Consider the following 70,845-nt stretch of genomic DNA (forward strand, 5'->3'; position numbering starts at 1 on the left):
TGACCCCGGAGGGTGGTGACGTACTTTTGTCCCAAGACCGTTGTGGTATATCAATGTCACAAAACATATCTGGTGGTCCAATTGCCCAAAACCGATCCGGTTTACACATGTCCCAGAACATTAATGGTGTGCAAATGTCGCAAAACTTGAGTGGAGTGCAAATATCTCAGATGTCGCAAATGTCCCAGACTGCTGGTTCCATTCGTTACTTCACCAGTAACAGCAGCAACAGAGGTGGAAATTATCAAGAGGCCGGGACTCATTGTATGCCTGCAAATCATAACCAGCACCGGCATAGTTTCCAGGTTGTGAACGAAACCTCCCATGGGGATCATCGTAGTTATCAACCAACTACTAAACACTTGTTGCAGTCCAATCCGGGTTTATTAGTCAATGAGGGTGGGTGTGGAACGCATTCTACACATGGCGCCAGTGGTAATCCAGTATTCACTCAAGACCTGCTCGGTTGTCATGACCTTACGAAGAATTAGAATTGATTTCCATGGTGAAATCCACCCAATAAATCTACCTTCGTGGTACGTTATTTGAAGTTGATTGACTTCCATCCAATAAGTCTGAATTATGGCGTGTTACCATATGTGCATTCCTCTGTAACCATATGATTCAATTTGTAACCCAATTTGGGGTTTACAGGATGTCGTAACTTAAATAAGGTTACTTTAGATACTTTCGTAAACTGAATTTTCATAATTGACACAGAACTCTGAATTACTTCGTGTTTGCTATGTACTAAACCATGTATAATTCGGTAATTTGGTACCCTTCGTGTTTGCTATTTTTAACAGTATTTGTGTTATTGTTTTTGCGGTTTTGTGTTAGTGTTTTTGCGGTTACTTTGTTTTAAAAAATAAAGACGAATAATACGTATGAAGAATAAGAATAAGACTACTAATACGAAAAGCATCATCCGCAAAATATTACATGGAAGGCAGCGCCGCCTAGGTTGAAACTATAAAATACACCTCAATGTCTTAACAACAACAAATAACTTACCTGTTACTATTACGCCATAGAAGTAGATAGAAAAATCTACCCAAACCTAATAACTAAATACGTCATGGTGATGAATACTATGCCGATAAATACTACGCCGTAGTTAAGCTAGTACCTAACTAAGTTGTTATACTATAGGTACAAAACAACCTACGTCATAAGTACTATACACACACTGATGGGGAAAATTGTGTATAACCCTACATAATAAGTACTACACACACACTGATGGGGAAAATTGTGTATAATAGCTCCAGACTCCGGCGCTTACAGTTCCAGTTTACGCGCAAGTGGTTGCTTCTGGAGCTTCACCGACTGCATAAATCAAATAAACCATTACAATCAACTAAAATGTTTTCTAATTGTCTACATTATATAGTTCGTATGAGACATAATAACAGCGGTAGCGGTACCATACTCCCCATAACGGTACCATACTCACCCATAAATTATCGGAATGCATTGTAATGCAGTACTATGTACACCTGTTTGGTACTATGGAGTCAACCCAATGCAGTAAGCATACCTGTTTGGTACCTTAATGGAAGTACCAGACGGTGTAAAACAAAGCGTTGGGAACCGAAATAAGAAATTAAATGAAGTACCTCAAATAAGACAGTAAACAGGAGGTTGGCCGAACCCAAATCAGATTCATTGTAATTTGGTAACAAGTCGTTTCCCCGCCACATAAGGACAACCCCTCCGCATTGATTCTCAAACCATTTGGATTGATATTCTCCTGGTAAGTTGCTAATTAGCTCCCTGCAGTCGTTGTTACTTATTCGGGCTTCAGTAACCACCATGAGTGATGGATGGTGCCTTGCAAACATCTCAAAGAAGGTGGCTCTGAATGAGGGTCTGCTCATGGATAGGGCGTTCCATGTAACGACCACCGTACCTCGTGGTATGAAGGCGGAAATCGCCGTCCCAACCATAGTCTTTCCCTCTAAACACACCTCAGTGTAAGCCCGTCGTTTGGTCTGAAAATACCTTGGAACAACAGTAATTTCCACCCCAGTAAACGTATGTTCCACACTCATAACATGAATAGCATGAGCGTTGGATGCAATGAAAACGTGGCTCCTTGATTCAGGGAAATTGTACACAGGGAGGTCGTCCACAACTACAGCTGGTCTAGGGTCTACCACAGCGAGGAGGTTGTTCGGGTACAACAACCACGACCCTTGTGCAGCAAGCCGGTTGGAACACCAATCTAAGTAAGCCCAAAACCCAAGATGCATATTAGGGTGGTCCGTAATTAAAGGGTGGTGTGCAGGCAGGATTTTACCTGCACAGGTGACCATCACAGAACAAGGGAACATAACAGGGTGGTAAGGCAACTTACTAACGGCACAGTAAAGATGGATATTCAGGTCAGTTTTGATTGCGTGCGGCACACGGAGACCATTTTCTGCGTCTTCGACGTCGATGGAGTAGTAAGTGGTGTTGTAGTTCAATTCAGGCCCGTTTGAAGATTTTGGCTGGTCGAAGTACATTATGGCTTTTGGGTGGCAGAGTAGTGTTCGGCTGCTATCACAAACAAGGATAGATTTGCCTTTGTCCATTTTTGGCAGGTTTGCCGGTGGAGAATTTGGAAACAATTAGGGTTTGAACAGGTAGAAGGAGAAACAAGTGGGTTGGTTTGAGGAGTCCCCACTAGAAGGAGGTTGTCAACTATAAAGGGAAGTGAATACTACACTAAAGTTGTCGGTGAAAAAACGTAGTGAAATAAATTCCTAACAACCTAGGTGGGTTTAAAATTTATTACGTCGTTTGGTACCACCGCTCCAGAGTACTTATTTCAGTAAATGCAAACTACTGCAAATTAACGTTATCTGCATAATTGTTCCTATTGTTGAGTGAAATCAATAGTTGAATGTTGAACACAAGTTTTCCGACTTTGGTGATGTTTTCGTTTGATTCAGTAGTTTGGGACACTAATATTGTCGGTAAGGAACAACAGACTACTAAGAATCGGATTTTAGGGTTATGTGTTGTCGTTACTATGACTTGTATAGGGCACTTTTTTTGTCGGTATATGTAACAGTAGACCACTAAGAATTGGATTTTAGGCAAATGTGGTTTCGTTATCATAAGTAGTTTGGGACACTAACATTGTCGGTATGGAACAACATACTACTAAGAATTGGATTTTAGGGTTAGTTACTATGACTTGTAGGACACTAATATTGTCGGTATGTAACAGTAGACCACTAAGAATTGAAATTTAGGAAAATGTGGATTCGTTATCGTAAGTAGTTTGGCACACTCATATTGTCGGTATGGAACAGTAGACTACTAAGAATCGGAAATTAGGGTTATGTACAAGTTAGTGATATGTTTGAAGGTAAAGGGTGTAGGGTACTTGAATGTGTTAAAAGTCGGATATTATAGGTCTATAATTTGCCGTGACCTAATCGACACTAGGGTGTCCGAACATTGTTAACTCATATTTGAAATGACTCCAAACCCAATATTAGTAAAAAAATGTAATGATTACATTTGTGAACTTTTATTAGTATTAGTACCTCATTAATAGGTTGTGTACGTCTTACAATATAATGTGTTTATGTCTTACAATATGTGTTTAAAATTGAAAATTCTCACGTCTTAGAATAAGATGTGTTTACGTAACAATATAACAATGTAAGATTACATGGTTGTCTTAATTTACGTATGTTATGATGTTCGATGATGTTATCCTGATATTTATATTCAAAATATCAAGTGTTAATAATTTATGCAAATACGAAAATGGAAATTTATGGAAATTTTATGGAAATTTCTGGAAATTTTACGATTTCATGATGACCACGATCTGTTCGCATACAACCGTACAACACACTTAGTAAGACTATTACTACATAATTATATACATATGTGGTTATAAAATGATAATTACCTCCTAACTAAATGGATTAGGTAAATCTAAGGTAATCGGATTGAATGGATTTTTGAAATCAACTATCGGGTTCTTAACACCACTAAGGGTTTATCTGTAATTGGTTAGATTTTCAACCCTACACCCAAATGAGATTAATTAACCAATAACAAATACTTTACATTAAGAACTAATTTTACATTTAGTTCCCAAACGTACGAAATGGCCTATCCCAAACAACGTAGTAATAGGAGAATTCCAAAATAATTTTGAAACATTGAGCGGGAATTTTCCCGCCTCCTTCAGTAACATTTCAAAATTTTTGGAAGCTTGTCAAAGAATCTTTGACTTTGACCACCACAGCTATATAAGCCACAAGAAGTTGGCCACATCCTACCTCATGTTAAATAATTTAAAATCAAATAACGCCGGCTAATGTCTCATAGTTCTAATTCCCTAAGGTCACCGCCGGCAAACGTGGGATGCGTAGATGGCCGGAAGATGCTCTGGTGCGAGACGATCAGTTGTCCAACATGCATCACTTGCATAACTGAACTAAGGATTTCACAGACAACCACAAATCCACACAAATTATATTTTAAATGTCGATTTTGTGGGTGGTTCCGGTGGGTTGAAGATCACAATTTAATAACAGAGGAAAACATGCTGCCATCGCGTCTTGTTGATGTTGGGCTGGACCGCGTCCTCCACCGCCTCGACAAGATTGAATCAAGCATTTGGATGTTGTATAAATTATTCGTCGTTTGTCTTATAGTTTTTGTGTATTTTCTCCTCCCAAAGTAAATCGACGTTTCCTTTGTAAAAGATCGTAATAATCAATAAAAAGCGTATTTTAAGAGTTGGACAATTTCATCAATATCTTTCGTATGTAAATTACATCTGTTTGTCGTATTCCCGTAAGTTTTGTTCGCGTTAATTGGTGGACTGTTTTTAGTTATTATGGATTAGGGAAATCTAATATTGATTAGGGAAATCTAATATTACCTTTCATTGGATCTGTCCGTCTGCAACGCTTAGCACATCAATAGACGTCGTTTTGCTCGGGAAGTCGTTCCAGGGATCACAGCCTACGTACGAATAAAAGGAACAAATTGTTATATGTTTTATCAAACATTATTGAGCTACATTGAACCACAAACATACATTCCTCCATTGTAACCCCCATTTGTACACTATCCAACATTTGGTGTTTTATATGCCCTCGTTTGGTATTGTAATACCCCAAAATACGTGTTTTTCTCGGTCAAATCAGTTTTATATGGATCGAAAATGCATGGCCGAAACTGGATGGTTTGGTACACCATGTAGTTATTGTTTCTGTACCAAACCGTCGTTCGGAACCTTATGTCATACTATATGTCTATGTAAAACGGAAGACACTTACGTGAAATTGTAACGACGCAAGGTGTTTAGGTTTTGCTCCCCCCATTTGACAAACGGGATCATGCCGGTACGTAATCGATGGCTGGACTTGGTTGACAGACCAGAACATAACAACACCCCCGGCTCGTCCTTCGGGACCGAATAAGTCGTGTTGGTACGTCCCAGGCAGTGTTTGTGCGATAATCAGTAGTTGAGGTTCATTTATTCTTGACTCGGTCACGATGATAATGGACGGTGTAAGTTGGGAAAATATGCGATAGAAGTGTTCCTTGAACGAAGGCCTGGTTACACCTCTAGCATTCCAAATGACCACTAACATTCCCTTTGCCAGTAGTGTCGGTGTTGTATGACCGACGTATTGTTCTGTTGATCCCAGGTGAATATGGTGGTAACCCTTTTTATACAGGTTCCCTTCATGGTAGAAGACATCAACGTCAATTGAGTGAATGTAGTTAGAGTTTTTCATGACATGAAGTCCATCGGTGTAAGAACCAAAAAATATAGGGGTTTTTTTGATTGGTACAGTGTATACCGGTGTTTGGTCAATATGTAGTACTGGAATGGGATCAATGAAAGGTAAGTAATTATAAGGGATTACCTCAAACGCCTCAAACTCGGCCCTACTCCTAGCTTCCCACTCTATGTAAGCTAACAAACCAGCTGGAATACGACCACCCGAGTCTTCGGGAGTGGGGAGGTGGAATGGTAGTACACGGTTGTTCTCCGTTACCATGAACCTACCGGGAAATTCTTCTCTGTCCGATGTTTTTGAAAATATTGCCCGTACGATAGTGTCCCTATCAACGGGGTTCCACTCCTCTTCCCCTATGATCTCGTCATAGGTCTGAAAGTAAAAGGTCCGATTTATATCCAACTCATATCGCATACCCGCAGCCGGGGAGAAGTACATTGCTTCGCGAGGATGATATAGGAGGTTCCTGGTTGGGGACGTTTCATTGCTTACACATTGTTTTAAAACGTTTTGGGTTGGTGATTTTGGCATTAGGCTTCCTTTGATTAACATTATAGGGGGACTTCGGGTTTGATTGTAGGGGAGGACCTCAAGTCAGTCAGTCGTTAGTGATAAATAGGGCAACTGGTAACTTTAATTACGGACGTTGGTGTTAAAGTACGTTGTAGTTATTGCATTTCCCCTAAATATTTTATAATACATAAACAATACAAATTCAGATACTTTGACCTTGTATTTTTTCCTCGTATTTTTTGTGAATAGTACATTACACAAGTAAGTTTATTTTATGTCTTTTCATTAATATACTCTAGTTACGCCAACTACCCTTTACTAAAGTTGTACTTGGACTTAAACCCCAACCACCAGCAAAGGTAATCATTCATTGTTGCATTCCTTATCCTGTACTTCTATAATTAAAATGAGGCATTCCTAGGATTTATTTCATTTTGCATCCAACTTTCTATAGAGATTTAACAAGAAACTACTTCCAGTCATGGCGGGTGGTCCTACTCGGAAAGAAAATAAAAGGTAACTTCTGCTAATGTATGACCTTGTTCTGTTAAAGACAAATATGTGATAAATACGGCTTTTTTGTTGTGTTTATGTTTATATTACACCATTGACATCTATTTATTTTAGTTTATTAATGTCGATCGTACTTTACTAATACGGAGTGTGTACTAAATCGCTTGGTATGGTACATTTGTGTAAATATATTTGCAGTCATGGAAAAGGCAAGGCAGCTGAACAGGAAGAAACACCGAGGACTAGGAGGTATACAGCCAGGGAGAAGGGAAAGGCCAAGGTAATGGATAGTGACGAAGTGTTAAAGGTCATGGCTGATTCCGGCCAACGCGACGTAAAGGACGTCGTCGGGATCCACACGGTACGTAAAAGGGCTGACAACCTTGTCTTCCCCCACCTTCTGGCAGCTGTGTCCAGGAACGGGGATGAAGCCATAGGTGGAATAGACTTCAACCCTAAATGGCCGTACCTCACACCTCTCAAGATAGTTAGTGCAAGACGCTTCAGGAAAGAGGCGTACTGTTTTTTATATTACTTACTAGATTCGTATAAGATGGCTTTTAGTTTTAACCTGAACAAACTTAAAAAAATCATCCTTAAGTGCATGGAAAATGATCTTTTCTACCGCTACCTTGTCAAATTCTTTGAGATGTTCAAGCCCTTGAAAGGGTGGTTGGATGAGGTCAATTACAGGTTACAGGTACATGAGACAGAGTCGGGTCCATTCGGCCTACTAGTGCTTGGTCGGAAATACATGGGTTTCAAAGAAAGGGAGACCACGTTCGAGTGGATGAATTTCGGAAACGAGGATCTTTTTTACTACCTCTCTTACGATGAAGACAACTACCTCCATTTCAAGAACGAAATGATAGATCTGAATGGGTTGGAGACGATGAGTGAGTTGGATTTACTCCTTGAAAACCCTTTTTACTCTACGCATAACTACCCTGCTCATTACGATCAGCAGATGGAACTGGCCTACGCTTCGAGAAGTTCTAAGATATATTATCACGACGAGGACATGGTGTACTTTCACCCTGACTCAGCTGATGAGTACGATAGTTCTAACAGCGACGCAAGTGAAGAAATTTGATGCTAATTGGTACCTACACTTCGCTAATATGGGTACCAAATGATGCGGTTTGGGATACACAAACATTACGTAATCGGTGTGTCCTCGGTAACTTTATGTTTTTTATTCTGAAAGTGTTATTACTTTAGCCCTATGAGGTTTGCAAAATTCTCCCAAAAGCTTGTATTTTTTGGTCGTTTTCAGTAAGGCCCTAGGACTGTATTTGGACTATGTAATCGGTATTTGGTACACAAGGTAGTACCAAATAGCCAATTTGGACTATGTAATCGGTATTTGGTAAACACGGTAGTACCAAATAGCCAATTCGTACTTTATGTGAATTTATATGAGTTCACAATTAATATGTTATTAACATTACATTTGTCATGATACTCTAGCATTAATAATAACTACACCTTGTTCAATTTAATACAAATTCTAACATTATATATCATAATACAACACTTAAGGAATTTAATTCTTCAGCTTACACAACACTGATTATAAGAATATAGCCGACTATGAATACAAACCAATATAGTAAGAACCCTAGTTGTTTATAATTGTTGTAGGTGACTCACCCTCAATCCTTGTCATCTTCATAGACCCAACTCCGACGTACGGGCTACTTTTTTCTTTCTTGACACGTAAACCACCGGCTGTACACAAAATTGTAAGTATGCGTTACATAGTAGACGTCGAATTAGGAAACGTATTGAATATAATTGGGTGCGTCCTCATTTGAACTTATATACTCTTGTACTTACTTAGCTACCTACCCACAACATTAATTTGGAGAGGCCATCGCACAATGTCAAAGTGTCCAGAAATATGAAGGTGGATTGCAAAGATGATACTAGTGTAGTTTGTGTTTGGTACCACATTCGTAAAAGTTATTAAGAAAAGTAGTAGAAAGGTACAACTACATGCACGGGAATGGAACCCTTTTCGACCTTATTACGGTACTAAACTCTCAGATTTAGGTCAAATTTCATGTAAAGGTCATCAATGTCGTTTCAAAGGGCATTTAATCTAAGTAGAGTATGTAGAAAGAGGGGTGTTGTACGCTTTTTACCTCAAATGTGAAGTTGAACAACCCGCTTTCTGCCGTGGAATCATCTTCTTTGTAAGATACGAATAGATCATTAACGCGCCACATAAGAACCACCCCTCCACACTGATCTATGTTATCGAACACTGCACTCTCGTACTTTCCTGGTAGTGTAGTTATCAGTTCCTGACAGTGTTCGTCGCTTATCCTGGCTTCAGTGACAATCAACAGAGCCGGGTGGTGGGTTGCAAACAGTTCCAAGAATGTCGCCTTGAATGATGGCCTTGTCATGGACTTAGCGTTCCATATTGACACAATCAAACCGCGTGGGATCGTATTTGGTACCCCCTCGAATTTCTTTTGTCCCTCAACGGAAATGTCTGTGTAGGCACGTGACATGCCCCAAAAAAATCGCCGGCTAACTCTGACATTTAGGCTGTAGAAAATATCCTCCGCCCTCATAATGTGAATAGTGTCTGAGTAGGATGCAATGAAAATGTGTGCGTCGAAGGCGGGGATGTTATAAATTGGAAGATCCTGGACATCTATGTCTGGGACGGGGTCAACGACTGCAAGAAGCTCCGTTGGGTACAACTTCCAGTCAAGTTGTTCCCTCAGTTGGTTGGAGCACCAGTCGAGAAACCTCCAGAAGCCCAAATGCATGTGCGGTTGGTCTCTGATTAAAGGACGGTGAGCTGCAGCAGCATTCCCTTCAGTTGTTGCCATGATGGCACAACGGAAATTTTCATGGGTGTACGGCAATTTGTCCATGACAGCATCAACTTGAAAATTCAAGTCCGTCTTAATTGCTTCATCTAACGGAAAAAGCATTTCTAAGTCTTCCATGTCGACGTAGTACGAGGTGTTGTTGTAGTCCAACTCAGGGACGTTTGTTGATTTTGGTGGACTGAAATAAAAAACGCAATTTGGATGTGAAAGGTAATTTTGGCAAGTCCCAGAGACCTGGTTTTGCGCAACCCTACTCGAAATCGACTTCAGTTTCTTCATGCTAAAAGGTAGTAATGAGAAATTGGCTTTTGAGTGAGGGGGAAAACACTTATGGCTATAAGTTTGTATAAAGGGAGAAGATGAAATGAAGTTATACTAGAACAGGTAGTTGATAGCCTTTACTTACAGTGGTTGAAAGTAATTAATGTGACTCACATTTCCCAACGTTTTTACGTAAGTTAGTAAATGAACTTCAAATCTTTACCTTTGGAACCCCAAACTACCAATTACCTAGGTTTGGTATACGATGATATATTCCCGTATACTTTTTAAACCGGTATGTACTCAAACAAAACAATACAAACTTATTTATATACACGCTTATAAATACTCCGTATCACACCTGGACCATAAATACATGAAACATATATGTGTTATACAAAAGGTTTAGTTAATAAACAATCGTTGACAGTGTGGATTGTTTGGGACTCTGTATTCAGGAGGTTGAGACTGCATAACCTTGGGAATGGTACCTCATGGGGATAAGACAATGACAAACTTGGCGTGGTAGTTTTTAAGTTTTGTAGGCGGGAATTGCGGACCATACCCCAATTGGGTAGTTACGTATAGAAAGGAGGTTTCATTATAATAATAAAGGTAGTTATTTATTTCCACATTATTTGGATAAGGACGGAGCCAGGGATCGTCTTCTATAAATAGGAGAACACATTCACGTTTATAGAGTGCATGTATTGGAGAAATACGATAATAAAATGGCATCGTCCGCAAACTCAAGATGGTCTGGCGTCCCTCATAGACCCACGGCGGAAGAACGTGCCATGGAAGAAATTAATGCAAAGGTGCAACAAATCAAGGAAGCGAAAATAACTCAACGTGACTGCATAAAATCAACGATGATAAGAATGAGGTGGGAAGGGAATAATCGGGCTGAGACCCTTTTCAAAGATTTGCTACAGAGGTATGACGATGTGGAGCAAGGCGTTGATGAAATGAACAAGGTAATGGAGAATGGGATACGAAATTGCAAAGAACATATACATCGACTCAAATCCATGCAACGTCATTTCTTTACATCGCTACACCAGGCGCTGCGTATCGGTGGTCATGGGGATCATTGTGAACATATGAAAGAAATCATTGAGCAATATGACGACGCAGAACAAAGGGTGATTGATCTTAATATAGGAATTGAGCGTATCAAGTCCCCTACGCTTGCTCCGTGAGACTGATTATTACCTTCGTTAACGCAATTCCGTATGTTTGCTAAAGTAAGGTGTGAAGCATTATAAGTAGTACATATTAATAGTAAGTTAGTGTGACGCAGTGTAAGTTAGTGCGTCTTTCTGTTTATGAAATTAGGCTTTGCAGATGTGTGTAAGTGTGTCTTATGATAAGTGATTGCAAGTATGTTAAGTGTTTGCAAGTATTTAATGAACCATATTGTGTAATTACCATTTGTGGGTAATGTTATTGTAATTTTCGATAAACGCCTTTGTACTCGAATACGAATAATTTTCTTACGGGCTACTTAATACTCGACAATCCTATCTTTTCGTCAACATTTAGTGTAACGAAGGGACGCTGTCTGGTAATTTCTTTGGGGGTCTTTAATAAAGCTGAAATGAAATATTAAAGCGTATTAGGTTGAAAATCGCGCGAATTGAATATCACAACTGACAACAAAGGTCAGCAGTTTGAAGAAGATATAAAGTTTGAAGAAGATATAAGGTCTCTTAAGTGTAAATGTTGGCGTCAGTAAGTGTGAGTATATTGTGACGGTTGATTATCTATATTGTGACGGTTGATTATCTAAATAATATAAAATCGAAGAGGTGGCAGTTTTGTGACCGTTACATCAAATCCTCTATAAATAACACTTAGTATGAGGGAGATATTCAAACACTTCATTCTCTCTTCACATCTCTTCACAACAAAGCATTTCATTTGCAAAATGGAATTTCCACCAAACGCATACCCCAACGTCTGCCCTAACCACCATTACCGTTATGATCATGTCGCACAACAAAAAACTGCTCGCAAACCAGATCTCATACAAGAATTCGAGATCGACCTCGCGGAAAAGTACGGCCATGCGGTGGTTGCACCGGACCAACACGGTGATGAACAGCCCACGAGCGTCGATATTGTTGCAGGAGATGAGAATGTAATGGGTATCATATGGTCTAAGATGGACAGGCCAACTAGGGCTAATTCAGTGTTCGCATGCAAGAAGTGGGCCATGGAACTGATCAATCAATACTACCGCCCCAACTTCGACTGCAGATTCTCCGAAAGAGTACGTACCGTTAATTTTCGATACTATGAGATCCTAGAGTACAAAGAAACAAATGGCACTTACACAAGGATTAAATATAAGTGCGTCTGTGACCTGTGGAAGGAAGCATCAAATCTCTTCTACCCTAGGGAAACGCTGCTCAATGTACCAAGTGACATTGATTTCAATAATTTCGACCAAAGTGGGAACAATGCAAACTACAATTGGAGGATTCAGTGTGGTTCCATGTAATGTCTTGGAATTGGAATTCTCTACCCATTTTCGTTCTGTTATTTCAATGTCATAGTTTTAGGTGTGTGATTGTTTTCTTTTCATCTTATGTTTTGCTTAATTTTATTTAAATGCCCTAGTATGAAGTGTGATTTGGTGTGTTTGTCATCCTCCTTTAGATTATGTTATTGTAATGTAACGGTGTGATTTGGTTTAATGACTATGATTGCTAAAATGAAGTATTTTTTTAATATTTGTATAATGGTAATTAGGTTTTCAATAAAGAACGACAAACAACACTAACAGTTTCAAAGGTCATGTTATAATTTCGTCGAATGGTCTATGATCACCCTTATTCCGTAGGCATATGGTACCATTGAGTAAAGTAGTACCAAACCAATGAACAACACATGTTTGGTACTGTTTATATTGCGACAGAGGTACCAACGGTATGTTTGGTACTGTTTATATTGCGACAGAGGTACCAACGGTATAATTTTTTCAAATTAAAGGAATAGTGTAAGGTTAGCATAACGAAATATGGGTGTTTTTTTTTATTAAATGGATAAGGTGGCAGTTACGTGACGGTTAAAACAGGCGCTCTATAAAGAACACTTCGTGTGAGGGTTATTTCCATAAACTTCAATGTCTTCGCATGCAAGAAGTGGGCCATGGAATTGATCAATCAATACTACCGCCCCGACTTTGATTGGAAATTCACCAAAAGAGTACGTACCCTTAATTTTCGATACTATGAAACCCTAGAGTACAAAGAAACAAATGGCACTTACACAAGGTTTAAATATAAGTGCGTCTGTGACCTGTGGAGGGAAGGGTCAAATACCTTGAACCCTAGGGAACCACTACTTAATGTACCGAGTGACATTGATTTCAATAATTTCGACACAAGTGTGGGGAATGCAAACTACAGTTGGAGGATTCAGTGTGGTGGCATGTAATGTCCTGGAAGTCTGGCCATTTGCATACTATTATTTCAATGCCATAGTGTTAGCTGTGTGATTGTTTCATATTTCACAAATGTATTGCTTTAGTTATTTTTTTGATTATCCTGTGTGTTTGACATCCTCCTTCAGCATAATATTTCCTTTGATTTGGTTAGTGTGAATGTAAAAGTGTGATTTGGTTTGTTTAAACATATGTTTATGTGTTGATTCCAGATTACTCTACAAACAATACACAAGATCACATTTTTCAACTTTCAATTTCAAATTAACGAGAATTAACCACAATAAAAAACCAACTACCGAACTTGAAACCGAATTAACCAGCCTGTCGAACGGGTCGGACCTGACTCAGGACTTGATAAAACCTTTTTATCCTTTATAACAATAAACACTGCTGAAATGAAAAGTAGTTATTCACTAAATTCATAAACACCGCAAATTTTGATTACTGAGGTCACCGTGTTTGCGTACTGTTTTGTCTAACTCTTAAGCATCCAACTTTTGTAGCAACAATTACTAATGTTCGTGTGGTACATATCTGATCTTGTACTAAATTTATGCTTGGTACCATGCAAAGCCGGAACAAACCTCAGGCTGTACCAAACTAGTAGATTGTACCAAAACTTTTCTAATAACGGTACAAAACAACCTATTAGGTATCACAACACGTACCAAACTCGTATTGTAAATCTTTAATGCACGATACAAAGCATACCACAAAACTTGCAAAACATACCTGCAAGCAATGAATCCCACCTCCTAGAAAAAATGTGAGGATCAAAGGACAACGACTACGATTAAGTTCACGCGTTAATCACATTTCAAAATTTGACTAGATAAGTGTGCAATTGTTTTCTCTGTTAAAAACCCTAAACGTTAGCAGAAGAAGCACGACCAAACATCAACGAACTGGGCAGTGGGTTGCAACGATTTGGGGAAGAAGCGGGCGGCAGGAGTTGAAATCTGAATTCAAGTGAGACAAAAACAGTGCCCTCCGAGCTACATTGATGTCCCCCTGTCCCAAAACAAGTTTGAAAAGACAACTGTAAGTTTATAATGTGGGGGTATGGCACTTACAGTTACAACAGTAGAGGACTTACCACATGCATCGTCTTTGTAAATGCCCTTGCACTTTCCTGGATAGCCATAAGCATTACTATTCCACACGCATGACTACAAATCCAAACAAAACATATCAGTAAGAATTAAGGTGGTTACTCGACGATGAAAAGGTAGCATAAACAGTACTTGTCGTTGTAGTCAGGGAAGCTAATGGAATCCAAGGGCCAAGTATGCATTTGCTTCAACTTCCAAACAAGAGCTGCATTATACTGCGTGTCCCTCCAATGTAGAACGTACTCCACAGCTGCTATCTGGAATGAGGAGACCGTATTATGTTAGTACAATAAACTGAGTGAAGTCAATGTTCTTAAACTCCCACCAAACCAGGTTAAGATACCAATTTTTTAACATCCCCAGAATGCTCGGAAGCAGGATTAGTATACATGCTGTCAATGAACCATATCTTCTGGTCTTTCAGTGCAAAAGCAACACACCACCAATGTCCGTTGTCCACAACTGGAACATAGACCTGGACATGATAATTACAAATTCTTACAAATCGCATACCTGTGTGTCGCGGACAATTAATACACCAAAAACTAAAATAACAAATTGTACAAGGACGTTCCTGAAAAAGAAGACAGATCCCGAACTGACCAATTAGAGAGCAAACATTCAACGTAAAAGGCATGTAGGAACTTATTTCCAAATCCTTAAAATACGGCCTCATCACTCAGTTATTAGTCCGAAAATAGTCAGACACATGTTGTTGGCATATAATCAGACATTTAAACATGGAGTGAAAAGACTAATTAGACTTACCACAGATATATCAGCTGACACAATCTTCTGGAGAGGGGTGGACCACTTCTTCAGCAGACCAGCATATGTTTCCCTCGTCTTTAATTTCTGATACTGTAAAGCACAGTAACAAAATAACTAAGCAACCTCGTACGCTTACTGTATTGATTTCATTAATGGTGAATATTAGGAGAACATAATATTAGGAGAACATACCGCAAATGAGGAGTCCAGCATGATTCTGCGAGAATTCGTTGGGTATTCCAGAGCCCATTCCCTGTTGTATATGTTTGCAACGGCCCGAACGTATTGGGAATGCACGTACTCCCTAGGACGCACAACCGAGTAGCACATCATCCGATTTGCATCATTACCATCACACTCGATAAGCATGGCCCCCCTGCAAACATAAAATACAGATATGATACAAGTGATTATCATTACATAAATGTACAACGTACATTAGTGTATACAACGTACTTAAGTGTTACATGAGTAAAAGTTGTAGAACGTACTGCTCTTTCCCTTTAGGATTGTATGACTCCACATAAGCTACTACGTCACTCTCAAGTTTTGTCATTCGTACTCGCGTCTGCCGATAGCGTGTTTTTGGGTTTGTTCTCGGAATCCTTAGGATCAATTTCTCCCGTGGTCCTTCTTGGTCATCAGTTTGGAGATTCTCATCAGTGGTGTTCCCTTCAGTGGGGTTATCTTGACTGGTGTTCTCTTCACTGTTCTTATCTTCAGGGGGGTTCTCTTGAGCGATGTTCTCCAAGGGCGATGCTGCAACCGTTCCTTGCACAGGACCATTAGCCGGTCCCTCATCATCGTCATCATCCCTATTATTCGGCCCCCCATCCTTGACGCCACCATCCTGCTCTTCCGGCTCCTCAACATTCTCCTCACCATTGTCTTCACCATCCTCTTTGTCTTCAACTACACCCAGCTGTCCCACCTTCTCCGATGACATTCCATCTGGAGGTGGCCCGTCACCAGCTTGAACCTGTACGTGCTGTTGTGTCTGGTCGACCGGGTGCTTGCTTGTTTCTGGGTCAGTTGCTACTACACCAACATCATCAGCAGTGTGGACCAAAGGTACATCACCGTGGCTGACCGGGTCTAGGGGATTCATAACTGGCACACTCACATGAGGGCCCACAAATACACGTCCCCCATCAGACGGTTGCAACTCCACATCGGAATCGTCATCGGCATCCAACTCTGTAAGCACCTTATTCACAGACTGGTCCAACGGCATAGCCACACCATCAACATCTATCGTCAAATGATCGGTAGCATGATATGACCTCATTCCTCTTTCACGGGATACGCCCCGGCGATCTTGCAATAATGGAGCAAGCTGCCCCATGACCTAAACAGAAAAATATGTACAGTAATTCATGCACACAGAAATGACTCCTCCAGACCTTGGTGAGTACTATTTTTTACTAGTTAAACATATATGCCTGTTTATCACTAACACTCAGTATTTGAAAATTATCCCACTACAAAGAGTACCAAACAACATCAATATCATTCATATGGTACACCTAAAGACATTTATGAGTACTATTTGAATCCCTAAAACATTTTTGGCTATTAATCACTAACATCAACATAAAATTGAGGAAATCGTTTAACTTCTCATACCATCTCTGTGACCTCCTGAGCTAGGGTGCGTCTCCATTCTGAAGAAGTCATCTGTGCTACCATCTCAGCAACCTCTACTGCGGGAGACCGTCTACCCTCCCTGCCGTAAAGGGGATGAGGATCCCCGTACACAACATCAACAGTCTGGAAAGATTATAAAAGGAATAGATTTCAGTCAGATTAGATAATACAAAATTTAATATGACAAATACGACCAACTAACAACCAGTTACCCACCGTAATCCTTCCATAATCTTCACTCGCTTTCCTATCCCGATTCTTGGCCTCATCCACTTCCTCCTGTGTCCAGACTTTGATCCTGGGAAACTCATCCCATCTCACAGGATGCCTGCATAAATGGTCTAGGTAGAAAATCTGTAAAACAAATCCACTTTCACATAAGGCACTGTAATAGAAGACAGGATACTAACACCACAACAATAACAGTATTAACCTTTTATATAATTTAATACATTAAATATTTCAGTAAGATAGACGCACCAGCAAAAACAACACACAACCACCAGTCCCAGCGGCATACCCCTGATGGTCTATCTTCCGCTGACAGGCGTCTCCGTAGTCTAAAAGCCATGTGTGACAAAACTCACACCAATTGTACAGTGATGCATTCTTTGCCACGGAAACTGCACCTAGCAATTTTAAAGACATGTTACCCCCATCGGTAGAAGGACATAAAATCTGCCCCAGCAACACAATCATGAAATTTTCCATGAACGAGGCCCTATCACGCTGATTAGCCAGGGGCTTTATTTTTCCTTCACCGTCTACCGGCCCTGCCAATTCCTTTACAGATTTCGCTATGATTATTGTGCTCTTTGAGGTTGATGTATTCTTTTCACCATACTTGAGGGCCATCGCTTTAAGGGTGCCTGGAGGAAGATCAGACTCCTTCACTGGCACCGGAAGACCGCTGTTCTGGAATCCGAATACATATTCCCAATGGGAAGCAGTTATCGGCAACACATGGCCGTCCCCTCCAACAAGGTAACTGTTACCCCCATCCAACCGGGACATCAGCCAGTAGCACAGCTGCCTAGGTAGCTTGGATATTTTCAAATCCAACATTCCCCCGAAACCCATTTTCCTAACACAACTTCTCCTTGACTCATCAAAAGCAGCAATAATCTTAGAAAATGCATCCGTGCGACAGATAACGCTTGGTTGCTACACATAATAGTTTAAGTAAAAACCTAATCAAAATACACAATTCATCTTTAAATAAAGGATCAATAGTACCTTCCGGCCACAATTAGCCCGCTGAGTAGCAACTACCACGCCGTGAAACTTCGCATACTCACCCCTAGACATAGGATGTTTGGGAATCGGTACCTAAACATGAAAAAAACATTACCATCAACTACGTAGAAAAAACATTATTATACCATAAAAATCCTTAAAAACAATGAATAAATTTCAAAATTATATACCCGCACAAACATCCTCCTGTTATTCCCTCTGATTGCCTTCTGTTTTGCAGGGGGCTTTCCTTTTGCTACCCCTGTTTCATCAAACTTCCTACCCATCTGCTTCATCGCAGGAAGTATCGTCTTCTTCACAGGTCTCCTTCCCTCGTCAACATCATCATAATCCTCTCTACGCCTCTTCCGCATCATCTGCAGATGTGCCTTCTTCTTCAAAGCATTCTGCCCGACCTCCTTCCAACTCTTCCCTCTTTTCTGAACGCGAACAACAACATCCTCTCCTTCATCTTCATACCCACCATCCATATATTCACCGTCTTCGTCTTCTATATCTTCTTCCTCCTCTACTTCATCGTATGAAATAACCCTCCTGCTTTTAGCAGATTGCCTTTTCTTTGGCGCACGTTTCACTGTTCTCTGGCATAATTCATCCTCGAATTCTTCGTCCTCATATATCTCATCCTCATATTCATCATCTTCAACATCTTCATATGCATCCCCGTCAAAAACAGATTCTTCACTGTCATCCCCAGACAGCGATCGCCCTTCCTCATCTTCTTCCATTTCTTCATCGACGACAGGGTCTTTGCCCTTTAGCTTACTATTCCGAGCAACTTCCACGCGTTTTTCCTTAAAAACAATATTGAAATACTATCTTGTTAATAAACGTATAACAATATACATACTATCAATTATCACCAAATACAATACACTCATAAAAAGAGCAGTGACACTCACCCTAGGTTTGCTGCTGCTACCACTTTGTCCCTTGATAACCATCCTACAAATACAATTTTACCAATCATTATACCATGCATACCTTCGATATAACAGTACCAAACACATTGATAATTTAGGTTTGGTTCCAAAGAAAATACCAAATCACATATCCTTTACCTAAATGTATCAACATATGTAATATTTTCTATTTGGTACCAGATCAAGTACCAAACAACAATCAAACAAACAAAGGTAGTTTTAAAAGCATGCCATCACACGAATTAAACATTGATCAGGCACCCCTTCATATCAGTTTAACTTTACCTAAACGAAGGCTTATCAAATTACTTAATTCGACTTGGAAAGTAATTCAACAACAAACATCAAAGTATAGAATTCGCATAATAACCACAAAGTAACCACTAATTAACCCCAAATATGAAAATTCCATAAAAGTAGCTACTTCATCACTAAATTAAATATACACTTAAATTTCCATTAACAACAGCTACTTCAAGTAATTAGAACATAATTGTGAAAAAAATTCACTTTCAATTCATCAGCAACACAATTGTCAAACAAAATGGTGAAACCCTAAAAATCAAATCAGCCCCTAAAAACTGTGAAAACAAAAAATATTACCAAAACAAGAACTAAAGAACAATTGATACAAAAATAAATTAACTTCACCTGGAAAGTAATTCAGAACTTCCTTAGTTAACAAATTTCACCAAATATAATCGCCCTGGCAAACACCCTTTTTGGACTGTATGAATTGGAAACCGGTCACGAAGTGGCTAACCTTCTAACGAGAGACTGAGAATTTGGCCAGTTCTTGGCGGAGAATTTGGAGGGAGATCAATTGAGCGGGAGAGCACGCAAGGAGGAAGAAGAAGAAAGAACCGTATTTTGGAAAGAAACAGTAATAATGAAACCACCACCTGATTTTTTACATAACATTAAATTAATAATCAGTAAATTATAAAAGACAAATTAAAGATAAATTGAGAAGTCAAAAAAAATTTTGAATTTCAAATTTTGGAACAGAATTTTAGAGAGAGAAGTTGCAAAATATCTGAAGTGGTGATTAAGGGTGGGCCACCCACCTTTACTCCACTTACAATTACCTTCTTGTCCCTAGTATACCATTGTTATGGTATACCCAGTATCGTTTTAGACAACCTCAGTCGTTACGGGCCATTCAATACAATGTGTGCTTTGCTATCTTGTACTTTGTTTGACTATGTATTTCAGTTTCTAATGAAGTTATAACTTATAATACATGGTGTTTTCTTTAAAAAAGAAAAAATATATATGTTCTGTCTAAATAGAATGAAACTGCATTTATACGGAATAAAATTTGGCACACCATTTTGTTGATTTTAGCACACATCTATATGAGTAGAGTACAGTTTCTTGTGCTCTCACAATGGATGTGCCTAAATCACTTCTCTACTTGTACTAACTTTACACATCTCAACTCTCAAGCAATATACAAGTATATATATAGAAATGACAACGGTAGAGAACGACGAAAATAATTACCTTCATTTATGCACCTTAAAAAGCAAGCTAGCTTCTGAAAGTGAAACCAGTTTTATGACACAACAACAAGAACTGCCAAGTCTCTTCTCCATTGCCAAGTCCAGAGAGGACATAACAAGGAAATACATTTAGATGGCTTCAAATACTATGTCATATTCATTGATCATTACACCAAATATATATGATTTTAGCCACTCAAAAACAAGTCGGATACTAAAGCCGTATTTATTCATATTAAAGCCTTTGTCGGAAAATTCTTTGGCAAATCGATAAAAGTCTTATACTTTGACAATGGAGGTGAATATGAAGCCCTAGAAAAATTTTAGACTATGATGGAGTTTCTCATCTTACATCTCCTCTTCACACTCCCGAATAAAATGGATTTGCAAATTAAGCAATACAACAAATTAGTTATGCAATGAAACCAAATAGAGAAGCAATCAAAGCAGTTTTTCCTGTAAGGTGATCCTTACACAAAAGTTCCGTACATGACATTTCTGCGTGCAACTAGGGCTCCGTTTGATAGGGCGTAAAACGTTTTCATGGAAAACGATTTTCTCCTTTTCAATCATTTTACGTTGTTTGGTTGGCTAAGGGATGATAACTAATTTTACATGACTCCCCCAAACGTGGAAAATCTTTTTTCATTTAAAAGGGAGGGAAACCACTTTTCCTTCTTTCCTCCTTACCTCCCTCTCTTTTTTCCCCTCAATCTTCACCATCTTCTCCCATTTTCCTTTAAGGTACCAAACAAAGGAAAACTAGTTTGAAATTGTATTTTCCCTTGAAAAATATTTTCCATGAAAAATCATTTTACAATGAAAACGTTTTACGCCCTACCAAACAGAGCTTAGAAAAACAAGCTAGGTTCTCAAAGCATGCAAAACCAGTTATTGACACAAAAGCATAGACCGGCAAGCTAGTCTCATATCTATTGCCAAGTCCAGAGGGAACATAACAAGGAAATACATGTAGTTTTGAAGTAACTTGGAGCTTGACATAAGATTTTAATATTTTACAAAGTCATTACCAATACCGCTAATTATGACGCCCGTCAAAGTATTGTAAAAATTTCGATGATGACATTAAACTTTACTCAGGTAAAACATTACTGTGCCGGCCTATTTTATCGTTTGGTTCATAGGAATTAGAGGCTTTGTTCTTTTCAACTTATTATTACTCACTCTATATAACTTAGTTTTCTTAAATGACAATAATTAAAAAAAAGTCAGATTAGACCAGACAGGAAAAAATCTCAGGCCAGATGAACTATTCAAGTTAGGCTCGATCAAAGTTTGTTTTGATGGGGCTCATCTAGAGTTTAGGTCTTTCTCAAAATCTTACTGGCTTAACAAGCCAAACACAAGCAAGCTCATACTCATACTCAAGCCAATCCGTATATGTTTTGGAAGTCATTACGTTACAAACTAGAAAAGCACAATAATGTAAAAGGCTTTACATCAAAACTTCATGGAGAATAAATTTCTTGACATGCATGCATCTTAAGGCAGCTGGTTGATCAGAGAGATGGTGAAATAAATAAGTGGAAGTAGTTTTCAGTAATTGAGAACAAGTTCTAAAACAAATAATGACAGAAAGATATATACTTCGTACTATTTATTCCATAGAAATCTAGAATTGGCTCCTACAGGCTACAACACCATTCAATGTGGCATTACATATTCTAGATCATGAAAAGGAATTCAAGGTCCTGATTCTGAAGTATACAAAGGAAAACTGTAAAAATATATTCCCATTTTCACGATTATATAAGAACACCGTATACGTTGCTCATTTGTATCTCACTCAACCAAAGCAAACCCAAGCAATAATCATACTCCAGTAGTAGTAATCCATCTAAGCAAACCAACAACAATGACATACGGAAACGACTACTACGAGGTTGAGAGAGTGGTGGTCCGTGATGGTCCATACGGTGCTGATTACAGGATTGATGAATACGGGAACCGCGTCTACTACCGCCGCGATGGATTGGGAAATTCAGTAACTGAGATTGTTACTGATGTCATTCCTGGCACCCACGCCTCCCCTGACGCATTCGGAAATTCCGTAACTGGGATTGTGACTGATATCATCCCTGGCCGCCACGCCCGCCCCAACGCATTGGGAAATTCCATAACTGGCCTCGTGGCTGATAACCTCCCTGGCTACCACAGGGTACGTGTTTTTTAGCTTATACACCGTACCCCTTTATTTTCAGTGTCCTCTGTTTCTGAAAGTTTTTTAACATTTTATTATTTGTACGGAGTCCAATTTGTTTTCCATCCTGTATCATAATCCTATCAGCTAACTTGCCCTTTCATGTCTCGTTTATGTATTGCAGAGGTACTGAGGGTTGGTACCTGCATGATCCAGAACAGAGAATTGACAGCAACCATGGTATTAATTAATTTAGTATAATAAAATGGCCTCTGTTAGCCTCTTATAATAGGCTAGTCGTTAAGGGCCATTCGATACGATGTGTGCTTTGTTATCTTGTACTGTATTTTGTTTGAATGTATATGGTTTTCTAATGAAATTATAATACATGGTGTTTGCTTTTAGAAAACAGAAGATCACTTTGTTGATTTTTGCACACCTCTCTGTAAGAAGTGCACAGTTGTGCTCTCACAATGGGTGTGCCAAAATCACTTCCCTACTTTACATATCTCAAATTCTCAATTCTCAAGCAATATACAAGAATATAGAAATGACAACGGTGGAGAACAACGAAAATAATTACCTGTAATTGTGCACCTTAAAAAGCAAGCTACCTTCTGAAAGCGAAACCAGTTCTATGACACAAGATCATGAACTGGCATGTCTCATCTCTACTGCCAAGTCAAGAGAGGAGATAAGAAGGAAATATATGTAGTTTTGCAGTAACTTGGACATTGACACGAGATTTTAATTTAGTATACAAAGCTAATTACCAATACCGCCAATTATTACTGACGCCTATCAAAGGGTCGAAAAAGTTGAATGAATACCTGAATGAGAGAATCAGCAGCTTGCTGCCTTCACACATCAAACCGTATAATGCACCACCAACACCCCGACCATCCATCTGCAACCCTTCCTGCCTGTAGAGGAACATAATTAAGCTGATTTACACAAACCATTCAACTTTTTAACTACAGTATATTAGTAACAAAAATCTATAAAGCATACAAAACCATGCATTTTTATGATGCACATCTTCCTTGCTCTATGATCAACTCCACAGAAAATTTTACTCCCAAACATTGCACCCTTCCATAATTTACTAATTTCTCGGGGTGACCAAGATTCAAATATCACAAAATCCAAATCCGACTAGATTGATCAATTTAACAAAGTCTAACTCTTGAAAACGGAAAATTTTCATGCAACCGGTTGTATCTTGTGTCTGACCCAAATTGCACCATTCTATTTTTTAATACTTATTGTATATGTTGCCACAATATATGTTTTGGAATTCGTTACCTTACTAGTTAGAAAGGCACAGTAAGGCTTTACATTAAAACTAGTTAAAATTTTGTGGAAAATAGGTTTCTCGACTTGCAATCTTACATTGAAATTACTTCACGTCAGTTAAGTTTAGATAATACTTCGTATATATTTAGATAAGATAAGTAATTGGAATAAGGCGTTCCAAGTTTAATTTAGAGTAAGATTTGATAAGTTTATTATATTCTAATTACTGAAATAAAACCGATTTACACAGACTGCAGTGAGAGTGATGCTTAAAACCAAAACACCATTTTAATTTACCATCTCCTACCGTTCGAAAGAAGAAGATAAAGCATATGAGAAAAGTACATACAACTTTAATATTACATGGGCATTTTAATGTTCACATGATTTAACTTATACTTTGTATGAATTTATTAGAATTATCAAAACCTATTTGGTTGTAAATTGTACTTGGATAACCTTTATTTTTCCTGAAATTAGGGAACTAGGGTGAACAGAACACGGCCAAAGTTAACTACCAAAGTCATTAGCATTAATACGACAAAGATGAGAAGAGAGTTAATTAAGGGAATTTGGTTGATCAGTAAGATGGTGACAGGAACAAGTGGAAATATTTTCACTATTTGAGAACAAGTTCTAATCCAATGACAGAAAGATGATCAGCATCCTCAAGCAGTTTAGACCATCCAGGAAAGATGCTGTAGATTTGGCTCCCAAAACACCACTCAAAGTGGCATTTTATATTCCAAATCAAGAAAATACACACAAAAAGGGAGAAAATATTCGTCACGTCCTTCATCCTGAAGCATGAATAGTGAAAATATATTCCCAATTTCACCACTATATAAGCACACCATGGACCATGCTAATTTGTATCTCACTAAAGCAATAATAGTAATCCCCTAAGAAAACCAACAGCAATGGCATACAACCACCCTTATGGAAACAACTACTACGGGGTTGAGAGAGAGGTCATCCGTGATGGTCCATGCGGTGCCTACGCTGCTGACTACAGGGTTGATGAATATGGGAACCGCATCTACCACCACCGCAATGGATTGGGAAATGACGTAACTGAGATTGTGACTGATGTCATCCCTGGCCACCTTAACCACCACCACCACCACCCCCGAAACGGTTTGGGAAATGTTGTAACTGAGGTTGTGACCGATGTTATCCCTGGCCACTACCACCACCAACGCCACCACCCTGGGTTCATTCAGAGGAGGGAAGAGTGCATTGTTGACAGTGCCTATGACCCATACAGGAGGGTATGTGTTTTTTTTAGCTTCTTTTTTTTAAGTCTTTAGTTTTTGGTTTCAACTAGATTTTTCTGACACCCAACAATTAACTAAAGGTATGAAACCATGAAGTATTTCATTTTATTTTTGGCAAGTAAGAAATTTTATTAAAATAAAACAAGCACAAACACCATACATATACAAGCACAAACAAGGACCTCTCCTACCTCAAGCCTCAAACATACCAACTTAGCCAACAGGCCTAACTAACCCAAACAGAACAAAAGTACCATACTACCAATCACTCATTTTATTATCGACTCAAACCATTCCTTGTCATGCAGGGGGACTTTCTTACTCATCATACTTCTTATCCTTGAGCTCACAATCCCCTTAACCCCTTTTAGCTACCGTGTTCATGTTAGTTTTATTATAAGATATTCAAAAGTAGCTTAAGATAATTTGTTTTCCCTCCTGTATCATAATTCTATCAGCTAACTTGCCTTCCATATTTTTTGTACTGCAGATGTACTGAGGGTTAGTACTTGCATGATGCAGAGAATTGACAGCAACCATGGTATTATTAGTATAATAAAAATGTGCTCTTAGCCTCTAAGCATAGGCTAGCTAGTTGTTACGACTTACGGGCAAGGATTCAATACGATGTGTGCTTTTCTATATTGTACTGTAATCATATTTGGTTTGGTTATGTATTTCGGTTTTCTTATGAAGGTATATATGGTTGTTTTCTTTTTAGAAAAAGAGGATTATGTCCTGTCTCTAGAATATGAAACTGCACTTATACTAGCTTTTATATCTCAACTCTCAAGCAATATACAAGGTTATAAATATGAAAACGGTAGAGAACTAACATTCTGCACCTCAAAAAGCACTAGCTTCTGAAACGATACCAGTTCTTGACACAACAGCAAGTCTCTTCTCGATCTATTGCCAAGTCCAGATAGGACATACTGCATCCAACCTGCACCCTAAATTATTTTTGAAATTCTACTTACGGAGAGATCTGAAGCAAATGGATTTTGAGAATTTGTTGGTATTAAGAGAGAACCAATGCTGAATCAATACTCAGTCATTTCTATAGAAATGACAAAAGCGGAGAGGAAAGAAGCCTAATTTGGCCAGCTAATTATAATTACAGATATAATACCTAAGAGCCTATGTCCTGCACATGATATTGGATATAAGGATAGACTACGTACTGAGATCCAAAGTGTTTGATTAGCAAAAATGGAAGCCAGGCACAATAAGACTGTAGTTAAATATCAGTTAAATTTTCTACGGAACTTTTGTGGGAATTATCAGGCTGGAAAAATGATGCCAAACCTGGTTTAGAGGATGGATAACAAGAAGTCTGTTAACAATCCTTTCTTCTATTTTCATAATCTGCAAATTGTGGAGAGATAATTAGAATTAATTTGAATAACAGCTGCAGTTTCTATGCCATATACCCAGATCTCCCAGATCTCATATTTTTTTATAAGCAGAATGGCCATAACCACATTGATGTTGTAGCTACAAGATCAATATTGAATTGTACTAAATGTCTAAGCAGATAAAATGATGTTTAAGCTTGTTTGGAGGACTGAACTAGATATCTGTTGACCACCCTACAAGCTAATAGAATAGTCAGCTCTAATAAGTTGCAGTTTCATACAAAATAGTTTGGTCAAAAAGGTAAAATTAGACTTGTTCAGAGTCTGCACTACAAGGAAGACATGGAAAACACTATCGATTACCTCCAAGAGAAAACCAGGGAAGCCAAATAGGGTTTGTTTGCTTTCATGTTTTAGTTTAGTCTTTTGAGTTGCTTCATTCATGAAAAGCATCCTAAAGATCAATGGTTTAAGATCCACCCTTAAATGGAGCCAAAAAAAAATGGTAAAGATTCACCCAACATTAGACTCAGTGAAAACCTAATTCCATGACACCCAGGCTTGTATGCACTACTCTGCAATTTTTAGAACAGCAAAGACTCTTTGACTTCCATTCACCTCTCATATTTTAACCTTCTTTTTCTTTAGGCAAGTGTTCAAGGAAATGAACGGAGAACTGGTGGAATGTACAGGAATTCTGCTGATCTCAAGTACTCCATCAGAAGGAAATAGAATGAACAACGTTGAGAAGAATTTCACTCCCCCTGCTAAAATAAGGCAAAATCCACTAACTATGAAGCAAGGTGAGATTAAGATGACAGTAAAACCTGAAAGCAACACCCCCATCTGAATTGGTATCATATTAACCCTTATCCTCTGCTGACTTGTGAGTTGAGACTGTTTTTTGTGTAGAAACTTGTTATCAAGGGATGGGTTTTAGAATGATTAGATTCGTCATTAGTAAGAAAAATGGATGAGTCTGCTTCTGGGACATACTTTCAAACTTCATGGAGTCCGGTTATGGAAGAAAAGAAGTCCAAATCCTTCACTTGTCTTTTTTGAAATCCTTGATTTAACTCCTTATAATAGGGGCATAAGGTAGTTTGGTCAAAGGTAGACTGTTTTTAGCCAATCCTTGTTTTAAACCTTAACATGGTGGGAAAAACCATTACGTTTCTTTGCTAGATTCACTTCTCCACTTACTAGTATTGACTCTGGCCTTCAGCAAAGCTTTTCTTAAGAGGTACTTTTCGTAGAGATTCTTTAGATTGAAGAGGCAGAAAGATAACAAATACACCACAAAACTTGAAGAAAATTTGTTGAAAGAAAATCACAAACTTGCAGTGGATAAGATTTATGGGACCCAATACTTGGAAACCGGAAAACATTCTCTCGAGAATGAATTATGATGTTCCAATCTTCAATGATGACAGCATCGGGATATTTTCTGATTAATCAGAAAACTCAATTCAATTTAAAATGCTAAATTTCTCAGTTGATTGCAATGACATGAACATAACAGCACATATACCCATGGATAAAAGACGTGAGAATAATTAACATATGGTCAAGAACCACGATTTCCTAGCAATACACACTTTTTCCAAGGGATGCCTCAAAAAACTGGTTGAAGTATTGTCTTTGGTTGTGATTAGTTTTATAGGTGTAAAGAAAATGAAATGAAAGAGTAAAAATTTACCAAGAGAATCCAAGAGAGTTGTGAGGAATATCGCTTGCTAAAATGTTCTGATTCTCTGCAGCAGATATAAGGGTTCTGGTTTCAAACATCTTTTATAAGGGTTCTGGTTTCACACTTCTTTTATATCAGACTATCTGAGTGGGACCTGCACAAGTGGCGATTCAACAAAAATCAATCATCAATAGCATGCTGGAAATTTATTTAATAATCAATCAGAACAGTAAATATTTTAGGTTGCCAAATTATTCTAGTAAATAACAGCTTTGTAAAAATTATTCTAGTAAATAACAGCCTTGCAAAAATTATTCTCTTTACTGATTGACAAAAATTAAGTCGCTAAGTCAGACATGATAGTTCACATGTTTTGCAAAATTTCATTTTGGCTTAGTGGGACAGAAAAGCTATCTGCATTCTGCAAGACTGCAACAGGAATATGAATATTGTGAAGAATAAGAAAAGAAGTCGGAGAAAAGCAGAATACGGAAGTTAATTACAGAGTATCGCTGACCTATCTGACCGAAAAGGTGGCCTTGAAGCTTCTTTTACTACCTCAAGAGTAAAGAATAGGTCATAAATTGTGAGTTTGTGACAGATCAGAAGTGGGAGTCCTCAGCATCTGTAAGTCACCACAAAGATGCCATAAATATCAGCATGAAAAGAATACGAGCCAAAGGAGAAATTCAAATTGCTCTTCGCCAAGATATTTCAGGAAAAGAAAGTTAGATCTGAAGAAAACAATAAAGCAGCAAATTCCTTTTCATAACTGGAGCTCATAGGTGTCACTTTCCTCTGCATGGATAATACTAGTAGAAGCGTCTAACGTTAATCCAAGAAGTCCTTAACTAAAAGAGGAGAATAAAAATATTCGAGCCAGGAATATAGACAAGCTAATGCACCAAAAAAAATCTCCATATTCACCACTATATAAGAACTCCATGACAGTGCTGATTTTTATTTCACTCAAGCAAAGCAAAACATTATCATAGTACCAATCTCTAAGCACTCGTAAGTCAATCAACAACAATGTCATACCTTAACCGCCCCTATGAAAGTAACTACTACGAGGCTGAGACGGAGGTCATCCGTGAGGGTCCATACGGAAGCTACTCAGCTGAGTACAGGGTCGATGAATATGGAAACCGTGTACCTCATCACAACCACCACCGTCACAACGGGGTGGGGGAGGTAGTCAGTGAGATTGTGACTGATGTCATCTCTGGGGGCCGCCACCATGGAAACCACAACCACTACAATGGGCCAACTGAGATCATTGAGAGGAGGGAAGAGCGCATTGTTGACAGTTCCTATGACCCATACAGGAGGGTATGTGTTTCTTAGATTTTAGAATTTTTATTCATTTATTCAGGGTTTACTTATTCTGAGTGTTCAATATTGGTTTCAACTCTCTTTTACGTGTCTAAAATGCTTGTTCAAATTACAACCATTTTAATTAAGAACTTAAGTTTAAAACTTGGATTAACTCATAATGATGCGGAAAGAGCCCTAAATAAGAGTTAGTTCAAACTTTTTTCCCTGTATGAAATTTTGTGGTACAATTTGGTATTTTCTAATGGCTTCTTTTTGTTCTGCAGAGCTACTGATTAATGACTGCTGCCTTCAAGATCCAGAGAAGTTGACAGCAAGTATGTATTGGAAAAATAAAACACCCCCCTTAGCCTCACGGCATGACTAGTCGCTAGGGCTTGGTGTTGTGCTGTAACTTTTACTTTTTATGATGATGTATTCCTCTCAAGTTCTAATATATGTTCCTTTTCCCTCTAGAAAAGGGATTCTACGACTTTAAGTCAGGTTCCTGATACGGAACTATCCTACTAGCTTATGTATCAATATATATGATCATATGAATTTATGGAAGCTACTAGTAAAACTGTTTTATGTGTGCAACAAACTTCCGTGGATTTCTGCACTGCACAGACTTTGCTTCTTAAAACGTATCATGAAGCTCTAAATTATACGGAAATTGTTTATGCTACAACAGTAACAAACTAACAACTAGCACATTTCCTGTCGTTGATGAATTCCAGAAGGGGACAAGCTAAGATGTGTATGTGTGCAACCTTATCTCCAAGCAGTGTTAGTATTAGTATTAGTATCAACAAGAACCAATACTAAAATCAACTGTCAGACATTTCTGAGATGCAATGATAGATGAAGGAAGGGAAAATGCAGCGACGTATTTAACACTACCAGGGGGGGGGGGGGGGGGGGACACCAATTACAAACATATTCACTTTGTATGTTTGAGCAGGAAAAGAAAATCCACATATACTGCTATTTCCTAACCGCTATCTGTTCAACAGGATATTCATAGGATTGAAACCTATGTGTCAGATTAGCACAAACTAGGAAAGCCAACAACATACAGATTAGTCACAACTCACAAGATCAGTATCTTAGATATTCAGCACAATTTCTGTCAGTTCTGTGGTTGTTTTTTTGGGGTGATAGAATGATGTTCAAGTTGGTTTAGCAAAAGCAACAAGATGTCCATCTACATTCCTTTTTTTGCTTCAGCTTCGTCCACAAATTAGGAATAAAATGGCTACTAATTTGAATATGAGCTGTAGTTTAATTCCAAATTTTGGTCAAAGAGGCAGAGCTGCATAGATGATCTTGTTCACAATCCCTACTACATTGAAGACTCGGAAACATTCTTAATTATCTCCGAGAATATCGATTCATTGAAGTTATGTGAAGCTAGATTCTTAGCACTTGGCCACTTGTCTGATAAGGTGCATCAGTGCATCTCCCTTTAATCTTAGTTAAGTTTAAATAAATATTTTGTGCTTCAAATCCACAAAAATTGAGCTTAAAAAATTCATGGTGTGCTTGTGCAAAGTGGTCTCATTTATAGGTTCAATTTTTAAAGTTTCAGTTTAATACCGTCATGTCCAACTCTTTTCAGTTGGTTTCTTCATGAAATGCATGCTTACAGGCTTAGAGTTGAGCATAGAAAACATGCAAAACCGAATTAACCATTAGAGTTGAGCGCACAACAACGAAACCGGTTTGTTTATTTCTAGGTTATGCTCACTACCAACCAAAATCCAGTTTCTGCACAATGCAGCCAATTTAGAACCAAATGACAAATCCTTGAATATCATCAATATGTTTCAAGCTTATCTTACGAAGTAAGAATTAAAAAGAGCTTTTTGTATTCATTTTTACAAACTTTGTTCAGCACATGTTAAAAGAACTAGGTTCATCTTGACAAGTCACATTTTAATTCTTTCCTCTGTTGTTCTAAACTTGTTACCTTGAACGGATTTGACTTCCAAATCTTTGTTGTTTTTGCTTTCCGTTTCAATTTTGAGTAGAACTGACTTCTAGAAACAATATAATATGTTTGATAGAGTAAGAAGCCATTGCGTTCCTTAACTTAATACTATTGCAGTTTGCAAACCTCGCATTATGTTCATCTTAGCAAAACATAAACAAAAAAATGTTTAAAGCAGTCACAAACTTGCAGCTAGATAATTAGAGTACTAATTACACGCCTTTTTCCATGTATAAATTGTGAAATCTGTTCTAACAATGAAAGTATCGGAAGGTTTCCTCATTGATTGCCAAACTTAATTATCGAAAGATGTCATAAACAACTTGCAATGACATGGACATCAACAAAACATATGCCTGATCTATATGGATAGCGTCATAGCGAATCAAATCATCCATAAGTGGTCCAGATTTCTAGCATTATATTCCTCTTCCAAAGGGATAATTTTAAGTGTTAGGAGCATTGTATTTGTTCACAATTAATATGACAGGCTAGAATGAGTGAAAATATTGAATTCAAAGACTGATTATAGTATTATATTTACCTGGTAAAGAGTTGTAAAGAATCCAGCAAGCTACAATGTTCTGATTCTTTGCAGCTGAGATAGTGGGTGCAGCTTGCGCAACTCTTTTAAAAAGCGCCTATTTCAGATTATCTGTATGGGGGCAACACCCAACACGATGGTTCAACTTGGATCGCTCATCAATGAGATGCTGAAAAAATAGTACCAGTCAATCAAAACAGTAAATATATTTGGCAAGTACAAAATTAAAGTTTTGCATACATGATTCTCTTTGCTGATTGATACAAGTGAAAACATGTGGTCATTTTTGGCAAATAACATTTCAACAGCCTGCAAACTTATTATTATAAGTTAGCAAAAAAACTTTCATCTTATATGATTGGTGACTAACATTTTGGACCTAGAATACTATGTGGAACAACATTTTCTATTAGCAACTTAGGGTGCGTTCTATTTGCCTGATTCACACTTATTTCCTGAACTTATCTTATCCGAACTAAACTGAACTTATCTAAACTTATTTTAGTTTTTAATTGTACTTGGGTAACCCTTATTTTTCATGAACTTATCTTATTTGAACTTATCTGAACTTAACTGAACTTATTTTTCATGAAATAAGTGGAAATAAGATGAACAGAACAGTCTCCAAATTGAAAAATGACCCCTAAGTGAGGACGGAGAAGAGGAATAGAAGAAGAAAGGTAGTTAACCAAAATTATTGACCTACCTGATTGAAAAAGTGAATTTGACTGCAACTTAACTTTAGAGATTGGTGTGAAGATAATTATAACAAGCACCAGAAAAGCAATTCAAAATATCCTACACCGAGAGAATGGAATATATCAGAAGTTGCAAACTTCAGAAGAAGAAAGTGGGATTTGAACTAGACATAAAGCAAGCAAATGGGCAATTATTCCCTATTTTCACAACTGCAAAACCTCATCTTGGAAACTTGATTTAATTGATGCCATACATCCATAGTCATCAGTATGAACGTAATAGGCATCTAACATAATCCAAAAGACCTTCAATGTATGAGCAGAATAAAGGTATTCGGTCAAGGCTTAAAAGCAGCAAAAGAACCTCTAAATATTCCCAATTTCACTACTATATAAGCACACCATCTTTCCCTCTTAAATATCACCAAACAAACAAAAAACCACAAAGTACCTGACTACTACTAAGCAATGGCATACCAAGGAAACAACTACTATGAGCGGGAGGTCATCCGTGACAGCCCATGTGACTCTTACTCTGAGTACAGCAGGGTTGAGGGTGGATATGGAAGGCCTGCAGGCTACCCAATTGGCCACCAGCTACCCCACCACCACAACCACAACAATGTGGTGACTGATGTTGTATATGAGACCAGCACCATTCCTAGGTATGGACACCACCACCACCACCACGGCGGTGCTGAGGTTGTTCAGAGGCAGGAAGAGAGGATTGTTTATGAAAATGATTTCGACCCATGCAGGAGGGTATGTGTTTAAACATCAATTTTATTTTACTCAACTGGCTTATATTTTTTAATCATAATATTTCTGCCAGCCAATTTTCCCCGAGTAATGATCTTTCTTGTTTGCAGATGTACTAGATTAGTGCACCAAATCTTCTCGTGTCTGCAAGATCTAACATCAAGTGCTCAAGTATGGGTATTAGTATAATAAATTTCCCCTAAGCCATTACAGATGGTCTGTTTGCTACTAAATATTGCAGGATGCTTCTTCTACTACCATATATTGGTACTATTATTTGTAATGTATTTGACTATTCCAGTGAATTAATATGGCATTTTCGTTTAAAAAGAAGAAAGGATTATGTTCCGACTTCCGACTCCTGACATGGAATTACAGTAGCTTTGCATATTCGAGAACTACACAGAACTGATAATAGTAAAAAAAAACACTTAATCCCCTAGTAACAGAATTAATCCCATGATGTACCAATATATAAGATGATGCCTTTTGGCTTCTAAGTATTAATATTCATCATCAACAACTAAATAACTAATTTGAGTACCTACGGTAGTTTCAATCACAGAATCACAAATGTAAAAGTGCTAATACAAGTTTACTCACAATCTGCATGCTCTACGAGGAAGACAAAGAAAAAAAAATTAGCTGCCAAAGTCATGACATTCTTGATTACCTCCAATGCTATCAAACAATCGACAACGAAACCGGTCATACAGACATACAGTATGAATAAAACGAGTCACATATTGATCAATGGTTGAAACTTGAAAGCAACCCATCAACCAGTGGTCTGTGTTAAATATGCCTGCGAGAAACATTATGCAAATATTCCGTTCCCGTGCAATCTTACATAATATTAACCACTGAAGTAGTTTTCATTCTAGCTCCCAGCATTACTTGTTAAGAAGTAAAATAGTGAAAAAGACTTCAATTATTTCAGATATACCATATGTCCATATTACTATGAAGGTAAGGAACAGCTAAGAATAAATGCAAGAATGTCCTACACCCAAAGAGCGGAACACAACAGAATTTCCCTGCTCGGGAAAATAAAGTTGGATTTAACCCATAAAAGCAAGCAATAGACTGAATTACTCCCATTTTCACAACTGCGCTTCCAGCTTAAGCAACTTGACCTCAAAGATGCCAAAAAATTTCACCGAAAGGTAATTGAGTCCTACAAGCAGTTTAAACAGCTCTCACTAAATAAGCAAGATGATATTCAACCAAGACATACTAAGCAGACAAATGGAAATAAAAAAATATTCCACTTCATCACTATTTAGGATTAAAGGCATATCATTTCCCTCTCATCTCATCAAGCCAAACAAACCCAAAAATATAAAAATTAACACAGTTTTAGGCAACTAGCAAGTCTCAGTGTCTCGTTATAGTGGCTTACTACAGAATCAAATATTTCAGTGATGATGAGAGGGAAACCATACCTGATGGCCCTTATGATTCATGTTCTGGGATCTGGATACATCATGGTTGAGACTGGAATGGCAGGTGAACAATGTTGTGTACAAGGCCCACAGCATCCCTAGGTAGGAGCACCACCATCATGATGGAGCTGCAGAGGTTGTTAAGGAGGGCTTTATTTGGGTGAATGACTAGGGAGAGTATGTGTTCCAGCCGTCTACGTGACCAGCTTCGGCCTCTGAAGCCTGAACTTTTTTCTTTGATAAATTTGTCACCTACTTTTCTTTTGAAGCACTCTTTCCCAGTCCTGCAGATTTGCTAAACTAGCACTGCACATGAGTTCCTGCATACAAGTTTCGAGTCATTGACGAGAAGCATGAATAATATTAGTAGAATAAAATGCCTCCGAGTATTAGGCAATATGCTAGTGACTTTCTAGCATGTGCACTCTGCTCACTTGTACCGCTTGTGGCCTTGTGGGAGCTAGAGGTGCTTAGACCAATATTACGCTAAACTATCCACTTCAGCCCTTTATATGCTGATAGAAGAATATGTCCAACTCCTAATATGGAAATCATAACAAATTAACAATCAAGAATCATAACATATTTTTCCTCATTAAACTTAACTTCTACCTATTGTGGCCTGTACACATTTGATGGCTAATTCGCGTTTACACTTAACACTAGGAAAAAGAATCTTGTATTTTTAACCAAATTTTCTTGCTGTTTTCCTAGTGACTTAGTGAGTATGTAATACAGGAAACCATATAAATCACCTATAAGTCCAAGATCCAAATACTCTGCATTTTCTTAAAAGAGCATAAGTCATAGAAGTACAAGCTAGTTTTACAAGTGTCTAGCAGTAACACGAAGATGTCTCATACTAAGGTTAACAAGAAGACACTTACTCGAGCAAGTGAAACAAGGAGAAGCTAAATAAGATCTGCATAACAAATTATTCTCATTGTGCAAAATAAATCTTGAGCGGGTTTTAGGGAGTGTTTGCTAATTGCAAGTCCTTGGTTGAGCAGAACTACAGATGCCCCTTTGATCCTACCAACTAAAGGGGCGGAGGTTAATTGAAACAGTCACACGAGTCAACTAATATTATCTTCGTTGAAATTGTTTAGAATTCGACCAAGCAGTCTACAAAGCTAAGCTTGATATCTGTACAAGCAAGCTTTTTTCAGCATATAATGGAAGCTGCAAACTTGCGATCCACAGAATTATCTCCCCTAACTCATACAGCCTTCCCACGACCAAACCAAAGACCCCTCCTACAAACAAAATATTAAAATTATTATTATAAAAAAAAGTAAAAGGGTTTTATGAAAAGTAAACCTGAAGCTTTCTCCTTGTGCCAAAATAAGTTCCAAACAAATAATAATATATTTGACAGAATCTAAAATATGGACTGACATAGCATAATTTGGACAAGAATCCACCAGAAGAGTCTACCGATTAGAAATTCAGTCTCAGTGGGCATAAGATTCAAAGATTAAGGCAAACAAAACTTATACCAGAATAAGTTCTAAAGATGACTTTATTTTGTATTTTTTATCATTTAACCCTATGCCTTAGTTTCTACTCCTATACCAGACAATATATCATGCAACCAGGCCCATCACCATAAACAGAATCAGTAATTTAAAAATGAACAGACAACAGATCCTAAAACGTGGTCTATGTATAATTGGATAGGAATTCGTCAGTAAAGGCTACACGATTTAAAATTCAATATGTTTGAGCATAAGATTCACAAATTATTTGGAGTAAACAAATTAAAAAAGAAGGTATTCTCTAATCTCTATAACTTCTTACCACTATATAAGCATACAAATTTCCTGTCACTTCCACTACCGAGCTAAGAAAACCAAGCACCGACTTGCAAGGCTATTAAAATCAAAACTAGCAACCAATCACCATGGCCTACCGCTACCAGAGCTCCTATGAGGCTGAGAACCAAGACTACTCCTACAGTTCAATGGGGGCTGTGGGTGGCATGGGAGGCATGGGGGCTGTGGGTGGCATGGGAAGCATGGGGACAATGGGGGCAATGGGGGGCATGGGGAACATGGGCCACAATGCCCACAACAGCCGCCTTGGGTGTGAGAATGGTTTAGGTAGTAGCCAGATGGGTGGGTACTCCAGCTATGGCAATGCCAATTCAGGATATGGGCTAGGAAACCACCATGGACAGGGCTACCACCACAACCGCCATGGTGGTGGTGCATTGGCTTCTAACTATGCGATGAACCAAGGGGGTAGCTTTTACTCTGGCAATAACTCCTGCGACCCATGCCCGAGGGTAATCTTTTACATTGAATTCATTTTCAAATTTCACTCAATCATAATAACTCTCAATTTATAAGCTTGTTTATGTGTGTTGTCCAAATATTAATTTTTTCTGTCTTTTTTTAATTGTGGTTTTGCAGTTTTTCTGAGCAGAAGAATGTCCCCTGAAACCAGTAATCCAGAATTCTGGTAACAATATGTACTATGTAATATCTAGAATAAATAAATACCCTGCAAGCCCTAGGCTCTTGGCAGAGGTGTGCAGTTTGCTAATGGTCTGTTTGCTAAAGTTTTATTAATATAATGAAGATCCTGCAATTGTCATTCTAAGGCTTTAGGGAGTATTTTTCCAGTCCTTTATTGAGCAGAACTGCAGATGCCCCTTTGATCCTACAAATTAAACTAAAGGGGCGGAGGTTAATTGGAACAGCCCAGCGAGTCAACTAATCTTATATTTGTTAAAAATGTTCAGAATTCGACCAAACAGTCTACTAAGCTATACTTGTGGTATGCACTAGGTAATATATGTTGCGGAGAAGTCATGGTGATTGGATTCCTATGGCCATAAGGCCTCTCCTGACGCTAGATACTCCTGTAGGCTGTAGCAGGATATCGGATGGAAGGTGCAAAGTTGCAATCTACAGATCAAACTATCTCCGCTTATGCTACAACCTTCCCACTATCGTCCTACAAACCATGGGGGAAGGGAAAAGGGAATATCTTTGAAAAGTAAACCTGAAGCTTTATCCTTGTGCCAGAATAAGTTCTATGAAAATAATAGTATATGTAACCCTCAGCTAAAGCCCCCACTAAAATGGCCTGATCACCATACAGTATCATGTGCCATCTTCCACAAAAGTCAGAAATTTGACAGAATCTAAAATGTGGCATGATTTAGACATGAATCCACTAGACGAGGCTAGCAATTTGAAATTCAGTCTCAATGAGCATAAGATTCAAAGAATAAGGCACACAAAACTACAAAATATAATTCAACATAACTTACGCCATAACAAGTTCTCAAGATGAGTTTATTTGTTACTTGGTAACATTTTTATAGTTTAATCCTATGCCTTACGTTCTACTTTCTACCAGGCAATATATCATGCCATCACCACACAAACTCTATCAGCGACTAAAAATTGGGCAGATCCTAAAACATGTTGACTATTTTATGTTTGGGATAGGGATTCGTCAGTAAAGGCAATACAATTTGAAATTCACTCTGTTTAAGCATAAGATTCTCAAACGATCTGGATTCAAGAAAGCAAAAAGAAGCTATTCTCTATAATTTTTTACCACTACATAAGCATACAGACTTTCTCTTACTTCCAGCATCGAGCTAAGCGAACCAAGCACCAATTCGTAAGGCTATACAACTAGCAACCAATCATCATGGCCTACCGCTACCAGAACTCCTACGGGGCTGAGAACCAAGACTTGTCCTGCAACCCAATGGAAGGATTGGGCCACAATGCCCACAACAGCTACAACTCAATGGGGGCCATGGGCCACAATGCCCACAACAACTACCATGGGTGTGAGAATGGTTTGGGTAGTAGCCAGATGGCTGGGTACTCCAGCTACGTCCATGCTAATCCAGGATATGGGCTAGGAAACCACCATCACCATGGACAGGACTACCACCACAACCACCATGGTGGTGGTGCATTGGCTTCCAACTATGTGGCGAACCAAGAGAATTGCCTTTACTCTGGGAATAACTCCTGTGACCAGAGGGTAATCTTTTAAATTGAATTCATTTTCAGATTTTCACTCAATCATAATATTACTCTCTACTTATAAGATTGTTTATGTGTGTTGTCCTAACATTAATTTGTTCTATGTCTTTTTTTCATTTTGGTTTTGCAGTATATGTTCTGAGTCGGGGAATTTCCCGTGAAACCAGTAATCCAGATTCCAGAATTCTGGTACAATGTAATATCTAGAATAAATAAATACCCTGCAAGCCTAGGCTCTTGGCAGCGGTATGCAGTTTGCTAGTGGTCTGCTACATAATTGTACTGTGTCATCAACTCACTCGCTATTATGTCCTAATTACTCTCATTATATACAGAGTACTTCCTAGTTCCTATGTATGATTAATACAATTATGCTTTAGCTATTACGTGTATAAATATATAATTATGCTTAGCTGCACTGATGATTGCTCCAATACTTGAACTAACTGAACTACATGCCCATTTCAATCCTCTTCGGCCCTTGCAAGTGCAATTCATCTTCCAAATGTCAAGAGACCGATTGAGCAAATATATTAGTAATTCGATTGTTAGCTGTTCGAAGAAAATAATACTTGGGATTTACAGTTGTATTGTACAAATGGAAAACACATTATATTCTTCACTCCTTGCACTTGAAAAAATTTATACCTACTGAAAACGCTACATCACTAATACTAGTTACCCTCTTGCTCTTGCCAAGGCCAATAACAAGCTATCATACCTTTACTCTGGACAAGAAATTCTATCTGATACTCTTACTAAGGTCTAATCATTACCGTTATCATTGTGAGTTAAGCTTTCTGAAAACTAAAAACAAGATTTTGGAAACCAAAAAGTTTCAAGTTTTTAGTGGGTAGCGGTTTTTTCTTGTTTATAATGTGTAAATATCTTACTAATTAAACTAAACCCTAAAATTTTAAATTTTGTAATTAATATGACAAAATGCAACAATCATCTTTGGACTAAATATTTTATAACAATTTCAGAATTCAAAATCTTACTTGTGGTGTTCTTCCCAGAAGATCAAAGTCAACAGAACTCAGCTACTTGTAGAAGAAGAAAGGCTACTTCTTCTGTAACTAACTGTTTATGCAAATCCAAACACATCCCTAACCTTAGTAACCTATAAAAACACCCCTCTCCTTCATCTTCTTCCCCATCACGATTCATAAAAAATCCAATTTCATAACAACCATGTCCATCTCCAACCTCCTCCTACTTTTCTCTCTCCTCCTGCCATTCATCGCTTCTGAAGCTCGAGATCTCCACACAATTAAATTCCGATCACCGGGACTTTACCCCGAAGGCTTAACTTACGATCCTTCCTCCCAACACTTCATCGTTGCATCGCTCCGTGGAAGCAACACCTTCCTCTCCGTCTCCGATGCCGGTGTCACCGAAACCCTAACCCAAATTTCCACACAACTCCCTTTAAATTCAACAATTCTCGGGCTCTCCGTCGACCACCGCAATCGCCGTCTCCTCGCCGCCGTCAATTCCGAATCCAAACCTTTTCTCGCCTCCTTCCACCTCCACCGCTCCTCCCTCGACCTCCAATTCCTCTCTCCTCTTCCTTCCTCCGGTATCGCAAACGGCGTTGCTCTCGACCCCTTCGGAAACGCATACGTCACTAACTCCGAGGAAGACTTCATCTGGAAAGTTGACCAAAACGGCACCGTCTCTGTCCTCTCAAAATCGCCTCTCTTCACACATTATCCAGTAGATCGCACCTCACCGTACTCCTACAGTGGGCTCAACGGCGTCGTTTACGTGAACACTAAAGGCTACCTCCTTGTCGTCCAGTCAAACACCGGAAAAATGTTCAAAGTTGACACCGTTGACGGCACCACAAGAGCTGTTATCTTACCGGAAGACTTACAGTTAGCGGACGGTATAACCGTCAGAGATGACGGGGTCGTGGTGGTAGTTTCCATGAACAGCGCGTGGTACTTGAAGAGTGACGACAGCTGGGCCCAAGGGGTTGTAATTGACAAAATTGCCCTTGATAAAGAAGGGTATCCCACGTCAGTGACAATTGGAGGTGGAGGGAGGGTATATGTGGTATATGGGTATGTTCAGGAGGCTATAAAGGGAAATTCGCAGGAGAGAGAATGGTTTAGGATTGAGGAGATTCGGTCCAAGAGCGAGGAGGAAGAGAGTTGGTTGTGGCCATTTTTGCTGATTGGGCTGGGCTTGGCTTATTTTGCTTTTTGGAGATTGCAAATGGGCCAACTTGTTAAGAATATGGATAGAAAACGTGTTTAGGTTGGGCTCTTTTGTACTATTTATTTTTCAATTTTGTTTCTTTTATTTACGTTTTCTTTTTACATGTTTGACACTTTATTGCTCGATGTAGACGAATTTGATTTTAGATTTTGACATTTAATTAACTAAACTAGTTGTCATCGTGACTCCGTTTGTAAAATATTGAAATGTTTAACGTTTTTCTAACGCAAAAGATGAGTTTATGTTAACATATCATCAGAATTGTTCAAAGTCGCTTCCGAACCATCCATGATAGTATATTAGAGCATGAACAATGGTGAGGTTACTAATGAACATAATAAATTTATATCTTTTCTATATCATCCTTTACATCACCTTACATTATCTTGAGTCACTATTATAAGTCACCTTTTATATGTTTCTACAATGGTGAACATCCTCGTGACTCTCTCTCCTACATTTATCAATTTATATAAACTAAAGTGGGAGGAGTTGAGTAGAAAAATAAGCAAGCAGGTGACAAGTTTTAAATTTTCGTTGATGTTGGCTCGTGGGCCGAGCCTGTCAGTAACCCAACAGTCACTACAAGCAATTTACTCGTCCCAAATAGGATGACGCACTCTTTTATGACTTGAAGTGCACTTCTATATGATGGGAATCAAAAAGTTTTTCAGTCACAAAGGGCAAGTCGACCAATGATGTAGACATGATTCGATCTCAGGTCCTGAGTACCACCCTCAGGTATTTCATACAAGCTTCAAATTTTTCAATTACAAAAGACCATAATCGTCCTCATCTGTGACAAAATAAAATAGCCTCAACTGGTTTAACAGTGGGAAGTAGAAGCTTCTAACTAGTCGATCAACTTATAAATACTAGAGAATAAACGAGACGAATGTTCCAGGATTTGAGTAGATTAATAGCTAGTCATATCTCTAAGCCTGTAAAGGCGGTTGATTTTGGAATTTGAAAGATTATGCTAACCACCTTAACAGGAAAGAAATTAGACACAGTTTAAGCAATAAAAATAAAACATGGCTGCAAAATTACTATCCTGATTGTCCCATCTAATCCAAGAGGCAAGAAATCATCCGTTTTCAGTTTCAGCAGCTTAGACATTCAGAAATGTGCAGATGCAGAAAAGAGCCAAACCTTAACCCACTATTGAGTTTCATCTCTACCAAGAAATAAAAACAAGGGATGTATAATTCTTGATGTGGCTGTCATTTTTGTGATCAACTAACCAACTGCTTGCATAAGCAAGGATACATCAGTTAATTTTCTCGAACTTTTAACTTCACAGATCAAGACAATGTCGAGAAACTCCAAATCTAAAACTGTACTACTCAAAATTTACATATGGCAACCTCAAGTACCTCAAAAATATCCTCCTAATAATCCCCCACAAATCCCAAAATGTCCCTCTACAAGTCTCCAAAGCTAAAATACCCCCATAATATGCATTAATAGCACATCATTATATACTCTGCGCACTTAAAAAGTCGAAATCGATCTTGTTTCAAAATTGACTAATAACAAAAGCCAACTCTCGTGAACGATTAGAATATATCCCTCCTGATAAGAAAATGAGATACAAAAATTTGAAAGTTTTGAAGCCTGATTTTCTTTGCATAAATAATATCAATCACATGTTATTCCAGTTCCTAAAGTTGCACTATCTAGTGACGAATCTCCAAAAATACTTTACATTATCATTTGCATAAGAAGAAATAATGCCTTACATTTATTAGAAAAAGTGACAAAGGCTGTAAACTTTAAGAACTGATGCAGCAAAGCACAAGAGGGAGAATATGTGCAAATCATGGGGCATTCAGGAAGATGAAAACATGAAAGAGAAACACATCACCTCGAGTCCTCAAGTGGTAGACGTCAAAAGAATCCAACTTGCAGAAAAATAACCATCTGATGTAAAAGTTTTGCATGCACCACCATGTTATTCAAATTCGGAGCTTGACAGATAGAAGAGCTAGTTTTATGCCTTGTCCTGTAATTATTTAAATCATATGCAAAATAAAGAGGAAATAATTAGAAAATGGTCAAAATGGCATCGTTTTAATTGGAATGGAAAATAGAATCAATGCTGCTTCACTCCACTTCCGAAAAAAAGAAAAATACAGGACAAAACAGAGGGGAAGGAAAAATATTCAAAGGGGATTCTTCTGATTGCTATATAAGACTGGATTGAAAACTCACTTTGATCATCAAGCTCAGCCAAAATTAAAAACCTCCTCCTATACACTAAAATCTCAAGAACCCACTGCCCAACTACCAGTCATCATGGCTTGCATGCAGATGTCCAGGAGCGAAGCTGAAAAGAAGATGAAGTGCAGCAATGTTTCTCAAGGTTGCAACTCGTCAGATCACAAGCAAGGGGTCCACAAAGCAGTTGGGTGTGCAACAAACCAAGTTGGGCACAACATGGCAGGCCACAATGGCCATGCCAACCATGTCTATACCCACCACGGCCATGCCAGCCATGGCTCTGGCCACATAGGCCATGACAGCCATGGCTCTGGCCACATAGGCCATGTCAGCCATGGCTCTGGGCACCACGGACATGTCGGTCATAGTTCTGGGCACCACGGACATGTCGGTCATAGTTCCGGGCACCACGGACAAGTTGGTCATAGTTCTGGCAACCACGGCTGTGCCAACCATAGCTCTGGCCAACATGGCTCTGCCCATCATGGAATCAACCACCACAACTCTGGCCACCATGGCGCTACCCACCACCACTCTTCACACCATGCAAGCTGCGAAGAGAAGAAAGAAGAATACATAGTCTACAAATCAGGACATAATAAGAGTGAGAAGATTATCAAGAAGAAATCATCCAAGAAGTGTAGTGATGACAGCAGTGACAGCGAGAGTGACAATGAAGGCCATGGGAAGGTAAGTATAGGATTAACCTGTCTCCAATATAATTCAAACATTTCTTAATCTTGATTTCTTATAGAATTAAAGGATGTACTTATTCTTTTTACTTATGCTTACAGAAGTGCTAAACAAAGAAGAACTCAGCGCTAGCACCAGCTAACACAAGATCAGAAACTGGAGATTACATGCTGCTGATAAAATTACTATTGTGTTTTACATTATCGTATTTCATTAATAAGGCCCTACTACTAGCATAGCTGAGGCTCCATTTGAATGATTTTCCAATTTGTACTACAAGTGTTTTCTAATGAATTAATAGTGTATGTTATGCACTTCTATTAAAAGCTATTGCAGACTTTTCCAAGCAAATGTTTACCAATGAAACAAAAACTATGGAGAATTATCATCAAACATGTAAAAAATGGGATCACTATCTAGATTCTCTATATAAAATTTATCACTTCCCTTAAACAATCTAATGGGATTGTTGAAGATTAGAGTATCAGCTAAAATTTTGCAAGTTGCAGTTACCTTTACTGTGTCTAGTTCACCAAACCCAAATATCATTACAGAATACAGAATATGAAATTTTTACCGATATGAGATGGCTTTCAAACAAGAGAGTAAGCAAAGAGAAAGAGAAATATATCATGCTGATATCCAGCCTCTCCGATTACAAATAAGATTTTAACCAAAACAATGGCATTTATCGGGCAGTGCAGTTCCACAGTTAAAAGTTTAACAGTATCAATATTGGAAATTAGTTTGTCTTAAACGTTGAGGATTGGACTGACTATTTATAGCCCTAATATACCTTAAATATTTAAAATGATTATCCATTATTATTATAGAGATACTTTGACTTAAAAAACAATTTGAATGGACTGCATAAGGAGAATACGGGTCTTTTTCAATTAGAATTATATTCATTAGGATCACGTTCAAATTTCAAGATATAAAGATAGGGTAAGTTAAATTCCAATCACAATAATTCAAATTTGTGTCGAAATCATTTCTTTTAATTTCAGATAGGTCTAATCCGATTCGAGTGAACAGATTGTTTGGGGATTATCAGTCTCGCTAGATTGAAACACCAAACCCATGCTTGTGATGTCGAATCTAAGTTGAACTTTTGGACAACACTTGTAACTAGACATGTCAAAAATGGACCCGACCCGAAAATCGACCCGAACCCGACCCGAAAATACTGGGTCCTGAACAAGATTTTGTGACCCGTAACCCGATGTTATCCGAACCCGAGCAACCCGAAAAGTAATGGGTCAAAACCCGACCGAACCCGTTTTGGACCCGACCGATTGAAAATCATTGTATTTATAGTAATAAATGAGATTATGAGAAAATTTAAGCATAATAAACACGTTGTTTTTACTATTTTTGTGTGTAATATGATTTTAATTTGAATTATACGTCATTTTATGGTTGAGTTTGACTAAATATAAACTTGTGTAGGAAAATTTGTTAATTTGGGCCCATATTGTGTATTTTTAGCACCCAAATTAATGAAAATATAATGCGCGTTTTAAAATCTCTCAACCCGTTGGGTCGACCCGAACCCGAATGTTCTGGGTCTCGAACAAACATTTGTAAACCCGAACCCGAAAGTGACCGACCCGATTCAACCCGAACCCGAAAATAATTTTTTACAACCCGACCCGACCGACCCGTTTGACAGGTCTACTTGTAACCCTAAATCTAATATTGATAGAGATAGAAAAGGACGGGAGAGTACATCAATTTTACCATCTTCTCCCATTATCACCAAAATTCGACAATCAACTCACAGATCACACTACTAAAGGGGCATTAAATTAGACACTCTCAGTTTCAGGCTTTCAGCAAATAAAAACCACAGCTGCAGGATTCAGGAGGCATGAAATCTTCACTCTTCGTTACAGCAGCTTAAACAATGAGACATGCCCACACCGAGGAAAGACTCATGTCCCTATGCGTTTAACAGTTGTCATAAAAAACCTACTCACATCATCACATGAACACTTAAAAATATCTCCCTTCCACTTAAAAAAGAAAATGAGAAAACTGTATGTAAGTTAAAGATAAAACCAGTTTCAATGCCTATTTTTCTATGCAGAAATCATGTAAATCAAACACTGTATTCCAGTTCCAAAAAGTGCACTATACAGTGAGGACTGAGGAGTATGACGAATCTCCAATAATAATTACACGTTATCATCTGCAAAAGAAAATAAAATGCCTTACCTTTGTCAAAAGGGACAAAGACCATAAACTTTAGGAACTGATGCAGAGAAGCACGGGAGGGAGAATATCTGCAAAACATGGGCTGTCAGGAGGATGATAACATCAAAGAGAAGTACATCACCTAGACTCCTCGAGTGGTAGAGGACCTAGAGGTCAAAGGATACAAATTGCAGAAAAATTACCATATGACAGTTTAGCATGTACCACCAAGCTATTCAAATTCAAAGTTTATAAAGAAGAGCGACCTGGCAAAGCCTGTCCTGTAATTTTCTCAAATCATACAAAACAAAACAGCAGATGAAAAACGATAGAAATGGTCACATATGGCACGTTTGAATTGGAATGCCAATGGAAAACAGAATAAATGCCACTTTTCTCCACTTCAAAAAAATAGGGAAAACAAAACAAAAAGGAAAAGGAAGCAGATTCAAAGGTAATGTACTATAAGAACCTCACTACCAACTACCAAGCATCCGGACACCAAGGGGAGGAGGGAGGGGGAGATGGGATTCTTCTAATTGCTATATAAGACAGCTTAGTTAACTCACATTGATCATCAAACTTCAAGCTCGGCAAATAAACCTCCTTTGTACTAAAAGATCAAGTGCTCACAGTCCACTCACCATCATCATGGCTTGCATGCAGATGTCCAGGAGCGAAGCTGAAAAGATGAAGTGCAACAACGGTTCTCAGGGTTATTACTCATCCGATTGCAAGCAAGAGGTGCACCAAGCAGCTGGATGTGCAGTGCCCCAAGCTGGGAACCACAACATTGGAGGCAGTGCTGGATGTGGGACTAACCAGGTTGGTCACAACATGGGAGGCAACCACTCTTCAGGCCACAATGGCCATGCCATCCATAGCTCTGGCCACCATGGCCATGTCAGCCATAGTTCTGGCCACCAAGGGCATGCCAGCCATGTGAGCCACGGCTCTGGCCACCATGGCCATGCCAGCCATGTCTCTGGCCACCATGGCCATGCCAGCCATGTCTCTGGCCACCATGGTCATGCCAGCCATATCAGCCACGGCTCTGGCCACCAAGGCCATGCCAGCCACAGCTCTGGCCACCAAGGCCATGCCAGCCACAGCTCTGGCCATCAAGGCAATGTCAGTCACTGCTCTGGCCACCAAGGCCATGCCAGCCATGGCTCTGGCCAACACGGCTGTGTCAACCACAGCTCTGGCCATCATGGAATCAACTATGGGAAGGCAAGTATTTCATTAACTTGTCTCAAACACAATTCAAAATTTTCTTAACCTTGATTTTGAATAAAATGACAGGATATGCTTATTCTATTATCTCTTGCTTACAGAACTGCTAAACAAGCAAAACTCAGCAATTAGCCCCAGCTAACTCAAGACCAGAAACTGGGGATTCGATGCTGCTGATTAACTTATAATTATGTTTAAAATATAGTATTTCAAAAATAATGTCCAACTACTAGCATAGCTAAGCAGCATTTCCAGGTGGATATGGTTCAGCGAGTGTTATGCAAGAATGGACCAATGTCGTTATTGTACTATGCGTTTTGCTTATGAATGAACAGTGTGTTATGCACTAATGTCAAAAAGCTCCTGCAGACTTTTCCAACCATATGTTTACCAATGAACCAAAAGCTTCTGACACTGATTATCAAACCCTCTGGAAAAGGGATTACTGTTTGTCTGTCTCCTGGTCTGCGCCTAAGAAAAAGCCGCCTTTTGACTTCTACATTAAAAAATCATCACTCCCTTAAAACAACATAGTAACACGAAGAACCTTGAAGATTGAAACAACAGTCAAAATTTTGCAAGTTGCAACTACCTTACTTGTGTTTGTAATTCGTCTAATCCATGTGGCTTTGCAGAGTAATGAATAAGTAACAACTACTGAGCTGGTTTCTAAGCGAGGGACTAAGCAAAGAGAAAGAGATCATGTTGATCTTCAACAGTTCAACCCCTCAAAATCAAATCAGGTTATAACACTTTAGTATCGCTAATGGTAAAAACAGGAGTTAACATTAACCAGAACCAATGGCATCCATGCAAAATCCAAATCAGGTTATAACACTTGAGTATCACTAATGGTAAAAAACAGGAGTGAACATTAACAAGAACCAATGGCATCGATGCAATTCCATAGTTGAAGGATAATAGTATCAATAACGGGGATTAGTTTGTCATAAAAGTCGAGGATTTGATTGACCATATCTCCCCCTAATTTACCATAAATATAAAAGAAAATTTGAAAACTACTTCCCAATTCGAGCAGCTATCATGGCAACTCTATGCAATAAAAAATTCCCAATAGAAACTGCAAACCCAGAACTGGCTCTGGTCTCACTTTTAGACTCAATGGCTTTGAAGACAAATTTAAGCAGCTATAAAGATCACATGGAGGGATTGGATCCTGGAGGCATAATTTAAGAAAGCAATAGCAAGTACTGAGTGCTGACTGTATAACAAGAAATTATTGCAACTGCTGGGTAGCATTCATTTCCTAGTGGCAATTATGACCTTAGTGAGACTATCTGAACCCCTCCACACATTCAAGAGAGAGAGAGAGAGAGAGAAAAAGTAGGGTTCAGAAAAAAATATGAAACTGTGAAACCAAAAAAAAAAAAACAATATATTCACCACTACTTCCATAGCTCCCTGAGTTTTTCACAACTTATTCCAAACTTGCTTCATCAGTGTTGGATATGAAGTAATACATCAAACCTTGTCAGTGTAATATCCTATTTTTAAACTGCGTTAACAACTCACAATAAAAATGAAAACATCAGGCATAGGTTAAATATTGCTTGCTATATCCTGTGAATTTTATTCCTTTTTACTCCTTCATAACCCCATCGTCCCGTATCCTTCCCAAAAAGGCGATGGGACAAAGTCTGTCTATTTACCATTAGACCATTACAAACTCTACTTTGATTCTGGTATAAATGTTGAAATTGTCCATGCTCCAGTTGTTTCGTTATTCTAGATAGTCCAGATTTTCTCTAGTCCAATTTCAACTCCTGGATCCTAACAGTACTGAATACACTACCTAACTATATGTCACAATCAACTAATATCCCAGGGAGTAATGTGGCTCCCAAGGCTATTCTTGGAAAGAGAACTGAAATTTATTTAAAAAATCTTCTCTGGCTTTTGGATTATTATGAACTAATTAAACAGTGGCTCGTTAAATTGTCCGCATATCCTATTTAACAGACAGATCTTGCATATAAAATAAATATCAACTAGAAATGACCTTTTTGTTAAGGCAGGAATACTGAAGCTAACATCAAATAAGAATTTCTTCGACAAAATTGGGGTAATGTTAATGTCAATATACGAGTAAATAGTCTTTTAAAGCTTCCTATTTTTCATGACTAGATTTTGAAGTTGCTCTTCAATTTGTTTGCTCAAGTGCTCATTCTTTTTATCTACACCGTCCAAACTGATATATTCCTCCTTTCCATTACAGTTATCCTCTGCAGCTGATCTCTAGCAGTTATTCTGAACCACTTGCGCTTTTATATCGATTTTTATAAACAAAGAATCTTACTACTTTGTGCCTTCTATAAATTGTTGCAGGTCCCTCAACAGCATCAAGCAAGAAAAAAAACTCAAAAGGAAATCTCATCAAATAAAAATCCTTCAACATTCTCAATATAATGGTCTCATCCAAACTGCAAAAACCCACAAATGAAGAACACAAATTTACACAGAAAATATCAGAGGTGACTGCTTGGGGAAACAGGATGCTTGGACACAAACAACAGGAACACCAAGCAGTGGCCAAACACTGTACCACATGCAAGTGCCCAGCACCGAAAGACACAAAACCAACATGTACTCACATACAGAAGAGAGAACATGCTAGCACCGTAGCTGCCAAAGACATGAAATCCAGTGCGTACACTGAGACAAAGAAGAAAGAAAAGGAAGGACATCCAAGTACAGTCCATAAGGATGCCAAACATACTTCTTGCATTGAGCTGAAGAAGAAGGAAAAGCAGCAAACAACAAATGTTCAAACAAAGGATTCTGAGCAGCCTGTTGGTGCTGAGATGAAGAAGACGGACAAGAAGGAACAACATGCAAAAGGCAACACAACTAACACATTGAGCAAGAAAGTTCACAAGGATGAACCAACCAACCACTGGTTTTCAAGCATGGCAGATCATTGGAAGGAGAAGATCATGATGATGAAGAAGGCCAAGGAAGGCAAGTCAAAAGATAGCAGTAGCACCAGTGACAGCGACAGTGAAGAAGAGTCCTGTGGGATAATAAAGGTATGTATTCAAAATTTTCAAATAGAAGATATCCCCTCAACTTCCTACACCAACTTCCCAGCATGAATCCCACAAATATCTGCATATTGCTAGTAAACATGCATAGCAGAGGCCAGAGAGTGCATGAAAGAAATTATAGAAGGCCTTCTTTTGTAGTCTACTATTAGAATTCCTTGTCTAAAGTCCATTCCACCCCTTTTCCTCCCACTCCCCCTCCCTCTAAATCCTCCCCTCGAAGTTGTGACCTTCTTGACTGTCCAACCCATGCAATTTGATTTATTTATTTATTTTTGCCTTACCTTGCAGACAGACAAGAGACACTACCAAGGGACCAAAACCTCGTCTAAGTGAAAGAGGCTACTGCAGAATCAACAAGGAACAAGATAATAAGGAACTATGGACCGTATAGTATTGCTTAAGTACAAGCTTTTATAATTTGATTTCCTATTTCCTCTAATTCCAATTACTTCAAATATTAATTTCGAACAATAAGATTCTTTACCTATTTTAAGATAGAATTTTCTTTTAGTTTATGAATGTCTTACTGTTTGTAAAAGCTTACCGTTATGGTCATCTTACAACTGGAACATAGACTTGGTTGTGCATTGTCACATATTACGGAGTACTAGTTTACTAATTACTAAAAGTATTTTTTTCTCAATTATGGTCAAGAACCAACCCCGCAAAAGACAAAGCGAAAAACATTGTCTAATATAATTGAAAACTCCTATTCCGTTAACATGCTTAAGTATCCAATTCCATTTGAGCAAGCTTTTGATGAACATATATGTACAATGAGAAAAAGATAGAAAAGAAGAACATCTCAATGTTTAGTAAAATCCAAATGGGTCTTGCAAGGAGCCAAACCCTGATCCACAATTTGGCAACTCTGTGCCCAGCCTATACCATGAGACACGACATTTTGAGCGGAACAGATAATCATGATTCATGACACTGAACCCTAAAATTGGATGCTGAACGGAAAATAATCAGTCATACTGCTATATAAAGCTGCCAATTTATCCACAAAATTCAACCAGGGGAGCAAATGCATAAACCATTACTTCTGCATAGAAACCATTAAACAAATGCAATATTCTGACAAGGTACACAAACTGCAAAATGTTTAGGAGCGCTCTCTAAAACTAATTTTACAAACTTATAAACATAAAACAAAAAGGAACTGTCATGAAGTGGTGTGCCTATAACAATCAGCCACTATTAAAAAATACAAAAACAGAAAAAAAGATTGATCATGCCAATTATAATAGATAGCAGAATTGGACCAACCTTATCGTTTGTGGCACAATCTGTGACAGGCAACACACCAAAAAGCATTTCACAGCTAATACTGAAAGGATAGAAGATTGTCAAGACTTGAAAAGGCTATTGGAAATAAATGAAGCAATAGACTGGACAGCAGACTCCTCGGCATCATTTTGAGTAGCTTCAGTTGCTTGAAGATGCTTCTTAGCAATTTTAAAGGAGTGATCTCCTCCATCAATCACATGCAAGTCATTAATAGACTTCATCCTTTTCCGAACAGATTTCAACTTATCCAGAGGGCATAACCCATCTTTGCTACCCTTCAACACCACCACAATCCCCCAAAAACCACGAAATCATCAACTTAATTGTCAAGATATACATCACAATATTCTCACAAATCACAATAACAAATGATTTTTACCACTTAATTAGCACAATAACCTGGTCATGGAGGCAATAAGTCAATAACTAAGAAACTGGTACCTGCACAAACATGACAGGAACTGTGAGCTGAACCAATATCTCATCTCGTATAGCTCCTTTCGATCCCTGAGAGAACAAGTGTTATTAAATGTTATGCGACTTGTTTCCTAAAAAAACATGAGTTACATTCTTCATAAAACTATCATGATTCATCATCTGGACCTACGTCAAGTGCAAGTCATTAATATAATGGTTATCCAGATGAAAAGTTAAAGGTAAACCTTCAATGGGTATCCCAAACAGACTATTGCTGATGCAGAAATATCCGATTGACTTGCTACCATGCAGCTAACTCTACATAAAATTCAAAAGGATTATTTAGAAACCCCCTGTAATCGAGAGAGATGCAACTAGTCTCCGATTATTTTATCTTATTACTTCAAAGTAACTTCACTGTTGTATCAATAACTATGAACAACCTGTTTCTAACATTTTACCCAAGTTCTAAATAAACAAGGAAGTCGAACTCAAATGGAACTTGAACTAAGTTTTACAACAGAACCTCGTAGAGATCAAATAGATTATCATGATTTGCAATTTAGAATTTATACATCAACTAAGCATCACAACCAGAGAAACCAGTAGTCGCAAAAGTAGAACAAAATATAGGTATGCAAGAGACATCATCAATCATCACCTTGCGCCCATAGATTTTCCGGCCAAAATTAGTGGATGATCAGGGTATCTATCAACTGCCTTTCTAACAACATCGGCATGAAAATCCACTAGCCGTTCTGCCTTTGGAGGAACTCCTTTCTTTCCACAGGCCAAATCTATCATAACATAAATTTTCCTTAACTCATGAGTCGTGACAGCTTCAACGTGTCTAATAAATCAAAAACTGATAAACTGAAATCAAACTTGTGAAATCCTTTCGGAAAAGAAAGAGTTTGAACTCACAGGGATAGTCAAATGTAACTACTTCAACAGCTTGCAAAGCCTTTCCTAACATCTCTTTCCATCTGTACAACAACATATAGTTTTCTCAACTCTACTATTACTGTCAGATGAATATAATGTACACTTCAACACTTGTATATAATAATTTAATATATTTCCAAAATTTTGCACAAAGTATTAATTTAAGAATGCATGAAAAAATCATGGGTCGATCAGAGTAATTAACGTTTGATTTAGGTTCTTATATGCAGCCGTTGTATATATAGTTTTCCTTCTTGCATTAGGAAAGAAAACCGGACGGACTACTGAATGCTCTATTGAAGCATGAAAATCGAAACCTGATGGCGTTTGCAGCTTAAATTTCAGCATAGAATTACCAATTCAAGAAACCAAACCATAATTGTATTAGGTTATTTATAACCCTAACTTTCTTAAATTTTCTTAGTCAAAATCTGTATAGTTAATCCATAATCCACCAATTTTCAAATTAATTTCCATAGCGCGTAATAATTTCAACTAATTAACCACAATCTTAAGCAAAATTGGAGAGATTAAATTGAGAAAAAGAGAAAACCTGATCATCCAATCGGAAGAGGAAGGCGCACCAGCACCGTGAGCGAAGACGACCAGCGGAGACAAATTCTTGAGATTTGACGATACAGCGGTGTCGCTTTGAGCCTCTGGATGGTCAGTACGACGGCGTTTTGACGACGGGAGTGAATCCGCCATAGTTGCTGAGTTGAATTCTCGGAAAGCAAAACGTAACTGAAAGGAAACGAAATGCCCTAGCAAAAATTAATTTGGGAATTTTTAATTTTCGCGCCAAATGGAATAGCGTAACTGGACAACGGCCTACTGAAACCAAATTAAGCCATTCTTATTAAGCCATTCTTAATTTGCATATTTCTTGTGGCCTATGGGGCTGTGCCTGGTTGGGCTTTCTACTTTATTTTACTCTACCCTAACATGCCATTTTCAGAAGTGCGTTTTTTTCACTTTAATTTCAACTGTTGATCGTATATTTAATTTGTTTGAACATCTAACTTATGTGGACTATTATGAATTAGTTAACAACTTAACTTATCAGAACTTATTTTTCATAAAATTGTAAACAGAAGTCGAAATCAACATAACCTGAATGGGTGTTATGGTAAAGTTATAAGGGAAATTTGAGTAATTAACCCTACTGAATATACTATTTGATGCGTGTAACTTGATAAAAAGTGAGTAGATTGGAAGAACATGCTCGTTCAAATTCTATTACAACTTGATCTTAAGGGGCATTAGACATTAGTCCCTCCCATATGATAATAATAGAACCTTATTTCTTTTTTCAAAGTACCACGGTTTGGCAAGACACGATTACTTGAAAACCTTACCTATTATAATAACTCTTTTTCTTGTGATATATGTTGTCCATGTGTTAATTTAGTAAGGTTAGTGGGGTGTGGTTATTGTCTAGGATTTCTTCTCCTTACCCCACTAAATAGGGGTGTAGGATGCTCACAAGATTCATGTCTATGAGAGCATTATGATACTTTATTTCATTCAAAAGTGTATAGTACGTAGTTTATCTTGATTACTTCAATATCGATCTCAAATATATCCAATAAGTTTATCTTCATTATTTCAATATCGATCTCAATGTCTATGATAAGTTTATCTTGATCATTTCAATATCTCCCCTCCTATATGCTTTTAATTGGTTTATTTATGTTTATCTATCTACTATGAACCTTTTCCTTTTATATATATCACTCGTACATTTTTTTTGTCACTTTTAACTCACCTTATTCACACTCCTGCAAAGTGAATTTCAAAACTAAGCCTTTTAAAAAGAACTCTTCTTGCCCATGTTAATTCGCTAACTATATAATACACTTTTCTTCAATCAATACGCATGTTCCAAAGAGATAAAAAAATTCAAATTATCAAAACAAAAAGTTCCATGATTGGTTCCTTGATAAGCTATTGTTTTTGAAGATTTTCAACACAAGAGAGAATCAAAAGACCACATACATTGATACATGAGGAAGTACAAATACATATCTGATATATATGCGCAAATACATATCAGAACAAAAGACAAAATAGGAAAAAGGACAAAAAAAAAATTAATGGTACTTTTCTAAACACAAATGGTACTTTTTTTTACAGAATGGTATTTTTTTATACAGAATGGTACTTTTTTTACATGAATGGTACTTCCTTTTTTGTCTTTTAGCTATTTGTCTTTTAGTTGATATGTGTGTTTCCACACATATCAGATATGCGAAAAAACGCTCCCTTGATACATGCTCATCTACTACAAAGAATGCAACAAAGTCTTGGTTAAGATTGTTGAAAATAATTGAAGATTGAAATGGCATGTGATTAGGGGTGTCAAATCGGATCAACGGATCGGGTTTGGGTCGGACTCATCGGATTCGGGTTGAAACGGATCGGATTGGAACGGATTAATTTGGCTAACGGGTCGGATCGGATCGGATTGAAAACTTAACGGACCGGATCGGGTCGAATTTTTTATTCACGGATTCATATCGGATCGGGTTGTAAACGGGTCGGATTGTAGTCGGTTTGGGTCGGATCGGGTCGGATTGGAATACGACGGATTGTTAACGGGTTTAGTCGGACTATAACGGGTTCGGGTTCATGTCGGTCGGATTCATATCGGATCGGATTCATTTCGGGTCGGATTCATATCGGATCGGATTCATTTCGGATCGGATTCATATCGGATCGGATTAATCGGTAATAGACTAAAACGGGTTGGATTGAAACTAATTTAGCCTGGTTACATTGGATTCAGTTTTATATTGGTTCGGGTAATTATCGGATCGGGTTATTTGGTAGCGGGTTGGAATTTGGGTCAATTCGGTTCCAAATTATATATTCATATCGATGACTTAATTAGGGGACGAAAATAATAACTAACTTTTAAAAGTAATAAGAATTTAAGATTAGTAATATAAGTTATTGAATATATTATTATATCGATGAGTTGGAATTAGTTCGGATTAAACAGGTCACGGATTAAAAACGGATCGGATTAAACGGGTCATGGGTTGAAACGGGTCGGATTAAACGGGTCACAGATTAAAAACGGATCGGATTAAACGGATATTCCTCGGGTTGGAACGGATTCGGATTTAAACGGATCGGATCATAAACGGGTTTCGGATCGCTTCGGATCGGATTAAATGGATCCGGATTGTCACGGATCGGTCTGTTAACGGATTCGGATCTTAATCGGATCAATACTAACGGGTTGGGTCGGATTTGGGTTGAATATAATCGGATCGGATCGGATTTCGGATTTTAACTCGCGGGTTCTAAACGGTTCGGATTCTAAACGGTCGGACAAACCCATCGGGTTTACTGGGTCGGATTGAGAATTGACACCCCTACATGTGATGACAATAAAAGAGGTTGACCCACAAATGTCAGGCTTTAACATATTTATGAGTCTATCTTTCATCTTTGTGGAGTAAAATTGTCAAAAATTGATACCATTTAGAGTGTGTAGTCTCAGACCTCTTATCTTAACCTAAACTGGCAAAAAGTGGGCTGTGAAATTATCTCAAGCAAAAGCAAGTGAAATTTTGTAGCGTATCAAATCATGACCCCTGTTTATATTTCCTTATATTGTCAATTTTTGTATACCACCAAGTCTACTGCTAGTTTGTTTTTTGGAGTCTATATTATCTTATTGTTGTTTTTGCATGGTTGCATTCTTGCATGTGGGCCTAAAGTATTTATTGACCCATTCATGTGCAATTGTGCACTCTTAATTCAATTTTTTTTTTATCTTTTTTTTTCATACATTTTGATACAAATGGTAGTGGTACGGTAAAGGTAAAAACCTTAATGTGTGTAAGTGTACTTGATACTCAAATTGTTGTTAAGGTATTGTATACGGAGTACTTCGTATGTAATACACTAATACTTCGTATGTACATACTCCGTATATGTGTAAGTAGTTGTGTGAAACTTTGCTCCAATCTTTCAATTTATGCAAAACGGCCGAGTTTAGAGATCGATACAATACATTATTATCCGATGTCCACGAGGTCGAAATTGATTATCTCAAACCAGTTGTGCATAGGTTTAAGTTGTATGCATGAATTGTACGATGATAAATCAAAAATTGTTGCAAGAGTGGCACAATCAATTTTATTTTTCCGCGTTTTTCAACAAGGAGAACTAAAGATCTTGAACAGTTCGCGACATAATTGGTCCAGTATTTGCGGTCAGACACTTAGGAGTAGCCTCAGATCGACCGATAAAATCTAAGGTACGTAAAAATCTTACCAAATCTTACTTTAATAGAGACACGCCAAATGAAGTGCCTACAACAGTGTAAGTAAGAGAAAAAGTGTGATACTTGTAACAATTACAAGTCAAAATATTTTAAACCCTTGTAATTGGTTATCTATTCGTCTACTTATTTGTAGCAACATTTTCCTTATACACTAGCATAATCCATACACTAACTTAAACTTATACAATCATGTCTATGATTAACATTAATGTATTTAATTATTTGTCAACCTTATTTAGTTATATTGCGTTTAGCATGCATTATGGCTAGATTTGAGAGAGAGTTGACTGTTGAGGAAGTCTTACTGTATTAGTCAAGAAAAGGGAAAACGTTCCGAATCATCCAATAGTCACTTGATCAAAAGAGTTACATAAGCACCATCATAATAATGCCGTCACCATTACATATAAAGTACGGAGTATATATATACCTAGAGGTGTCAAATCGGATCAACGGATCGGGTTTGGGTCGGACTCATCGGATTCGGGTTGAAACGGATCGGATTGGAACGGATTAATTTGGCTAACGGGTCGGATCGGATCGGATTGAAAACTTAACGGACCGGATCGGGTCGGATTTTTTATTCACGGATTCATATCGGATCGGGTTGTAAACGGGGCGGATTGTAGTCGGTTTGGGTCGGATCGGATCGGATTGGAATATGACGGATTGTTAACGGGTTTAGTCGGACTAGAACGGGTTCGGGTTCATGTCGGTCGGATTCATATCGGATCGGATTCATTTCGGGTCGGATTCATATCGGATCGGATTCATTTCGGATCGGATTCATATCGGATCGGATTAATCGGTAACAGACTAAAACGGGTTGGAATGAAACTAATTAAGCCTGGTTACATTGGATTCAGTTTTATATTGGTTCGGGTAATTATCGGATCGGGTTATTTGGTAGCGGGTTGGAATTTGGGTCAGTTCGGTTCCAAATTATATATTATCATATCGATGACTTAATTAGGGGACGAAAATAATAACCAACTTTTAAAAGTAATTAATAAGAATTTAAGATCAGTAATATAAGTTATTGAATATATTATTATATCGATGGGTTGGAATTAGTTAGGATTAAACAGGTCACGGATTAAAAACGGATCGGATTAAACGGGTCACGGGTTGAAACGGTCGGATTAAACGGGTCACAGATTAAAAACGGATCGGATTAAACGGATATTCCTCGGGTTGGAACGGATTCGGATTGAAACGGATCGGATCATAAACGGGTTTCAGATCGTTTCGGATCGGATTAAATGGATCCGGATTGTCACGGATCGGTCTGTTAACGGATTCGGATCTTAATCGGATCAATACTAACGGGTTGGGTCGGATTCGGGTTGAATATAATCGGATCGGATCGGATTTCGGATTTTAACTCGCGGGTTCTAAACGATTCGGATTCTAAACGGTCGGACAAATCCATCGGGTTCACTGGGTCGGATTGAGAATTGACACCCCTATATATACCCTAATCGGAAGTACGGAGTAATTAATAGCGTAAATACTAAAATCAAATCGAGGCATATACCTAAATAATAGGCCCTGGAAAAATAAAACTACAAACAAAATACGGAGTAATATTAATCACAAGCCGACTTAATTTTCCCAGAATTAGGCCATATTATTAAAGGTATTTATCCTAATTAAATTGATTATCAAACTTAATGAACCAAAAAAATGACTAATTAAGTCAATTCTTGATTCTTCTCCACTACCCTCACTTCTGTTGCAGATCTCAGCAACTTTGCCTGAAAATTATAATTATAAACACACACAAAAAGTCAGCATTCAGCTGCAACATTACTGAATACAAAAATAAATCATAAAAAATCTTATCCTTAACCAATCAAAATCAACTTATATTATCATTTCCCACAAGATTTTAAAAAAAAAAAAAAAAAAAAAACAAGTGAAAAATACTCCGTATACTATTTTTTTTCAATGAACTCCTATTTAGTGGCCCCTTCCCATGGCTTCCGTTGTACTCTTCTCTGGGATAGTATCATCGATTTATTCCTAACAAGTAATTATACATAACGATTCGATCATTTGAACTCTGATCTTGAATACGTCCCATTGCGCGTGTATATATGCGTTCTATTCACATGACTTTCACTTATTTTTTCTGAACTGAATTTATCTGAACTTATTTGCACTTATCTGAACTTATTAAAACTTATCAAAACTCATTTTGGTTATAAGTTGTACTTGGTCACCCTTTATTTTTCCTGAATTTATCTTATCTAAACTTATCAGAATTAATCTGAACTTATTTTTTCCTGAAATAGGTGGAAATAAGTTGAACAGAACAGGGCCTTAGTAAATACTAACTCCTTAAATCACGTATTTAAATTATAAATGTGGTATATTATGGTGGTCGTAGTGTACTTAATTATATGTAAAGCGTAATTAATTACCTGATTATGAGTAATTTCAACAGCAAAACCATCAACAATAACCAGTGACAAAGTCTTGTTGTAGGACCCAGGTTGGAGGGTTCGAGCTAGAAGTTCATCATGTTTCCTACTTAGATACATGTCTAGTTCGTACGCCCCTCTCTTCGACCTATTCATCATATAATATGCCAAACAAATTACATTATTAACAAAATAATACAATAATTAACACAAGTTTAAGTATGAAAATGTGATTAATTACTAGTACGGAGTAAAAAGTTTAAACATATACTGTATATATACCTATCGGCTCGGAGGCGCTCATATTCGGGATCAAAGTTCATGAAGACGAAGTACAACTCTTTTTGTTTGCTTGACATTCTTCTAGCTTCCTCAAAACTCTTCTTATTATTTCTAGCTTTCTCTCTCTAACTCTCTTAATTTCTCTCTCTAGTTTTATGCTTATTGGGATATGATGATACCACTTACCATTACAATGAGTATATATGGGCTTCACAATGCCTAGCTATTTATAGAGAAGTATGCACCATAAAGTCATTACTTAAAGTCAAGATAATTATCATGTCAATAAAAAAAAAAGTCAAGGTAATAATCTAATTCTACCTTGTTGTTTATTTTTCCCCTTTTATTAAGGTAATGGAGTAGTGTTGCACTCCCCTTTTTTTTTTTTTTTTTTTTTTAATTGCATCACTTTGACTTTGACACTATTCATATACTAAGTTTGACTTAATGTTTTTACCAACGTATAAAATCAAACGTTATTATGATGCATATGTAATGTTATTAAAGTAGTCACAATACATGTTTTAATTATATCATTTTTTATAATTTTTACAAATAGAAAATTAAAAGTATATAATGATCAAATGATGCACTGGCAGGTGTGGTAATTCAAATGATGCATTTAGAAGAACCAGATGGGATATTTATTTACTTTAATAACAATTGGAGGTGACTTTTTGAGAATTTTATAAATGTCAAAGTATAAACCTAAGATAGCGTAATTGTAGATTCACATGAATATTTTTTCCCCCCTTAAAGTGGTCTTGGTCGTGTAAGAACTCAATGTGCACTTCAATCATGACCTAGTGATTAAGACCGATAACATGTGTACCATATGTCATAAGTTCGAATCCCGCCCCTTTTTGTAGTTTATATTGCCCTATTAATCATTTTGAAAAAAAACACCAAAAAATAAAATGATTTAAACTCAATATGCAATCAGAGAGCGCAATTGTAATAAAAAATTAAGTCAAACAATGGTTAAAAGTTAATTATTTTCCCTACTTCGAATCCAACACATACAAGTGGTACAACTATGAGGTTAAATAATCGTTTAAGCTTGACATTTGACAAAGTCATCATATACGGTCTCGGTCTACTAGTCTACTATGCACGCGATGTGTGCTTGAATATATATTTGCAATTGTATTCAATCACTACAAAAAATTGTACCATTAATGACGGAAAATTCCGTCACTAAAGTTCAATAATCGTTGATTAATAACGGGATTTCCTGTCGCGAACCCGTCATAAAAGGACGTCGTCGTTAATGGAAAATCCCGCCGTTAACCCGTCGTAAAAGACATTTGATTGTTAGGCCCGTCGCAAAAGGCTTTTGCGACGGGAATTTTGGCCCGTCGTAATTAGGTTGTCGTTAAAGATACAAATTTTTGTAGTGAATGTGATTTGTAATAATCAACGATATTATAGACTATTCATAAGGCCATAAGGGAGAACATCTATATTATCTATACTAATATATTAAAAGGCGTTGTGAAAAAAGTCTATGTGTCACGTAGTACTTTTCTCTTGCGCCACATCATTCACTCATCAAGTGGTATGTCATGTCATGGACAACCAAAAATCAATACAATGAGATTCAAACTCCAGACCTAAAATGTGGATGACAACACTCATTTCCATTTTAACCAACCACCAATTGTGTTTTATATTTTCACATTAAATTATTAATAAATGTTAACATGAATTCTAAATTAACTAAATTTTTATGTGACTTTTTATTTTCTATGGATTATTTTGGAAAAAAGTTAATAATTAAATAATTAGGACAAATATAAAGAAACATGATTGTCACAAAGTCTCATAAGCATCAACTATAAAAAGTCTTGCATGGCTGTATATATCTAATTTGGTGTTTACTAATTTGAAGCAGATAGTTCAACTAGAAAATTAATTATACACATTGTTAGATGATCTAATTGAAAAATTAGATGGTATGATAAATGACGTAATGCATGTGCCTATGTAGTTGACGAATTTAATGGATCCTTTTCACTTTATGGTATACATGTCTTTTGTCAAATATTGAGCTCAAGAAAAATCTAAAATTTTAACTATTCAATGTATCAATCGGGGCATCGCCCGAGCCACACACTAGTTATATATATTAAAAGGCGTCTATGAGAAAGTATACGTGGCACGTGGCGCTCTGCTTATAGATAGTTCGCTCCATGTAATGTTCATGTACATTAAAAAAAAAATCAAATATAGTTTGCTAAGGTTTGAACTTGACCTAGAGTTTAAACAATAAAGCTTTTTACCAATAAGCTATTAATTACATGTTTCATGTTATTATTGAAAAGAAAAACACATATAACTAAAAGTGAATGTTATTAATGTAGTAAATTGGGAGCATCACCCGGGCCCAAAAACTAGTTAAAACTTAAAAGGTGTAAAGCCTCAAATGTACCATTATAGATTAAGACTATGTTATGTTCGACTTATTTTGACTTATTTCAGCCAAAATAAGTTCAAATAAGTTTATATAATATAAGTTCAAAAAAATAATTTTTTTCCAAACATTTTCTTACACAAATAAGTTTATTTCAGACAAAATAAGTTTTTTTTTTCTAGATCAATATTTAAGATAAGTTCAGTTAAATTCAGATAAGTTAAAGAGAAAACAAGTCGAGTAGAATGAATCCCATATCTTGCGTTTTTTTTGTTACTAAAATGTCTTCCCAGCAGTACTCTGGACCCCCTTTGATCGATCTCCTTATCGTTTCCATGTGGAAATTGAAAGGCCCCTGGAAAATATAGTTGCTTATGGATGATATATATAAAACATCTGCTATTTAATTTCGATAGCAATAATTCGAGACATGTATATCGAGAAGCTAACCGAACTGCTGATTACTTAGCATCCATTGGTCATCACATTACTAGTCAACTAGATATTGATCCTTTCGCAGACAATATATTTTCTTATTTCTTTCCTTAGATAAGTTAGAGTACAGTATTGAGAGAAAATTATCCTAACTTTTGTAAACTTTTTTTTTTTTTTTTTAAATGTGGAAATTGAAAGACCAGTCAAGAACACAAAATAAAATTAAAGGACTTGAAATAAAATGTACGTACAGCTTCAGAAGTGCTATGAATATATGATTCCCGCAAGAAGCTTCCATGTAATTTATAATCTTAAAAAAAATAGATGCACACGCTTACACTGCCGGGAAGAGATCGAGGCACAAATCTGAGTTATATATCTGGTCGATCTGACTACAAAATTAATGGGATTAATCAGATGATGCATCAACAACGATAAAACCGGTATTATTATCTTAATTGGACGTACGTGTACCGTGTACGGGACCCTATTATTGTTTTTGGTTTTACCACCCGCCCGATTCACCCTTAGGGCTAATCCGAATTCGGGACGAGTTTTTGAGTGGATAAGTTTCAGTCCCCTCACAATTGTTGTTGCGGGGGATTGAACACGGGGTTCTACCTAACAAGTTCAGCCCCAATCACCACAGAACCAGCATATAATTGGCCGGGACCCTATTATTGTAAGTAGTAGTAGACCTGGTTATTGTACGGGTCAGACAGTCGGGTCAAAAGTGGAATGGGTCATGAAAGAGTCATTTTTTGCGGGATAATAATGTGATAGTCAATTGTGGTTCGATTGAGCCAACAAGCGAGTAAGGAAATTTGAAAAGAAAGAGAGAGTCGTATGCGAATGTAAGTGAATACAAAGTTATACACATGATTTTTTATATCATAATTATTTTGATTTTTAAAATTACCGGATTATAAATTACATCATATATTGACTCTGCCCAATAAATATCTTATATATCCAATAAGATTTCTATTAACTTGTAATCTTATGTTTGGCATAACACAAGTAACAATTTATTAGCAAATAGCGATTGAATGTCATATGGAATAGCATTTTTCCTGTTCATTGTCTCCCAAATGATCAAACGAAAATAAATTGATACTTCCTATTATTTATAGTACTAGCAACCAATGGCGGGCTTGGATTAAAGAAAACACTTCATATAAGGGAAAGGGAGTACGTGTATTCCATCAATATATATGTCATGAAATTTTCTATACTTGTATTTTAGTTTTATAACTACTCCGTACATACTACGTAGTACTCCTTCCGTCCCTTAATACTCGCACCGCTTTCCTTTTCGAGTCGTCCCTTAATACTTGCACCGCTTCTATAAATGAAAATTTTAATCAATATTAAATCATTTCACACACTTACCTACTACCCCACCTACACCCCTATTCTTTACAAAAAATTATTTACAAATTCACATCCTCCACTCACCACTCCCCACCTCTTACACATTCCCACTAACAATATTAAAAAAATACTCCACTATCAACTAACACCATTAAATTAATAAGTCAATTCAAATGTCTTAAACTTCGCACTGATCAAACCGATGCGAGTATTAAGGGACGGAGGGAGTAATTAATAATTACTCCATATCATTAGTACAAGGTCTTAGCTATAGCTATGAAACAAAAAGGCAAAATGATGAAGGAAATCCATATATACCGACTTTTTCATCCAACAATATGATGAAGGAAATCCCTATTGTCCTTTTCATGGGATGAATAATGCCACGTCAAACAATAAGTGATTAACAAAGTTCTCAATGTCAAATTATGTACTTTTCGTATAATATTTTTATCTTGCACGTGAGTTCCTCCCTCGTAGATACCTTGAATGTACGAATCTCAATTGAATTAAATCATTGGTTGCCAAAAACTAATAATTACTGCTAATATTACTTTATATAATTTAAATGGTAGTATCAATCAAAGGCATATATTTGTATTATAACTTTATATATCTTCTTATTTTTTATACTTGGACGTTCTTTTGCGTTACAACTCTACCTTTGATTACCTTATAAAATAAAATAACGATAAAAAAAAAAACTAAAAGTCATGACGCCGTATACATAAAGAATACAAGCAAACCTAATAAATGAAAGCATCTATTTGTCATATCATAGTGTTAAACCTATTAAAGTGCGAGATAACATATTACACTCCGTATTTTAATGAATTTTAGAAAAAAGAAATTAAATGATTCATGTACGTACATTTACCACTTATTTCGCTACTTGATTAATCTATTGCATGTATATATATACGACCAATTATGTTATATACGGGTCTGGGCGGCACCCGTCACCAAAAGAGAGAGTCCACCTAACAAGACCGTAGAGAGAGTCCACCTGTCACCAAGAGAGAGAGTCCTACCCTGTTTGCATTGACGTCGTCGTAATTACTCCGTACTCCCGTAGCATGTAGCAGCACGATTTATCCTTAAGTGTGAATGCTAGCTAAGTTGCGCACCGTCCAATCTTGATCCAGACTTGAATTAGTGACTAATCTACAAATGCTAATAAGTTGTTTATAGTTGGCAATCTGGCATTAAGGCTTATTAGGTGTCATAACATTGCTAATTACGGTGCTTACTAATTTAAGATGCCGCCCATTGTTTATGTTGACATGTAGGGCCAATGGTGTATTGGTATGTCTGACAATTAAACCCTTCAGCATGGCTAAAGTCACGCTAAAGTATTGAAGGGTGATACCAAGACCTGAAATCGAATCTCGTCTATATTATTTATCGTCTTGTTATTTGTTTACATACATACACAAAAAAGTCAACAATCGTAATTTAATTTAATTGTCAAAATGACGCCCAAAAGACCGAGTTTACATGAACAATATTTTGAAATTTTAATTTGTTTTAATACCGACGTGAAAGTACAATCCGTTCATTTGTCAACCATTTTGATGGATTTCTGAAAACTAGGACAAGAACATCCATAATGGTCGTAAATTGGACTAACTTGCAAATAAGAAGAAATTCCAAGCTACTAGGAAAAATGAACTTGTAACTTTTTTTATTTTAGTGAAAATGAACTTGTAACTTGCCAAAGCAAAGTGGCAAGGGAAAAGCTACAAGCTTGGCAAAGTGGATGTTTCATGCATATAAGCCCCCAAGTATTTTATTTACGTTTTCGTGGCTTTCTAATATTGATCTTGTTTGTTGGCAATTAGCGGATAGTTGATTTGATCGGCGGTTAATTGTTTGTATTATTTAGTTCGACTGCCTTGTTAAATTAGTTGTGTGTGTAAAGTATTTGGTAAGTTATCTGGTTGTATTAGTTGGTTTGATTAACTAATTGGATTAGATGCTTATTTAAAGTGTTTAGTAAATTAGTTGTTTAATGTGTAAATTGACCATAAGGGACATTGAGCTTTTTCAAATTAGTTTTTTCATTCAAAACTTTCCTCCAAACCTCTCCTAAGTCCTAACCAATTAAACACTCCCATTAGCTTAAAATGATCCAACTCCATTTCACTTTAAAAACTCTTTTTTCTCCAAACCTCCAAACTGTTAGATAGATAGTCTTCACTTTGTTATTGTGGGAGTTTTGATGAGAATCAATCACAGGATCATCTGGAACCGGGATGGAAGCTCTAACCAATTGAGTTATCCATCAGTCTCATATTTTTCATATCATTAAATATACCCATTTGCTTGATGTATTGAATATGTTGTGGCTTGAGTTATTGGGTCAAGTGGAGCATTGGACTTGATGTGCTAGTATTGGGTTGGTAATATGACTATATATTATTAATCAAGACTTAACACTTAGCACGAGTTTATTTAAGGATCTAATTAACGATTATTGTTTTTGCGGTTATTAATATTTTAATTTATTAAAATATTTATTATTTATTTATTTTAAATAGGATAATATCAGAGGCGGTTATTCTATAACTGCCCTATTATTTTCCTATTTAATCTAAGGCAGAAGGTTAATGTTAATACGTTTTTCTCATATTTCTGATAAACACATGTTCATGAGAATGGATGATCTTGATGTAATCCGTTCGTTTGATTAGGAAATCTTGGGGTAGATTAGCTTTGAATCCCATCAACAACATAGTGGAGGCTAATATCATCCTAAAAACATAGATTAACTCGTCCTAATCTAATTTCTGTATTTTCATTTTCATAATTTAAAGTTGAGTACTTAACACAAACAATTGTGGATTTTAAGTTGCGATCGTGGATGTCCTAAGCAATTACCAAGTCCATCAGTCCATGTGAAAGAGTAACATGGAAGTAACAAAAACATAAATTAAACCCCACAAAAAATATACCGTGGACCTACCAAGAAATAATTTTTGATGATAATAGTAAGACCATTTATTTCGTGGAATAACTACGTTACGAAAATTGATTGGTTTAGGCTCGTCCTAGCCTCCTGAATACCCATATATTTCGCTGAACTTATATGGTGATATCAGACTTCAGAAGATCAGATTGTAATGTTTGATTTGTTCAGTCTCTGTTGCGTTTGCACAATTGCACGTACGTACTTACCCCCTCGTTTCAGTTTGTGTCTTTTGCTGTGTACGAGTATAAAGCTAGTACAGTACGGTAGAAGAAGTAAAAGCATGGCATATTGGTATCAAATTACCAAGGAATCAAGGATGGTACTGGTAAATCTTTACTGGGTAAACACAAGCACACGTACACGTCACCGTCGATTTTATTCTAAAACCAATTGGTAGGTGCAACTGTCGCTACATTAATTTAGACATGTCAAGGTAGACTTGATTTAGATGACCGACTCGAGCCGAATTTTACTGTTAAATACTGGCTTGGGCTGCACCTGTAATCAAGAGAGATTCCACTTATCAAGTGCAAATGAGGTTCCACCTTAAAACCATATGACAAAAGACGGAGTTCTTATTACGTGACCACTCTATCATCTTTTATCAATGTAGGACACTCACATATATTATTTGGGACGACTTTTTTCAACACTTCTCCTCACATGTGAGGTCCCCTTTTTAGTAGGGTCACGTGTGATGTTTCATGGGCAGAGTCCGTTTTTATAGGAGTATAGAGGTGTTGAAATAAGTCTTCTCAAACAACACAGGTCAGTGTTTCACATTGATAAAAGACGAGAGAGTTAATCAATTAATAAGGCCAAAAAGACTACTCCCTTTATTGCCATATAATTTTAAGGTAAATTCTCCTATGCACTTGATAAATTGATTCTATCTCTTGATGACAGACGCAACCTGTGCCTGTATTTAACACTTGGGAATAAGTTAAATTTTAATAGATCTTAAATTGACTCAACTCATACACAGCACAAATAACTCATTTGCCATCTATGCTTATGAGTTACTTTTAAATGTGGACAATAGTCCCAATTCATGCGCGGGTTATATTTAAACAAATATATTGCGTCTGTCTCACAGAAAGAGAAAATTGTGTTGCGTCTGTAAAGTAAATTTCAGAGTCCACGTATGAAACTTAACTTAATTGATAAATACTATAGAGGAATACTACGAAGTATTTGACTTGCTAAAGAAATTGTTCTGCACCGTCCAAGTGTTACCAAAATAATTAATGCCGGTGTGATGGTTGTTGGTGGTGGACGGTGGTGAAGGGGTAGTGGAAGAGAGTCATGGTGGTGAGTGGGTGGTGTCTCATAGAGTAATTGCATGGTTGTCTTGTAGTAATTGTGGGTGATCTACCATATTTTTTTTGGTTCTATTACGAGGAGTACCCGCCGCCTTCGACAAGTGGACTAATTTTTTGCGGAAGTTTACTTAGATATCTCGATGAACAACATCCTTCTCAGTTGATATTTTTTCCATACCCAAGACTCGAATGACGAATGGTAGTGGTGATAGTGTCCACGTGCAAAGAATGGTATCGGAGTCAATAGGATTATACACTATAGCCCTGTAGGAAAGCTAGTGGGCTAATCAACTACTATTAGTTTATTAGTTACATGACTAAGAAATTGGGTTAAAGCATGTAGCAAACGCTTAGAAAAAACTAGCATCTGCTGCAGTGCCGTGCAGGGAAATTGCCTATTATAATATCAACAAATACAAGCAGGCCCAGCCCAATGAAAATAATGAGTTTAAACTACAAAGTATAAGTTCTAAGTTTTTTTAAGTTCTATTCATTCAACGGAGTACAGGACTATTTATGACACAAACTTAATTTTTTGACCATGTCTCCTTGGACCTGTTTGGTAACTAATTTTTTGTTGGATTTTCATTGGCTTTTGGCTTTTGAATGTGGTAAAATATTCAAAAAAAATATTCGGTAAATTGGCTTTTTGGTTTGCCAAAAATGAAAAACTAGTTTTACTAGCTTTTTAAGGTTGGTTTTTGACTTCTCGCTACCTAATTTACTTTTATATCCTTATTTTTCACTAATTAACTAATAATTAATAATTTAATACTCCATAATTAATTAACTATTAAGTATTTAATTTAATAATTTATTACTGTAATTAAAATATAAAAATATAAAATATTAATTATTTAATTATTAATTTAATATATTATTACCTATTTTATGTGTTTTTTAATTGTGAAATTTTAATTATTTCGTTAATTAATATTTTATATTTTTATATTTTAATTACAGTAATAAATTATTAAATTAAATACTTAATAATTCATAGTAATTAATACTTTATTAAATTAATAATTAATAATATAAAATACTTCATACTTAATATTTAATATTTTATAATTAATACTTCGTATTAAATACTTAATAATTTATATTTAATACGAAGTACGGAGTACTTAATAATTTATACTACCTCCATTCCAAAATGTTCTTTACAATTACTGTTTTCACACGAATTACGGTAAACGAGAGGGTGAGAAAGTGGGATAGTTATTTGCAAGTGGGTGAAAGTGACCTTTTATTTAAGTGTGAAAGTAGATGAATAAAAAAAAAAAAAATCAAATAGAGGGTATAATTATGCAAGTGGACAAATAAAAAAAATAGAATAGAGAGTATAATTTTAAACATAGTATTCTCAAAATAGAATAAAACATAAGTGTAAAGAACTTTCAGGAACGGATTTAAACGGAAAGCGTAAAGAACCTTTAGGAACGGAGTTAGCATTTAATACTCCTTCTGTCCCAAAATTATAGTCTTGTATTTCAAATCGGACGTCCCATAATTATAGTCTTGTTTCCTTATTTGAACATAAAATATTTTCCATTATTACCCTTATTTTGGACCACAAAAGAAAAAAAAATTGCATTGAAAACCTCCCATGTAATATAATCCCCTTTTCCATATACTACCTCCGTTCCTTAATGTTCTTTACGCTTTGGAATATGTGTCCAAAGTATAAAAACTTTGGCCGTGGATTCTCACTGTTATATACATCAAAATGTTATCATGTAAGATATTGTTAGATTGGTCTCGTTATGTACTTTAAAAATATTAAATTTTTATAATTTTTTCACATACGGAAATGGATATATAAGTCATTAAATATTGCATTGGAGTCCGTGCAAATAGTAAGCGTAAATAACATTAAGGAACAGAGGTAGTAC

At 37.2% G+C, this 70,845-nt stretch overlaps 10 protein-coding genes and 1 long non-coding RNA gene across 17 annotated transcripts; 8 read left to right on the forward strand and 3 right to left on the reverse strand.

Moving 5' to 3' along the window:
• Positions 1–14,017: 14,017 nt before the first annotated feature.
• LOC110777729 (uncharacterized) lies at positions 14,018–20,196 on the reverse strand. 3 transcript variants are annotated; one of them, XM_056831121.1, is made up of 14 exons: positions 19,726–20,194; positions 19,054–19,096; positions 18,322–18,945; positions 18,131–18,223; positions 17,375–18,058; positions 17,111–17,248; positions 16,874–17,017; positions 15,739–16,595; positions 15,440–15,623; positions 15,245–15,337; positions 14,820–14,951; positions 14,609–14,733; positions 14,461–14,533; positions 14,018–14,375 (listed from the first exon to the last, which is right to left on the reverse strand). In XM_056831121.1, the coding sequence occupies exons 2-14, from the start codon at positions 19,093–19,095 to the stop codon at positions 14,262–14,264; spliced, it is 3,303 nt and encodes a 1,100-aa protein (XP_056687099.1). In that variant the 5' UTR covers position 19,096; positions 19,726–20,194; the 3' UTR covers positions 14,018–14,261. The 3 variants fall into 3 exon arrangements, with proteins under 3 accessions (XP_056687099.1, XP_056687101.1, XP_056687100.1); XM_056831123.1 differs by lacking the exon at positions 17,375–18,058 and having other exon boundaries at positions 19,726–20,196; XM_056831122.1 differs by lacking the exon at positions 14,820–14,951 and having other exon boundaries at positions 19,726–20,195.
• Positions 20,197–22,367: 2,171 nt separating this feature from the next.
• Positions 22,368–23,154, forward strand: LOC110786431 (uncharacterized). The gene is made up of 2 exons (XM_021990988.2): positions 22,368–22,758; positions 22,925–23,154. Exons 1-2 carry the CDS (start codon positions 22,456–22,458, stop codon positions 22,931–22,933), a joined length of 312 nt encoding a protein of 103 aa, XP_021846680.1. The 5' UTR covers positions 22,368–22,455; the 3' UTR covers positions 22,934–23,154.
• On the reverse strand, positions 22,518–46,689 carry LOC110786435 (uncharacterized). 3 transcript variants are annotated; one of them, XR_008923109.1, is made up of 11 exons: positions 46,675–46,689; positions 46,493–46,560; positions 43,571–46,217; positions 43,224–43,361; positions 35,115–35,434; positions 32,919–33,010; positions 32,213–32,381; positions 28,879–28,986; positions 28,371–28,515; positions 23,571–23,663; positions 22,518–23,411 (listed from the first exon to the last, which is right to left on the reverse strand). It is a non-coding gene; the product is annotated as an uncharacterized lncRNA (long non-coding RNA). The 3 variants fall into 3 exon arrangements; XR_008923110.1 differs by lacking the exons at positions 43,224–43,361; positions 43,571–46,217; positions 46,493–46,560; positions 46,675–46,689 and adding an exon at positions 35,549–35,995; XR_008923108.1 differs by lacking the exons at positions 43,224–43,361; positions 43,571–46,217; positions 46,493–46,560; positions 46,675–46,689 and having other exon boundaries at positions 35,115–35,995.
• LOC110786429 (uncharacterized) lies at positions 24,899–26,039 on the forward strand. Its single transcript, XM_021990986.2, has 2 exons — positions 24,899–25,307; positions 25,804–26,039. The coding sequence occupies exons 1-2, from the start codon at positions 24,957–24,959 to the stop codon at positions 25,810–25,812; spliced, it is 360 nt and encodes a 119-aa protein (XP_021846678.1). The 5' UTR covers positions 24,899–24,956; the 3' UTR covers positions 25,813–26,039.
• LOC110786433 (uncharacterized) lies at positions 29,312–30,168 on the forward strand. The gene is made up of 2 exons (XM_021990989.2): positions 29,312–29,693; positions 29,963–30,168. The coding sequence occupies exons 1-2, from the start codon at positions 29,394–29,396 to the stop codon at positions 29,969–29,971; spliced, it is 309 nt and encodes a 102-aa protein (XP_021846681.1). The 5' UTR covers positions 29,312–29,393; the 3' UTR covers positions 29,972–30,168.
• LOC110786434 (uncharacterized) lies at positions 33,315–34,006 on the forward strand. Its single transcript, XM_021990990.2, has 2 exons — positions 33,315–33,672; positions 33,780–34,006. Exons 1-2 carry the CDS (start codon positions 33,379–33,381, stop codon positions 33,786–33,788), a joined length of 303 nt encoding a protein of 100 aa, XP_021846682.1. The 5' UTR covers positions 33,315–33,378; the 3' UTR covers positions 33,789–34,006.
• On the forward strand, positions 36,859–37,718 carry LOC110786428 (glycine-rich cell wall structural protein 1.8-like). The gene is made up of 2 exons (XM_021990985.2): positions 36,859–37,401; positions 37,529–37,718. The coding sequence occupies exons 1-2, from the start codon at positions 37,018–37,020 to the stop codon at positions 37,535–37,537; spliced, it is 393 nt and encodes a 130-aa protein (XP_021846677.1). The 5' UTR covers positions 36,859–37,017; the 3' UTR covers positions 37,538–37,718.
• On the forward strand, positions 40,115–41,541 carry LOC110786427 (uncharacterized). The gene has a single exon (XM_021990984.2). The coding sequence runs from the start codon at positions 40,325–40,327 to the stop codon at positions 41,393–41,395; it is 1,071 nt and encodes a 356-aa protein (XP_021846676.1). The 5' UTR covers positions 40,115–40,324; the 3' UTR covers positions 41,396–41,541.
• Positions 46,690–46,972: 283 nt separating the features above from the next.
• Positions 46,973–48,066, forward strand: LOC110786425 (uncharacterized). Its single transcript, XM_021990982.2, has 2 exons — positions 46,973–47,704; positions 47,809–48,066. Exons 1-2 carry the CDS (start codon positions 47,123–47,125, stop codon positions 47,815–47,817), a joined length of 591 nt encoding a protein of 196 aa, XP_021846674.2. The 5' UTR covers positions 46,973–47,122; the 3' UTR covers positions 47,818–48,066.
• A 154-nt stretch (positions 48,067–48,220) lies between these two features.
• Positions 48,221–51,367, forward strand: LOC110786424 (uncharacterized). Of its 2 annotated transcripts, XM_056831125.1 has the most exons (3): positions 48,221–49,790; positions 50,054–50,754; positions 51,061–51,367. In XM_056831125.1, the coding sequence occupies exons 2-3, from the start codon at positions 50,134–50,136 to the stop codon at positions 51,103–51,105; spliced, it is 666 nt and encodes a 221-aa protein (XP_056687103.1). In that variant the 5' UTR covers positions 48,221–49,790; positions 50,054–50,133; the 3' UTR covers positions 51,106–51,367. The 2 variants fall into 2 exon arrangements, with proteins under 2 accessions (XP_056687103.1, XP_021846672.1); XM_021990980.2 differs by having other exon boundaries at positions 48,221–50,754.
• A 436-nt stretch (positions 51,368–51,803) lies between these two features.
• On the reverse strand, positions 51,804–54,357 carry LOC110786371 (uncharacterized). Of its 2 annotated transcripts, XM_021990917.2 has the most exons (6): positions 53,981–54,346; positions 53,407–53,468; positions 53,144–53,279; positions 52,728–52,800; positions 52,507–52,572; positions 51,804–52,340 (listed from the first exon to the last, which is right to left on the reverse strand). In XM_021990917.2, the coding sequence occupies exons 1-6, from the start codon at positions 54,133–54,135 to the stop codon at positions 52,125–52,127; spliced, it is 708 nt and encodes a 235-aa protein (XP_021846609.1). In that variant the 5' UTR covers positions 54,136–54,346; the 3' UTR covers positions 51,804–52,124. The 2 variants fall into 2 exon arrangements, with proteins under 2 accessions (XP_021846609.1, XP_056687102.1); XM_056831124.1 differs by lacking the exon at positions 52,728–52,800 and having other exon boundaries at positions 51,804–52,335; positions 53,981–54,357.
• Positions 54,358–70,845: the final 16,488 nt, after the last annotated feature.

This window comes from Spinacia oleracea, chromosome 6 (genome assembly GCF_020520425.1).
Source record: "Spinacia oleracea cultivar Varoflay chromosome 6, BTI_SOV_V1, whole genome shotgun sequence".
NCBI lineage: Eukaryota > Viridiplantae > Streptophyta > Magnoliopsida > Caryophyllales > Amaranthaceae > Spinacia > Spinacia oleracea.

Excerpts from the sequence above, each read along its gene's own strand:
- LOC110786371 (XM_021990917.2), bottom strand. The coding sequence starts at position 54,135 with ATGGCGGATTCACTCCCGTCGTCAAAACGCCGTCGTACTGACCATCCA. Across the intron at positions 53,469-53,980 it reads TCTTCCGATTGGATGATCAG|ATGGAAAGAGATGTTAGGAA; the intron begins GTTTTCTCTTTT and ends GTTGTTGTACAG. Across the intron at positions 52,573-52,727 it reads GTTTGGGATACCCATTGAAG|GGATCGAAAGGAGCTATACG; the intron begins GTTTACCTTTAA and ends TTGTTCTCTCAG.
- LOC110786427 (XM_021990984.2), top strand. The coding sequence starts at position 40,325 with ATGTCCATCTCCAACCTCCTCCTACTTTTCTCTCTCCTCCTGCCATTC.
- LOC110786429 (XM_021990986.2), top strand. The coding sequence starts at position 24,957 with ATGGCATACAACCACCCTTATGGAAACAACTACTACGGGGTTGAGAGA.
- LOC110786428 (XM_021990985.2), top strand. The coding sequence starts at position 37,018 with ATGGCCTACCGCTACCAGAGCTCCTATGAGGCTGAGAACCAAGACTAC.
- LOC110777729 (XM_056831121.1), bottom strand. The coding sequence starts at position 19,095 with ATGGTTATCAAGGGACAAAGTGGTAGCAGCAGCAAACCTAGG. Across the intron at positions 17,018-17,110 it reads AAGATTATGGAAGGATTACG|ACTGTTGATGTTGTGTACGG; the intron begins GTGGGTAACTGG and ends TAATCTTTCCAG. Across the intron at positions 14,534-14,608 it reads TTCCCTGACTACAACGACAA|TCATGCGTGTGGAATAGTAA; the intron begins GTACTGTTTATG and ends TTGGATTTGTAG.
- LOC110786434 (XM_021990990.2), top strand. The coding sequence starts at position 33,379 with ATGGCATACCAAGGAAACAACTACTATGAGCGGGAGGTCATCCGTGAC.
- LOC110786431 (XM_021990988.2), top strand. The coding sequence starts at position 22,456 with ATGACATACGGAAACGACTACTACGAGGTTGAGAGAGTGGTGGTCCGT.
- LOC110786425 (XM_021990982.2), top strand. The coding sequence starts at position 47,123 with ATGGCTTGCATGCAGATGTCCAGGAGCGAAGCTGAAAAGATGAAGTGC.
- LOC110786424 (XM_021990980.2), top strand. The coding sequence starts at position 50,134 with ATGGTCTCATCCAAACTGCAAAAACCCACAAATGAAGAACACAAATTT. Across the intron at positions 50,755-51,060 it reads AGTCCTGTGGGATAATAAAG|ACAGACAAGAGACACTACCA; the intron begins GTATGTATTCAA and ends CTTACCTTGCAG.
- LOC110786433 (XM_021990989.2), top strand. The coding sequence starts at position 29,394 with ATGTCATACCTTAACCGCCCCTATGAAAGTAACTACTACGAGGCTGAG.